Raw genomic sequence first — 71,827 nt, 5'->3', positions numbered from 1 at the left:
TAACACGTCTCACAAATATCGAAAATTCCATGAATAAGGAGAGATTAGCTGGTTAAAGGACAGGCAGATTAAGGTGGTTATTTGGAATGACAGATCGGCTAAGGGCTATTCAGTTAAGAATTGGATCGGATGAACACATCAGAGATCGAAAAATAAACAATGCAATAATAATAAAATGATAATTGTATTTCATTTCTAAAAGGGAGATTACATCATTTGGGCGATCTCTAGAGATCGGATTACATAAAAAGGGAGAATAAATCATTTGGGCGATCTCTAGAGATCGGATTATATTAAAGGGGAAATTACATCATTTGGGCGATCTCTAGAGATTGGTAGTACATCTTATCTAGCGAAGGCCTATGTCAAAGCCTAGTCTCGTGGCTAAATCAAAAGATGTGTTTGATCAGGAGACCGGCCATCGACATCTGATAGATGTACAGCTCAGATAAGGTGACTATGACTCTCATGAGGATAAGAGAGATCACCATCAATATTATCCCTTGGAACCGAGCCGCTGTCGGGACACCCAATGTGGTGAGAAACCAAATGAACTTCGAAGGGCAGCCACCAAAGATCGGAGGGAAATTAGCAGTCTTCTCGCCCGCAATCGGTTCGCCGATTACATCGGTCGATCGATTCGGGGTCAACGCAATCGATATTCTCGATCTGGATCAGTGAATTAGTCCGGTTCCCTCACTGTCATCAAATATGGCCATAATGATTTTCTGATCACCGAGGTCGAAAATTGTCAGTCGGTGAACAAGGTGAACAGCCGGGAAAAGATCAAAAGCAGCTATCATGGCTGGGATTGTTACCGGAGCAGTTAGAACAGGAAAAGTGAGAAAGAGGGGAAAATGAAATGCGGGAGGATTTCCTGACGAGGGTATATATATAGAGAAGGTCTGAGCATTTATGGCTAGCAGAAAAAGAAGCGGACGCCTCGGAAATTGAAAGAATAAATGCCTTGACTGAACCAACCCGGACAAAGGAGAAGACTTTGGAATGAGAGAGATCAGGAGAGGGGCCCGGCATGAGAGTTCGGAAAAAGAGCATATTGGAAAGATCAGAAGGGAGGGGAGATTGGAATACAAAGAGAATAAGACAACTTCCCATGACTGTCATCATAATCAGAGCTGAGGTAGTTAAAGCGTTGCAGACAAGATCAAATCTCCTCCGCACGCCTCATTTGCAGAATCGCCCACATTGCTGACAGGTGTCAGAGTATGTCATGACAGTCCTGTACATCTCAATCTCTACCGTTGATCTTACTTGTAAGGACAAGTCCGGAGCCCTTGGATTAAAGAAGAAGACGACAAGACCGACGCCTTTTATTCTCAGCCCTCGGATCGCCCTTGACCAAAAAATTTTGGGCCGTTAGATTAAAAGAGAGAAAGGACAAATATTCTGAAAAGGATCTCAGCCGTTCATTTTGATTCTCTTTGATTCTCAAACATCAGATCATGTCCTTTAAGATCCAAACCTTCCATCTCCTTCAAGGGGAATCCTGACCCTTCATTTGGAGCACACGTTCCCTATAAATACCTGCATGAAAACTGTTGATAGGGGAGACGAAGAAAAAGGGTGGTGATTATAGTGGAAAGGCTCTGAAAACTGAGTCTGTAACACCCTCCCCGTAGCAACTCCGTACATTCTACTGTTCCGGTGACCGGTGTCGGTCCGGACAGCTAGAACGTCCGGAAAAATATTTAAACTAAAGTCAGGAACCAAAATTAACTCAAATATTAATGAGAAAAATTTAGTAAAAATTTTAGAAATAAAATACAACCAAGTTAAATGAGCCGGTGCCCAAGCGAAGGGTAACCAGAGGGAAGTTGCGGTTCTCGCAACGAGGAGCCCTAGACCCGGGGGAAAAATTTTAAAATAATTTTTGGGACTCCAGAGAAGGGTCATTGAGGTTCCTATGGCATTAGAATGCCAAGAAAATATTTAGAAAAAATTTTCAATCGGTACAGACAATTTTGACCCGTTAAGCCAAACGGAGGACATTTTGGTCATTTCGCCTTCAGAGGTGATTTTTGGCCGACTTGTCCAGTTAAGTAAATAATTAATATGACATAAAATATGAATAAACATTACTAGAAATTAAATTGAAATTGAGTAGTGAAGAAAAGAATAGAAAAATCAAAGAAAAGCTCATTTATGACATCTTGATGATGTCATTTATAAATTATGACCAATCACAATTAAGCCATCATTTGACTAACTAATAAAGAGACTAAATGAAGACCAAATAACCAAAAATTACAGCAGCCATTCTTCTTCTTCTTCACCAAAACGTGACTTCTCCCCATCTCCCTCCATTGATGCACTCACCCAAGCTCCAAAACCTAGCCAATTACACCATAAAACCCCTATATGCCTTCATAAAACTTGGTCCTCACACCTAGAGCAAGCTTTGGACAGAAAAAAGAAAGGAAGAAAGTGAAGTTTTGAAGTCTTAGAAGTGGCTCCATTCAAGGTTAGTGCACATATGTATTTAAAACACATTAATTTCATGTTAGAGATGTGTAATAGGTAAGAAATTGTGGAATAAATGAACCAAACCCATGTGTATGAATGCCATGAATTTCAGCAGCCATATTGAAGGAATAGAAATGAGGGTTTTGTTGGACTTAGAGTGGATTAGAAATGATGTTTAAGATACATATACACAAGGATAATAAATTTGTATGCTAACTAAGGCATCTTGTAGAAAACATAAGGTGAAGCTAGGGTTTTGGGGGAGTGAAAATTGATTTGGCTTATGAAATTGTTAGAGCACATTTTAATGGTCAATTAGTGACCATTTTAGGTAAGTTGACCATATTATGGACTGAAAAATAGGATTGCAAAGTGAAGTTGTAGGCTGCCCTAGGGCAAGCAGAGGGACTAAAATTCAGTCCACTTGCACTGCCATAACTTGGGCTGTGTTGGTCCAATTGGTGTTTGGCCAATTGGACATGAAACTAGGCTTATAATGGCACATTTTTGCTGAAGAAACCATGCCCAAAAGACCAAAGCAAGAGGACCAAAACTTAGCCCCAATCCGGATACCACATAAGCGACCCCTGCAGAAATGACCAAATGAACAGTAACAACTCACTGTAGATATGGTCAATTGACCTGAAATTTTACAGCAACAAGATAGGATATAGATAAACAACTTTCATGAAGAACATCACCCCAAATTATGCCATTAACCTATTCAAATTATTGGGCAAAGTTGAATTATCAAACCTGTAACTCTGCAGATTTTCATTTGAGTAGTAATGTTTGGAGGACTATAACTCTCTCGAAAACTTCGGATTTAAGCGATTCTTGAACCAATGGAAACCTAAGGCATGGTAGAACATTTCATATGAAGAAAGTTAGACCAAATTATGAACTTAACTTGATCAAATTCTTGACCAAAGTTGGACCAAAATGCCAAAACCCAAAAGTGCGGCATGAGCGATTACACGTGAGCGATGAAACTTATTTTGGCCATAACTTGAGCTACAAAACTCCAAATGGAGTGATTCAAAAAAGGAAATTCAACTAGACAAAATAAGGAACAACTTTCATGTTTACCATTTCCTCAAATTCCCACTGCAACAGTGCTTAATGGAATAGTAAAGTTAAACTTCAAAAACTGAAAATTTTGTTTCCCTTGGTTTAAGCCTAGAAATGGTAATGGTGATCACTTCCAACAAGTTTTAAATGAAAAATGTGGTATGTTTGAAGTGCCAAAGCCAATGTACCTACTTTCTATGCAAAAGTCAACTTTTTGTTGAGCAATGAAATGAATAGTGACACCAAAAGTTGAAATTCAAAGATTGAAGAATTTTAAAGTATCAAATGCCCTAGTATACCTAAAAAGATTGGTTTGGATAGTTTGGCATGCCAATAGAGTATTGTTTTAGCAATACTGCAAAAGGCTTTATGCCTGTATTCATGGCTTTTATGCCCGTATTCATGGCTTTTATGCCCGATTATGTGATATCATGGCTTTTTAGCGTCATCGATTGCATACATGGTTGGCGTTACCGTCCCATGGTATAATGACGGCGAGCACCACGGTGTCGGTGCCAGCGACCCGTTATCGATCGATCGTCGAAGATAGGTTACTTGGGCATGGAAAAGTATAACTGTGATTGAACTGATTATTAAAGAAAATATGAAAATTAAGTATCAGGAATGATTACAAAAAATACAAAGAAGCTCAAGATCATGAAGAAAATAATTAACGAAATGCATGAAGAAGTTAATATCGTAAAACATGATTAGCCCTCGACTAAACAATAAGTTAATAATTATTCATTTCTTATGAACACAATAGCAAGGAAATTATTATTTTTATTTGCATATTATATTTTCTTGTATTATTGGCACCACTAAGCTTTATGCTTAGAGCGTCGCTTTTGCAACGCGTAGGTACTGAAGATTTGGACAGAGGGCCCAGTATACCACAGATTCGGTAAGGCAGTTCACAGTTCTGCATAGTGTCCGTGTCACCTCAACTTCTGCAGTGCATTGGTAGGACACTAGGTGTCATTTTGGCATTCTGTAATAAATTTTGATTTTCTCATATGTAATGAAACTTATGTAATGTATTTTGATTTTCATGTAAATAATGAAAATTTGTGTTTGTAAATGGAAAAGTGAATATTGATCTGTGATTGTTACATGACTATCAAATGAGATGAATGATTGAAAATTGAAATTGAGAAATGAATGGTTGACAAATGTTGAGATGATGATTATTGGAGTTTGAGAGTAATTGAATACGAATATATGAATATTGGAAGTGTTTTTCACAGGTTCCGAAGAACTGTTTTCTCCGTTTTTAGCCGGTACTCCGCCGGATTTTCTTTAAAATTTTCGGAACCTTAAATAAATAATAATTTTGATAAACGGCTTAAATATATTATATTTCACAAGTTATATTCAAAACTACGATAAAAATGAATTAAGATAAAAATAGAGTGCTCCGGCACACTGAGTGGCATAACTTGCTCGGCTACACTGTAGTCGGGTAAGGGGTGTCACATTTAGTGGTATCAGAGCACGGTTTAGGCGTTTCTGGGCCTAGATTGAGTCCATACCATGCATTGCATTTGTAAGAGTCGAGGTGACACTAACGCAGATCTGTTTATCTTTCTTATTGTGAATAGGATATGGATCCTTCATCTCAGAGAGCCATTGAGGAGGAAGTGGAGAGTCATGCTCCACTGCGGTGAGGCCCAGGGGCATGAGAGAATGCGCTCCGCCCGACTCAAGCGAGCACCTGCTCGGCCTCCACAGCCGTGTTCCAACAAATGGCCGACTTCTTTAGACAGATGGTCGGGTAATGCCGGCACCACCACCACCACCGGCTCCACAGTAAATCACACTTGGAGAGGCTAAGAAAGTTTGGGTGTGGACTTCTATGGCAAGAGAGAAGATGACTGCATTGCGGTAGAATTGGTTAAGCAGGCAGGCGAGTCCTAAAACAACTCCACTTCTTTGTCACGACCCAACCTATGGGCGGACCAAGACTAGGACACAGGCCACCTAAAGCCCCGAGGCCGTAGTAAGCCTTAAGCGCTCATTTACCCAATTCTAAGGCCCATTGGGCCCAAATTCAGAAACCAAGCGGACAGAGTCCGGCCATAAAATGGACTTTCCAACGGGAGTTTTGACTCACCCGACACTGTAAACACAATAAATACTCAATTGGGAGCTCGGCTCACCCTCCACATACTCATCAACATAAAATAAATGGGAGCTCGGCTCCTCATCCAATCCATCAACATGCATAACATATTTAAGTTTACAGTCCAACATGATAAAAATATTACAGACCAAATTCAAATAAATCACGCTAACACATGCGGAAATTCTAGGAGTAATTAAAATTACACAAACATGGATAAACAACTGCGAAGGATAAAAGCGAGTTAACCCGAATAAAATATCCTCCTGTGGCTGTAAAATTTTTGAACAGGAGTGGCGTTCGACTCGAGAGAGTAAAATATCAATCTTAACTATAATCTCTATAACTATCTCAAACTAATGCAACTTTGTAGAGTGAAATGCAACATTAACATCATATTCACATCATAGCATCAAAAGGTAATTTGGAGCACTCACGCACTCGTAACATCAATCATAATATATGGGAGCCGATCCCTATACTGACTCTCTTAAATCCAACTGGTGCGTGAAGAACTCACTCGGACTTCCACTTAATAACCAAATCGAGGGTCCCAAAAAGAACTCAAGCCGTGACTACCCCTCGAAGGATCGGGTCCCAGCGAAGAACTCAAGCCGTGACTACCCGTCCTATCCATAGTCCACACCACATCACACGCACGCCAACGCACGCACACTGCTCCAAATTACCGCAACAACATTCATGGCACTTTAACAGTTATCAATGCAACATAAATCGTGCCTAGAGTTTAACTACATAATTATATGCATATAAGTGATGCATGGGCATGCTGACATATAATAATATCGAAATTACAATTAAAATTAATATTTTACTCACAGTACACCGATGACTATTGTGACTGCTGGATGCAGAAAATAGCTGACCTCGATCACCTAATAATTAAATTATAAATTTATTAGTACTAACTCAAAATAAAACTCTAAAGAGGCAATAGACAGCCTAATTCATGCCGAAAATCCGGCAGAGTTTCCACTATACCTGGGACCTACCCAACCTGCAAAAAGGCTCAAACAACACTTCTAAATTCTCAATTCCCACAATCACATCTCATCAATATCACATGGCCCCTCCTGGGCCCTCCAAATCAGACAATACTTAAAATTTTAAAAATTACATTTTAGTCCCTATAATTGACATTTTTCAAAAATCCACTCAAACAAGCTCTAAAAATTCTAAAATTTCGCCCCGCAGTCCCTAATAATATTATATGACTATTGCAAAAGGAATTATAATTTTTCGATAATCCACGAATATTTTATGAATTTTATTCTAAATCGATATTAGCCGAAAATGAGCAACTTGGAGTTCGGGTTTACCTATGCCAATTCTGACACCTGGAACGCATCCAGAACGTCTGAAAATGCTAGGATTGACTGTAATATTGACCAAGTTCTGAGATTGGCCGTCGGGCAGCCGGATCTGGCTGAAAATGCAGTCCCGACGCCGGTGAGCTATCCTCGATCCAATCGCACCTAAATTAAGTCCAAATTTTGTTAATAATTATCCTAAAATTATTTTTAAATTTTAGAAATCGAAAAAGTTCAAAAATCTCACCAAGCGATCCGACAGTCCGATTATCGCCTTTTTCAAACGGTGTCCGATCGGAGCGGGACCAGTCCTATCCCGAAGATCTCGTCGTCTTGAGTCCATCGGTGGCCTCGGATTTCCAATCCGACGGTCGGATCGCCGGAAAAGTGGCCGGAAAGCTCGAAACCCATATGTTTTTCTTCCAACTTTCCCTCACCGGATCTTCACCTTCCTGCCACCGTTGGAGGCGAGGCTGGTTGGGTTTTGAAGCTTGCTGTGCGGGAGTTGAACGAGCCCACCGCCGGAAACAACCACCGGATGTCGCCGAACGAAGCTCGAAAGTGGCAGCCTCGCATGCGTCCACCTCCCTCTCTCATTGAAACTAGCCTCCATTGCCGCCCTTTGCCGCCTTGCTTGCCGTAGAGGCTCGCCGAGCATCTTTGGAGACTCACCGGTCTTCATCGCCAGCAGTGGTGTCCTTTGCCGGCCGGAAAAATGAAGAAAGGAAGAGAAAGAGAGGGTGAAAGGGAGAGAGTGCGTGGGGGTGAGGGGGGTTTGCATGGGTCTGTTTCCAAATTTCAATTTTTTTTTTTTTTTTTTTTTTTTTTTTTTTAAAGAAAAGCTGGCTGTGACAGTGGGAAACCCACAGCCACACCCCAAAAATCCCAAAAGCATCTTTTTTTTTTTTTTTTTTTTTTTTTTTTTTTTTTTTGCTGGGTTGTTACAACTGCACTCCAGAGCAAAACCTGGAAGCTGCCATATCTCTGTTGCAAGATGATGCTTATGAGTGGTGGGACACTGTGTCCAGTGAAGTGCAGCCAGAAGCTGTAACTTGGGACTTCTTCCTCTCAGAATTCAAGAAGAAATATGTGGGTACTGTATACCTGGAAGAGAGAAGAAGAGAGTTTATTAACTCGAGGGCGAGATGGTTGTCAGTAGCCGAATATGAGAAGGAATTCGTAAGATTGAGCCGCTATGGAAGGGAGATAGTCCCTAATGAAGCTGAAAGATGTAAGAGATTTGAAGAGGGACTAAATGACAACATAAAGATTCAGCTCACTGCCCTGGGAATTACAGAATTTACTAAGTTAGTGGAAGCGGCAATAAAGGTTGAAAAAGTGAGAATAAATGAACAAAATAGGAAAGATAGGCAGCGTAAGAGGGAATTTGGACCAAGACAGTCAAGTATACCGACTGATAGTAAGAAGTTTAAGGGTTCTGGTTCACAAGATCAGACACAGGGCCACAGAGGCCAGATTGGAATATCTATAGCTAGTTCTCCGGGCGCAATATCAAGGGGATCAACCCCAGTGCCTGAATGTATGCATTGTGGCAGAAGACACAGAGGGGAGTGTCGACTGTTAACTGGGAAGTGTTTCAAGTGTGGGGCTACGGATCATTTCATAAGAGATTGCCCTCAGAGGAGTGGTTCAATAGCTCCGGTACAAGTTGATGGACCTTCCCCTGTAGTTCAAAGGGGAAAAAGATCGGGTAGAGCAGAAACGGCTGACATTTCACAGAAGATTATTTCAGAGACCGTTGAAAAGCCCGAAGTCAGGGTGGCACCACAAGTATATGCAATGGAAGCTCAGGAAGAGCCAAACCTGCATAATCGATGAGGCAATACAGGAAGTGAAGAAACAAGGAGGTAGTAACTCCCCGACATTAAGTCGTAAATTTCGAGGACGAAATTTAAATAAGAGGAAGAGTTGTAACACCCTCCGTAGCAACTCAGTACATTCTCTTTGTTTGGTGGCCAGGTGTCGGTCGGACAGCTAGAACGTCCGAAAAATATTTAAACTAAAGTCAGAACCAAAATTAACTCAAATATTAATGAGAAAAATTTAGTAAAAATTTTAGAAATAAAATACAACCAAGTTAAATGAGCGGTGCCCAGCGAAGGGTAACTGGAGGAAGTTGCGGTTCTAACGAGGAGCCCTAGACCGGGAAAAATTTTTAAATAATTTTGGGACTCAGAGAAGGGTCATTGAGGTTCCTATGGCATTAGAATGCCAAGAAAATATTTAGAAAAAATTTTCAATCAGTCAGACAATTTTGACCCGTTAAGCCAAACGGAGGACATTTTGGTCATTTCGCCTTCAGAGGTGATTTTTGGCCGACTTGTCCAGTTAAGTAAATAATTAATATGACATAAAATATGAATAAACATTACTAGAAATTAAATTGAAATTGAGTAGGGAAGAAAAGAATAGAAAAATCAAAGAAAAGCTCATTTATGACATCTTGATGATGTCATTTATAAATTATGACCAATCACAATTAAGCCATCATTTGACTAACTAATAAAGAGACTAAATGAAGACCAAATAACCAAAAATTACAGCAGCCATTCTTCTTCTTCTTCACCAAAACGTGACTTCTCCCCATCTCCCTCCATTGATGCACTCACCCAAGCTCCAAAACCTAGCCAATTACACCATAAAACCCCTATATGCCTTCATAAAACTTGGTCCTCACACCTAGAGCAAGCTTTGGACAGAAAAAAGAAAGGAAGAAAGTGAAGTTTTGAAGTCTTAGAAGTGGCTCCATTCAAGGTTAGTGCACATATGTATTTAAAACACATTAATTTCATGTTAGAGATGTGTAATAGGTAAGAAATTGTGGAATAAATGAACCAAACCCATGTGTATGAATGCCATGAATTTCGACAGCCATATTGAAGGAATAGAAATGAGGGTTTTGTTGGACTTAGAGTGGATTAGAAATGATGTTTAAGATACATATACACAAGGATAATAAATTGGTATGCTAACTAAGGCATCTTGTAGAAAACATAAGGTGAAGCTAGGGTTTTGGGGGAGTGAAAATTGATTTGGCTTATGAAATTGTTAGAGCACATTTTAATGGTCAATTAGTGACCATTTTAGGTAAGTTGACCATATTATGGACTGAAAAATAGGATTGCAAAGTGAAGTTGTAGGCTGCCCTAGGACAGCAGCAGAGGGACTGAAAATTCAGTCCACTTGCACTGCCATAACTTGGGCTGTGTTGGTCCAATTGGTGTTTGGCCAATTGGACATGAAACTAGGCTTATAATGGCACATTTTTGCTGAAGAAACCATGCCCAAAAGACCAAAGCAAGAGGACCAAAACTTGGCCCCAATCCGGATACCCTGCAAACAGCCCCTGCAGAAATGACCAAATGAACAGTAACAACTCACTGTAGATATGGTCAATTGACCTGAAATTTTTACAGCAACAAGATAGGATATAGACAAACAACTTTCATGAAGAACATCACCCCAAATTATGCCATTAACCTATTCAAATTATTGGGCAAAGTTGAGTTATCAAACCTGCAACTCTGCAGATTTTCATTTGAGCAGTAATGTTTGGAGGACTATAACTCTCTCTAGAAAACTCGGATTTAAGCGATTCTTGAACCAATGGAAACCTAAGGCATGGTAGAACATTTCATATGAAGAAAGTTAGACCAAATTATGAACTTAACTTGATCAAATTACTGACCAAAGTTGGACCAAAATCTGCCAAAACCCAAAAGTGCAGCATGAACAGTACACGTGAACAGTAAACTTATTTTGGCCATAACTTGAGCTACAAAACTCCAAATGGAGTGATTCAAAAAAGGAAATTCAACTAGACAAAATAAGGAACAACTTTCATGTTTACCATTTCCTCAAATTCCCACTGCAACAGTGCTTAATGGAATAGTAAAGTTAAACTTCAAAAACTGAAAATTTTGTTTCCCTTGGTTTAAGCCTAGAAATGGTAATGGTGATCACTTCCAACAAGTTTTAAATGAAAAATGTGGTATGTTTGAAGTGCCAAAGCCAATGTACCTACTTTCTATGCAAAAGTCAACTTTTTGTTGACCAATGAAATGAATAGTGACACCAAAAGTTGAAATTCAAAGATTGAAGAATTTTAAAGTATCAAATGCCCTAGTATACCTAAAAAGATTGGTTTGGATAGTTTGGCATGCCAATAGGGTATTGTTTTAGCAGTACTGCGAAAGGCTTTATGCCTGTATTCATGGCTTTTATGCCCGTATTCATGGCTTTTATGCCCGTATGCATGGCTTTTAGGGCCTTTTATGTGATATCATGGCTTTTTAGCCATACTGACTGCATACATGGTTGACGTTCTGCGTCCCATGGTATGACGGCCCGAGGCACCGCGGTGTCCAGTGCCAACGACCCGTTATCCAGTCCAGTCGTCCAGTATAGGTTACTTGGGCATGGAAAAGTATAACTGTGATTGAACTGATTATTAAAGAAAATACGAAAATTAAGTATCAGGAATGATTACAAAAAATACAAAGAAGCTCAAGATCATGAAGAAAATAATTAACGAAATGCATGAAGAAGTTAATATCATAAAACATGATTAGCCCTCGACTAAACAATAAGTTAATAATTATTCATTTCTTATGAACACAATAGCAAGGAAATTATTATTTTTATTTGCATATTATATTTTCTTGTATTATTGGCACCACTAAACTTTATGCTTAGCGCGTCGCTTTTGCAACGCGTAGGTACTGAAGATTTGGACAGAGGGCCCAGTATACCACAGATTCGGTAAGGCAGTTCACAGTTCTACATAGTGTCCGTGTCAACTCAACTTCTGCAGTGCATTGGTAGGACACTAGGTGTCATTTTGGCATTCTGTAATAAATTTTGATTTTCTCATATGTAATGAAACTTATGTAATGTATTTTGATTTTCATGTAAATAATGCAAATTTGTGTTTGTAAATGGAAAAGTGAATATTGATCTGTGATTGTTACATGACTATCAAATGAGATGAATGATTGAAAATTGAAATTGAGAAATGAATGGTTGACAAATGTTGAGATGATGATTATTGGAGTTTGAGAGTAATTGAATACGAATATATGAATATTGGAAGTGTTTTTCACAGGTTCCGAAGAACTGTTTTCTCCATTTTTAGCCGGTACTCCGCCGGATTTTCTTTAAAATTTTCGGAACCTTAAATAAATAATAATTTCGATAAACGGCTTAAATATATTATATTTCACAAGTTATATTCAAAACTACGATAAAAATGAATTAAGATAAAAATAGAGTGCTCCAGCACACTGAGTGGCATAACTTGCTCGGCTACACTGTAGTCGGGTAAGGGGTGTCACAGAGTCAGTTTTGCTACTCTGCTATTTTTAAGCTAGAAAGACTTTAGAAACCAGTTTTCTAAAGTATTTTCTTTAAAGAAGTGTTGGACACTGGAACTCTTGATTTTCAGTTTGTTCATTGCTCTGCGATACCCTTTCTTAAGTTTCAGTTTTGTTTTCACCACCTTTATATCCACTTTTATTTTCTAAGCTCAATCTCATTCATTATCATTCCGGTTTGATCACATGCTAACTAGGCATTCGTCATTTCAAGGCAAGCATTAGTCCCCAGATTGTTAGCCCAAAACTCTGCATCATTCGTGACTCCATAATTAGTTCAATAGGTTCAACTTCCTGCAGGTGAGTGTCTAAACGGTTGCCTTATCCAGTGTTCATCTTTATTTTCTTTTTACGCTTGTAATTTTTGTTAAAGTTTGTCTTATGTTAGAAGGTCCCACGTGGGTGGTTATTCTCGAGTTTATCTTTGATATATCAGTTCATGTTATTTATTTGTTCTTGGTCTTTTATTATTTCCTAATGTAGGGGTTCTGGTTACAGGTAACGTATAGGTAGTTTGATAAAATGATGGGTAGCAGTATCTTAACATAAGAGTTTTTTAATAAACGTTCGGATAATAAATCAGAGAATTATGAAGTCAAACCACCAGACTAGCTCAAGAAGATGACTAGGTAAGGTGGAGAGTCTGAGTAAAATTGAATTTCATAGTAGCAAATGAAATAGAGCAAATATTGCCTGCCGAAAGGTATTGGTAAGGCGATCACATAGGAGGTCGGTAAAATTCAGTCTGGTATCCCCTATCTAGTCACGAGGTACCAATGAGTTAAAAGAAGCCTTATTCGGGTCCCCAGCATCTTCGAATGCCAGAACCCTTAGTCTTAGGCTCTTATGATGTGTAGCTGTAATCAAATTTTAAGAGGTCGGAAAAGTCCTTATCCGACTCTCATTCAAGTAAAAGAGATCGGAGGAGAGTTCTTATCCGATTCTCAACCAAAATTTTAATAAATATTTAAAAGATATCGGAGGAGAGTTCTTACCCGATTCTCAATAAAAAATCTTAGTAAATATCTAAAAGAGATCGGAGGAGAGTTCTTATCCGATTCTCAATTAAAAATTCTAATAAATATCTAAAAGAGATTGGAGGAGAGTTCTTATCCAATTCTTAATAAAAAATTCTAATAAATATCTAAACGAGATCGGAGGAGAGTTCTTATCCGATTCTCAATCAAAAATTCTAATAAATATCTAAAAGAGATCGGAGGAGAGTTCTTATCCGATTCTCAATCAAAATTTTTAAGGAATATCTAAAAGAGATAGGAGGAGAGTTCTTATCCGATCTCCAATCTAAATTTTAATCTAAAAAGAGATCGGAAGAGAGTTCTTATCCGATTCTCAAATTGAATTTTAACAAATACGCAAAATAATCCCATAAATGAAAAACTGCTACGCGCCATCAATTCACTGAGGTCGTCTCATTTACTTGCGTATCTGGGTAATTCGAATTAGTGAAAAATCAAATATTCCCTTTTATCAAAAGGATTAACATTTCCATTCGAACCCCCCCTAACTATCGATTTTAATTTATAAAGAACGTAAGGTTAAATCTGCTCACCCTCATTGAGGGATGAGGTGGGGTGCCTAACACCTTCACCACCCGTTTACGGACCTCGAACCTAGAATCTCTGTATTTGAAGTGGTTTCATTTTAAGTTGCATTTCACAAATGGTTTTCTTTAATTTCCCTCAAAATTAAAGTGGCGACTCCTCATTCCTTCCCACTTCGGTGAGGGTTCGTCCAGGCGACCGCAAAACCCTTGCGACAGCTTGGCGACTCCACTGGGGAGATCATTTTTCCTTCAACCCTGGCCCAGAGGTCCAAAAGTAGATTTAATTTTGCGATCCAACCATAGTTAGGTGGGCTTAGTTTACAAAATTCCTCGTGTTAATTATTGTTATTTTTGCTAACTGTTTTGCTTGTCTTGATTGTCTTACTACAGCACTCTTCGTCTAAAAAAAAAAAGAAGACAAAAAAACTCCCCCATATTGGAAAGAGGTAAAGGTGTCCCTTCACACACTGAACACTCACACGATGTCCTCACACACTTCAGCTCTATACCCGGGCTCTCTTATCCCTTTTAGGAAAATAGGAGGGAGTCATGTAGCTGTACCCATGGGTTTTACCCCGTTAGTATCCGTGAAGGCTTCTGCTCAGATTGAAACTCATTCTATTTACTGTGATACCCGTAGAACTTTCCCGACAGTATTATGGGGATAAAATGGGGCTCTACTATTTACGGTAGGTGCAATTTGGGAACCTGTGGCTTTTAGAAAATTAGACCTTAAGCTAAACTATCACGATAACTGGAAGCTGTAGCAAGCTACCTTATAAGATAGAACTATCCAATTAGGCAGCACCCATCCGGTACTAGGGCTCTCCCTATTTTAGGATAAAAGGGGCATACTTACTCTTACCCTATTCTGCTTATGTTTTATTTTCATTTTTGAGGATAATCTTAAATCATACTGTTAAGAAAACCTACACACTTTCCTACTTTGATAAATGTGTAGGTGTTACTCTGCCAACAGTATAATTCAAAATTATCTAAATTTACCCTGCTAACAAGTTTTTCCTACAGGCATCACCAAATTAAGAAAATCAATATTGCTTCAAACAAAGCAAGCCTGACCAGACACGCAGTTCAACCCAAGCGAGTGTACTTAACAAGATCACGAACAAAAAGGCTAATGGAAGACCAGGAACAAGTCTAGAACCTACAAGAGCAAGTGTCCGAGTTGAAAGACCAGGTCTCAGAGCTCATGAGACTAATGAGGGAGATGTCCCAAAATAAGCCTGCTTCAGAAATTAACTTACCACTACCTCCCCCACCTCCTACAACGGTTGATTCCCAATGTGCTTCAACCTCTTTTACCTTCTAGCCATTGATCCCAGATCCGACAATCACCGTCAATCCGGCCCCACTGAATAATGACCCACCTTTCTCCTATTATCCGGCTATTTCGAATGCCGAATCATACCCTTCAGTCCTAATCCCTCTGGTTCATTCCACCCCTCATCTCCCAACTGGGGGAGTATTTCATGCAGTAGGAGGAGAGAATAAGACGAGAGAAAACGAGAAGCTGTCCACTCTAGAAGAGAGATTAAGAGCAATAGAGGTGCTGAACATGTACGGTTCAGTCGATGTGGCGTCACTGAGATTGGTGCCAGATGTGGTGGTGCCGCCCAAGTTCAAAATCCCGGACTTTGACAAATACACCGGGAACTCAGAACCCCGCATTCACCTGGCCACCTACATTGCGAAAATGTCTGCCCTAACAGAGGACGATCGACTCCTAGTCCACTTCTTCCACGAGAGTCTCTGCAGGCGGCCACGAGATGGTGCATTGATTGGGCGAGAGCAAATTGCGCTCTTGGAAGGATTTGGCTGACGCTTTCCTAAAACAATATAAGTTCAACTGCGACGTGGCCCCCACAAGGAGTGACCTCCAAAACTTGGTGCAGAGAGATAGGGAAAGTTTTAAAGAATATGCCCAGATATGGAGAGAGAAGGCCGCAGAAGTGTATCCTCCAGTGACTGACAATAAACTATGCTCCTTGTTCATTGAGACATTGAAGGCTCCCTACTTCAATCTGATGATTGGAAACACTTTCAATAGTTTCTTGGACATCATCCAAGCTGGTGAGAGGATAGAAGCCAACTTAAGGATGGGACGACTGCAGGAGTTGACTGAGAATCTTATAAAGAAGACTGCCAGTTTTGGCAAGAAAAAGGAGGGTGATGTGCATTCCATCACCCTGCAGAACAATCACTCCCCACTTCCTCAGAACAACTACCGGCCATATCCACCTTCTCATGGCCAAACCGTTGCAAACATTCCACCCCCTTTTCCAAATTATCCTCACCCACGCCCACAGTATCCACCTCCTCCACCTACTCAACCCAGACCACCTCCTCCACCTACTCAACCCAGACCACCTCAAAATAATCCGAGACCACCAAGAAATCCTAATCCACCTCTTCCCCTGCCACTTAGCAAAATATACCGATACCTTGTCGGTATAAACCAAATAGTGCCAATTCCCCTTGACCCAATTCAGCCGCCATACCCCAGGTAGTATGATGCCAGTGCCCGGTGTGAGTATCATGGAGGGGCACAGGGGCACTCGATCGACAATTACGGGGCACTCAGAGGAAGAGTACACGCCCTAATCAGGAATGGGTGGTTGAAGATTGAAGGGAATGGTTCCCTCCCCAATATTACCTCAAACCCATTGCCCAATCATAATACGGGCAATGGCATGAACATGATAGAGTCGAAAGGAGAAGGGTCGACACCAGAGGTAGATGAACTGATTCCTCACTTTGAAAAAATTTTTAGAATGGCAGTGAAGGAAGGTTACCTCTATCTTCAAGCACTAGAAACTGAAGATAAGATGGGATGCCCCTATCATGGGAGGGCAGCTAACCACAAACTGAAAAATTGTGAACAGTTTAAGCAAGAGGTTCAGAACTTACTGTCCCTCAAAGTCTTGAGAGGTCAAATGAGGTCGAAGATGGAGGAGGGAGTAAACACAGCCCGATTCGGCCAAAATGCCTCCACCTCTAAACACAGAATCGCCTTCTCAGCCCCAGCATCGTCACCACTGGTAACAATTATCCGAACCCCGCCTCAGCTCCCCATCACAAACACCTATGCCGTACCTTAGAACTATAATTTCCAAGTCTTCACCCAAGGAGCATCAAGCAGTACACCGGCTCCTAGCCTTGCCTCACCTTCAGTACCTCCTAAATCGTGCTTCGCTCCTCACAAGCACTTCAAGATGATTTACGCTGGACCTTCTAGCGGTGCTACTCCCCAATCTAACCCTCAGCCAATCATTACCACAAAGTTCTCCCCACATGAGCAAGAAGTTGAGTTTATAACCCAAAATGGGAGGTGTTACGGGAATGAGGAAAAGGAAAAGAAGAGTGGGAAAGTAAAAATGGGAGAGCCACGAGAAAATATGGAAGAGGAGGCTGAGAAAGCAGAGAAAGAAGAACCTGCCGGACCAAAAGAAGAGGAGAAACTATTGCTTCAAATAATGAAGCAAAGCGAGTACGACGTGGTGGAATAGTTAAGAAAGACACCTGCTCGAATTTCACTATTGTCCCTAATTCTGAGCTCTGAGGTGCACCATCAAGCCCTACAGAAAATTCTGGATCAGGCCTTTGTGAACCCCAACATCACATCGGGGCAGTTTGAGAAGATAGTAGGACAAATTCAGGCGTCTAGTTTTGTCACTTTCTCAGAAGAAGAGATAGACCCTGTAGGCTTAACGCACACTAAGGCTCTGCATGTGACGGTGAAATGTAAAGGTTGCATAGTGGCCAAGGTCCTTATTGATAATGGATCCGCACTCAATGTACTGCCTAATGCCACCTTGGCTAGGCTACTGGTTGACCGGTCAAATATATGCCAAAGTGCTATGGTAGTAAGAGCTTTTGGTGATACAAGAAGGGAGGTGCTGGGAGACATAGATTTGCCACTCCAAATCGGTGCATGCACTTTCAACGTCACGTTCCAAGTGATGAACATTGAGCCCGCATATACTATGTTGCTGGGGAGGCCTTGGATCCACTCAGCAAATGCCGTTCCTTCAACTTTGCACCAGAAGATTAAATACATTATGGACGGCAAAATCATCACTGTGAGAGGGGAGGAAGCCACGCTGGTCACCAAGCCGCAATCACTTCCTTATGTAGAAGCAGTTGAGGAGTCATTGGAAAGCTCTTTCCAGGCTCTTGAATTACAAGAAACCATTTCAAGAAATGAAGGGGCTACAGCTATGGTAGCAAAGGTGATGCTAAAGAGTGGTTATGAAAAGGGCAAGGGGTTAGGCGCTGCATTATAGGGGATTATCGAACCTATACCAGCTATCCAAAAGGTTGGTCATTGCGGTTTGGGTTATGAGGAAGATGCCCTCATGGATGGATGATTCTGGATGAGAAGTATGCTTCGGGATCAGAGATTTGATTAGAAGATTGGGAAAATGAAGGTAGTCCCAAGAATCACAGAGATCTTCACCAAGCCGGTCATTAAAAATCTGGCGGAAATTGAAGAATCACCCGATGAACCATCCGTCGATGTCATCCATCTTGATTCCTTGTATGAGGCTCTAGTCTCGCCAATAGCTGAAGGACAAGAACTGGACAACTGGACAGCAGAGGACATCCCTGCACTCAATTTCGAGTAAAGTAATTTTGGTTATCAACACTTAATCATTTTGTCCATGATGACAAGTGTAATACTGTAAATGGACCATTTTTCTTATGTCATAAATATTAATGAATTAATAGCGCATGTTATATCCCATTCTCTTCTTCTTTCCTTTTTGAAATCCATTCTTATAATATATTCCATGTTCGTTTCTTCAGGACCATTCATCAATTAACACCTAATAATTCAGTAGACTCAGAAATTCCTCTGGTTAATTTTGAAATCCCCATAACTGCCATTACTTCAAGTGATTCTGAGGTGGAGCTCACAGAAGAAAGGGATGAACCTTCCCTAGTGCCTTGTGGGGATGAAACGCACACCGTAAACTTAGGCACAGAAGAAGTAAAAAGGGAACTTAAGGTTGTGGAGAGTCAAGAATTAGAAGATATGGTCAGTTTAATGAAAGAATTCCTAGACGTGTTTTCATGGAGCTATGACGATATGACTGGTTTGGACCCTCATATAGTCACGCACAAAATTCCCCTAATTCCGGGGACAATCCTGGTAAAACAAAAATTAAGAAAAATGAACCCTGACACGCTACTCAAAGTTAGGGATGAAGTCAAGAAGCAATATGATGCTGGGTTTCTGGAAGTGGTTAAATATCCCCAATGGATAGCTAACATTGTCCCGGTGATGAAGAAGGACGGGAGAGTCAGGGTGTGTGTTGATTACAGGGATCTAAATAAAGCAAGCTCGAAAGATGATTTCCCTCTCCCACACATAGATGTGTTAGTAGACAATGCTCCGGATTGGGCAGATCTTCGTGTAACGATGGGGCATCTGGATACAACCAAATCCCAATGGATGAGAAAGACAAGAAAAAAACTGGTTTTATCACTCAATGGGGGGTATTTTGTTATCGGGTCATGCCCTTTGGATTAAAGAATATTGGCGCCACCTACCAGCGTGCTATGGTCACATTATTCCACGATATGATGCATAAAGAAGTGGAGGTATACGTGGATGATATGATCATCAAGTCCAAGGGAGGAGAAAGCCATGTGCAGGTGCTGAGGAAAGTATTCGAGAGACTCAGGAAATATCAACTGAAACTGAACCCCGCCAAATGCATATTCGGAGCTAAATCTGGGAAGTTGTTGGGATTCATAGTGAGTGAGGAGGGAATAAAAGTAGATCCAGATAAAGTTTGAGCTATTCAAAAGATGCCATTCCCAAAAACAGAAAGGGAGGTGCGCAGTTTCCTGGGGAAATTGAACTATATCTTGAGATTTATTTCCAATCTCACTACCAAAGCTGAGCCTATTTTTAGAATACTCCGAAAGAACAACACCACTCAATGGGATTCCGTTTGTCAAGAGGCTTTTGAGAAAATTAAGCACTACCTGTCAAACCCACCAGTATTGGTTCCGCCGGTGGCGGGAAGGCCTCTGATTCTGTATATGGCAGTCCAACAGAGCTCAATGGGATGTGTTTTGGGGCAGCATGATGATACTGGTCGAAAGGAAAGAGCCATCTACTACTTGAGTAAGAAGTTCAATGATTGCGAGTCGAGGTACTCTTTCTTGGAGAAAACTTGTTGCTTGTTGGCCTGGACGGCAAATCGGCTTAAACACTACATGCTGAATCATAAGACATGGCTCATCTCTAGGATGGATCCTATTAAGTACGTGTTTGAAAGCCCATTTATGCCGGGAAGGATAGCCAAATGGCAGGTTATAATCTCTCAATATGACATTGTCTATATGACCTGAAAAGCGGTAAAAGATAGCATAATCGCTGATCTCCTAGCAGAAAAACCCATCCAAGATTATGAAGCCTTAGATTTTGAATTCCCTGATGAGCATGTTAACGAAGTGGAAAACGAGGAAAAAGAATCCGCTGATGTATGGGAAATGTATTTTAACGGAGCTGTCAATTTGTCCGGTAATGGAATCGGAGCTGTATTGGTATCCCCGGATGGGAAACACTTCCCGATAGCTATCAAGTTGAGATTTAACTGCACCAACAATGTCGCAGAATACGAAGCTTGTGTGATGGGTCTACAGGTTGCCATCGAAATGAAAGTCAGGAAGTTAGAGGTATATGGAGACTCAGCCCTGATCATTTATCAAGTCAAGGGAGAATGGCAAACTAAGGATCTGAAGCTAATCCCATATCAGAAGTACTTATTGGAGCTGATTAAGAAATTCGAGGAAATCTCTTTCACTCACCTTAGTCGAGACAAGAATCAATTTGCAGATGCCTTAGCCACCCTGGCTGTTATGGCTCAAATGGAAGAAGGGCAAACGACTCAGGTATTAAAGATTAAAGCAAGGAGTGAGCCGGCATACTGCTTCATAATCGAGGAAGAACCTGATGGTAAACCTTGGTATCATGACATCCTGCTTTACATCAGAACCAGAGAATTCCCCTCAGGGGCGAGCAAAAACGAAAGGAGGATGATTCGGAGATTAGCATTGGGATACTTCCCCAGTGGAGAAATTCTATACAAAAGGAGCTCCAACGGCGAATTGTTGAGATGTGTGGATGCAAAAGAAGCGAAGAGGATCCTTTTCGAGACTCATGAGGGAAATTGTGCAACCTATGCCAATGGGCATATGATGGCTAAGCAAATCATGAGACGGGGATATTTTTGGACTACTATGGAAAAGGATTGCATCGAGTACTTCTGAAAGTGCCATAAGTGTCAAATCTACGCGGATCTGATAAATGTTCCGCCTCACCAATTGTTCAACCTCGTCTCACCTGGCCTTTCGCAATGTGGGGCATCGATGTGATTGGTCCCATCAACCCTATGGCATCTAATGGGCATAGATTTATCCTAGTGGCTATCGATTATTTTTCTAAATGGGTCGAAGCGACATCATATGCTCACAATACGCAGAACACGTTCCTAAAATTCCTCAGAAATAATATCATCTGCCGGCATGACCTCCCAATTGAAATCGTCACTGACAATGCCAAGAATTTGAATGGTCCGAAGGTCCAAAGGTTATGTGATCAATACAGGATTTGACATCTCAATTCCTCCCTGTACCGTCCCCAGATGAATGGAACAGTGGAAGCTGCAAATAAAAATCTCAAGAGAATAATCCGGAAAATGACGGTCACTTATAGGGATTGGCATGATATGCTTCCCTACACCCTTCACACATACCGGACTTCTGTAAGGACATCAACTGGGGCAACCCCATACTCACTGGTTTACGAGATGGAAGCTGTACTGCCTATTGAAGTTGAAATTCCTTCCCTAAGGATTCTGAAGGAATCAGGGATTGATGAGTTGGAGTGGATCCAGTCAAGGCTGGACCAATTAAATTTGCTAGATGAGAAAAGGCTGGCGGCAGCATGTAATGGGTAGTTATATCAGAGAAGACTGGCCAGAGCATTTGACAAAGGCGTCCGCCCACGTGAATTTCAACCAGGGGTTCTCGTCCTAAAAAAGACACTCCCGAATCAAAACGATCCCCGGGGTAAATGGTCACCAACCTATGAGGGATCCTATGTGGTTAAAAAAACATTTTCTAGTGGGGCCCTGATCCTGACTCATGTGGATGGTGAAGAATTTCCAAGACCAATAAATGCTGACACTGTCAAAAGATATTATGCATAAGAAAGTGGGTGAAAATCCAAAAAGATGCCCCTAAAAAAAAAAAAATTTGGGGGTGAAAACCCGAAAGGGCATCCCTAGAACCAAAAAAAGGAGAAATAAGGAAGGGGGCATGGAACCAAGGATGGAAATAAACCGCCACTGCATGAATCTTCATTACCAGAGCATTTAAAGTAATGGCAGTTAAGAAATTTCAAAGTCAACTACAAGGAATCTGTGAGATCCATTCCTGTACCCCTTTTCTTTGAAACTGTACCTTTATTTTCCAAACCATAATAAAGTCATATTTCCTCTGCATATGTCTTTTTGCTTTTATCTTTCTCGCATACTCACACTTTAATATTATCCTTTTTCAACCTCTTTCTCTAATGCGCTATTAATCTATTAAAGTTTTGTCATAAGATTAGGATTTGAATACTGATAACCTCATGTGCTTTGCTATGATATTTGCAGGGAATGGCTCAAAAAAAAAAAACTAGAAGTGAAAACCTGGAAGGACGCTTCTAGTCAGATGGGCAAAAGGGAAAGTAAAAACCCGCAAGGGCACTTTTCGCAAAATAAGGAAGTCAAGGGCAGAAGGGGAACTGTGAGAAGTAAGTAAGTAACCAAGGACGATGGGTTAAGTCTTGCAACTCGTCCTCCATTAATCGTCTATCTTCACAATCCTGTTAAGTACACTTCATCGCGGAGGAACTTCTCGTGTCGAGTTAGACTTGCTTTGTAAGTTGATTTTAATTTTCAGCATTTACATTTCTTGTTAATCAACCTCTGGTTCCTTGATCTAAGTTGATTTTAATTTTCAGCATTTAAATTTCTTGTTAATCAACCTCTTGTTCCTTGATCTAAGTTGATTTTAATTTCTAGTGTTTAAATTTCTTGTTAATCAACTTCTGGTTCCTTGATCTATATTGATTTTAATTTCCAGCATTTAAATTTCCTATTAATCAACCTCTGGTTCCTTGATCTAAGTTGATTTTAATTTCCAGCATTTAAATTTCCTGTTAATCAACCTCTGGTTCCTTGATCTAAGTTGATTTTAATTTCCAGCATTTAAATTTCCTGTTAATCAACCTCTGGTTCCTTGATCTAAGTTGATTTTAATTTTCAGCATTTAAATTTCCTGTTAATCAACCTCTGGTTCCTTGATCTAAGTTGATTTTAATTTTCAGCATTTAAATTTCCTGTTAATCAACCTCTGGTTCCTTGATCTAAGTTGATTTTAATTTTCAGCATTTAAATTTCCTGTTAATCAACCTCTGGCTCCTTGATCTAAGTTGATTTTAATTTTCAACATTTAAATTTCTTGTTAATCAACCTCTGGTTCCTTGATCTAAGTTGATTTTAATTTCCAGCATTTAAATTTCTTGTTAATCAACCTTTAGTTCCTTGATCTAAGTTGACTTTAATTTTTCAGCATTTAAATTCCTGTTACTAACATTAACATTTCAATACCCAATCGCCCAAAATATGGGTCTGAATCTTTACATAATCCCTACACGAGAAAATTTTTCCCTTCAGTAGGAATTATGTAAAGAGGGGCAGCGGTCGACACCATATTTTGGCTGATCCCCAGAATCAATAAACTTTGAAATCGATCCCTAGCACCAAGCCTCTCTTTGCCAGTTAATCACATTTTCGATCTCTCTTCAAAAGGAATCAAATCAGTACTAAGTCTCCATATCATTGAAATCCTATCCGATCTCTCGAATCAATTACCAAGTTTTTCGGCCGGTCAATCACATTTTCGATCTCTCTTGTCAAACGAAATTGAACCAACATTAACTCTTCATGCCATCCGATTCCCCATTCATAAATATTGTGGATAGCTGTTCAATAAAGTAAAAGTGTTAATCTGGCATAACGGTGCTTCCGATCTTAAGTGTTCAGATCAGGTTTTCAGTTTTAATAATCTTAAGTTCCGTTCAGTGTTTGTTCTCGGTTTAGGCCGATCTCATGTCTACAAAGTTTTACCGATCTCTCATACATAAATTAATAATTGCTTTCAAGTTGTTCTAATATGTTCAGACACTCAGGCGCTCATGCAACTTAGATACTTTTCGATCTCATTCAGTCATTAAAAAAAAAGGGGAACTTCATTTCATTTCAAATTAAAAATTTATACAAGTCATTCGGCTGGAGGATCACCCCCAGCCTCTTCTACATTTTGTTCACCCCCTCTATCACCTTCGGCCTCCTCCTCGCTATCCTCTTCGTCTTGCGGAGCCAGGTCTATCATCCAGGAAAAGTTCTCTTCGGGATAACACTTCTTGACCTCGGCCAAGAGATCCCCATGGGCGTTCACATAAACACCGGCCTCCCTTGTCACCACCTCTTCTTCTTTTGCCTTGAGTTTGTCAGTGAGGCGAGCAACATCGGCGGCTCGGAGCGCCCGAATCTCTTCAAGAACATGGGCTTGCTCGGTCAACTTATCCTCGTAGAACTTCATCCGCCCCTCAATTTCAGCTATATAGTTTTGGGCGGATGAAAGTTGGGATCAGAGGGAAGCTGCTTCATGACCCACCTTCTCGATCTCTTGCCTCATACAGTGAGCCTTCTCCCAGACAATATGTTAGTTCACCAAACTCTCCACACTCAGGCTCATAGTCTGGGTCAGGATATCATCGAGATCGTTCGGGGTTAGCCTATCCCGATCCTCCCGAAGGCAGATGGAGGACCCCAAGACCTTAGCAAAGCCCGGATTCTCTCGAACCGTCCGGTTCTTCTCCAACGAGTGGATCAGGATTTGAGCGCCGTGGGAAAGGGTCCTCACAGGTGGTTGGGAAGGACCCCTTTCCGCACTTGAAGCAACTGGAGGAGGTGGTGGCAGCTCTTCATGCCGAGGAGGAGACCGAACCACTTCTATTTCAGGAACCGACGGTCCTGAACGTCGGGAAGAACCTCCCGGTATCTCACTCGGATCGTGCCTCGACATCTGAGAGGCCTCGGCGTACTTCATCTCTCGCACTTTTCTGGAGACCTCTCTCTTGCCCTTTCGGCTTTCCTTAGAAGCCTCACCGAGGTCAGAAAGCTGAAGCACGCGTTCTTCACCAGTAATCAACTCCATTGTCCAATGATGCAGGTCGGCCGTCACTGCATCTAAACAAGAGAACTTCTATCGGGCCACCTGATCTTTCAGTTCCATCACCATTAGGCCTTCTTCCCTATTCAGGGTGATGCGCTTCGGAAGTAAGGGACCCTGGTGTAGCTAGCTACGTGGGAAACCCTCAAAGCCGTTTGGAATTTTGCTCCTCAGAATAAAGAAGCGATTCTTCCAATTCTTCAGGGAGGAGGGAAGATCGGTAAAAAGCCCACAATGTGGCTTCGCCTGAAAGAACCAATACTCGTCGTCCTTTCGACGAGTTAGCCTATGTAGTTCGGCGAATACCTTAGGTGTAGGACTGAGTCCTTTGGCTGGGCAAAGGCCTCTGAAGGCTACTAGGATCTGCTATGAGTTCGGGTGAACTTGGGCTATGCACACTTGGTGAAATTTTAGAACTTCCTTGAAGAAGTCATCAAGAGGGAACCGCAGTCCGGCTTTTAATTGCTCTTCGTATACCATGATCATATCATTCTCTTCGAAGAAGTGATTGGTTCGAAGATCGCCGTGACACTTAATGAGTTCGTATGAATCTGGCTGAATGTTATACTCTTGGCTGAACGACTGCAGGTCGGTTTCTTGAAGGATTAATGGCAGCTCGTCCATGGGGAGGTTTTCTCTCCCTGAAGAATGTGTTTGCCTCGAGGGTGCTACTTGACCACGGGTTAGAAAGGAGGTCCTAGGAGGTTCAGGTCGCCCGCTCGGTCCGACCACTTCTACTTCATCTGACGACCATGAGATCTGAATGGAAGGGGGGCTTGCCGCTCTCTGACCCTCGTCGCCGCTCATTTTCAAAGAAAAGAGAAAATTTAAACTGAAAGAAAGATCAAAATCCTTACCAGAGTGTGATCGGTGTCGGAAGAACTTGAAAAAAAATGAGAGGATTTTGGAATCGCTCGCGAGAGGCTGAAAATGACATAAGGGAGCAATTGGCGGACCCATCCCCTATTTATACCCGTCTGAGCATTTAATGCTCACGGTGTCCCAAGCGATGCATCGGTTAGCGGGATTCGCTAGCTTTTTCTGACACGTCTCACGAATATTCCAAAAATTCCATAATTGAATAAGGAGAGATCGGCTGGTTAAAGGACCGGCAGATTAAGGCGGTTGTTTGGAATGACAGATCGGCTAAGGGCTATTCAGTTAAGAATCGGATCGGATGAACACATCAGAGATCGGAAAATAACCAATGCAATAATAATAAAATGATAATTGTATTTCATTTCTAAAAGGGAGATTACATCATTTGGGTGATCTCTAAAGATCGGATTACATAAAAAGGGAGAATACATCATTTGGGCGATCTCTAGAGATCGGATTACATTAAAGAGGAAATTACATCATTTGGGTAATCTCTAGAGATCGACAGTACATCCTATCTAGCGAAGGCCTATGTCAAAGCCTAATCTCGTGGCTGAATCAAAAGATGTGTTTGATCAGGAGACCGGCCATCGACATCGAATAGATGTACAGCTCGGATGGGGTGACTATGACTCTCTTGAGGATAAGAGAGATCACCATCAATATTATCGCTCGGAACCGAGCCGCTGTTGGGACACCCAATGTGGTGAGAAGCCAAATGAACTTCGAACTGCAGTCACCTAAGATCGGAGGAAAATTAGCAGTCTTCTTGCCCGAAATCGGTTCACCGATTACATCGGTCGATCGATTTGGGGTCAACGCAATCAATATTCTCGATCTGGATCGATGAATTAGTCCGGTTCTCTCATTGTCATCAAATATGGCCATAATGATTTTCTGATCAAAATTCGAAAATTGTCGATCGGTGAAGCAATGGAAAAGATCAAAAGCGATTATCATGGCGGGATTATTCTGGAGCGGTTAGAAACGAGAAAAGTGAGAAAGAGGGGAAAATGAAATGCGGGAGGATTTCCTGACGAGGGTATATATATATAGAGAAGGTTTGAGCATTTATGGCTAGCAGAAAACGAAGCGGACGCCTCAGAAATTGAAAGAATAAATGCCTTGACTGAATCAACCTGGACAAAGGAGAAGACTTTGGAATGAGAGAGATCGGGAGAGGGGCCCGGCATAAGAGTTCGGAAAAAGAGCATATTGGAAAGATCGAAAGGGAGGGGAGATCGGAATGCAAAGAGAATATGACAACTTCCCATGACTGTTGTCATAATCAGAGCCGAGGTAGTTAAAGCGTTGCAAACGAGATCAAATCTCCTCCGCACTCCTCATTTGCAAAATCGCCCACATTGCTGACAGGTGCCAGAGTATGTCATGACAGTCCTGTACATCTCAATCTCTACCATTGATTTTACTTGTAAGAACAAGTCCGGAGCCCTTGGATCAAAGAAGATGATGACAAGACCGACGCCTTTTATTCCCAGCCCTCGGATCGGCCTTGACAAGAAAATTTTGGGCCGTCAGATTAGAAGAGAGAAAGGACAAATATTCTGAAAAGGATCTTAGCCGTTCATTTTGATTCTCTTTGATTCTTAAACATCAGATCATGTCCTTTAAGATCCAAACCTTCCATCTCCTTCAAGGGGAATCCTGACCCTTCATTGGGAGCACACATTCCCTATAAATACCTGCATGAAAACTGTTGATAGGGGAGGACGAAGAAAAAGGGCGGTGATTATAGTGGAAAGGCTCTGAAAACTGATTCAGTTTTGCTACTCTACTATTTTTAAGCTATAAAGACTTTAAAAACCAGTTTTCTAAAGTATTTTCTTTAAAGAAGTGTTGGACATTGGAACTCTTGATTTTTAGTTTGTTCATTGCTCTGCGATACCCTTTCTTAAGTTTCAGTTCTGTTTTCACCACCTTTATATCTACTTTTATTTTCTGAGCTCAATCTCATTCATTATCATTTCGGTTCGATTACATGCTAACTAGGCATTCGTCATTTCAAGGCAAGCATTAGTCCCCAGACTATTAGCCCGAAACTCTGCATCATTCGTGACTCCATAGTTAGTCAATAGGTTCAACTTCCTGCAGGTGAGTGTCTGAACCGTTGCCTTATCCAGTTCTTTATTTTCTTTTTACGCTCGTAATTTTCGTTAAAGTTTGTCTTATGTTAGAAGGTCCCACGTGGATGGTTATTCTCGAGTTTATCTTTGATATATCAGTTCATGTTATTTATTTGTTCTTGGTCTTTTATTATTTCCTAATGTAGGTGTTCTGGTTATGGGTAACGTATAGGTAGTTTGATAAAATGATGGGTAGCAGTATCTTAACATAAGAGTTTTTTTTAATAAACGTTCGGATAATAAATCAGAGAATTATGAAGTCGAACCACCGGACTAGCTCAAGAAGATGACTGGGTAAGGTGGAGAGTCGGAGTAAAATTGAATTTCAGACTAGTAAATGAAATAGAGCAAATGTTGCCTGCCGAAAGGTATTGATAAGGCGATCACATAGGAGGTCGGTAAAATTCAGTCTTGCATCCCCTATCTAGTCACGAGGTACCAATGAGTTAAAAGAAGCCTTATTCGGGTCCCCGACATCTTCGAATGCCAGAACCCTTAGTCTTAGGCTCTTATGATGTGTAGCTGTAATCAAATTTTAAGAGGTCGGAAAAGTCCTTATCCGACTCTCATTCAAGTAAAAGAGATCGGAGGAGAGTTCTTATCTGATTCTCAACCAAAATTTTAATAAATATTTAAAAGAGATCGGAGGAGAGTTTTTACCCGATTCTCAATAAAAAATATTAGTAAATATCTAAAAGAGATCGGAGGAGAGTTCTTACCCGATTCTCAATAAAAAATCTTAGTAAATATCTAAAAGAGATCGGAGGAGAGTTCTTATCCGATTCTCAATCAAAAATTCTAATAAATATCTAAAAGAGATCGGAGGAGAGTTCTTATCCGATTCTCAATAAAAAATTCTAATAAATATCTAAAAGAGATCGGAGGAGAGTTCTTATCCGATTCTCAATAAAAAATCTTAGTAAATATCTAAAAGAGATCGGAGGAGAGTTCTTATCCGATTCTCAATCAAAAATTCTAATAAATATCTAAAAGAGATCGGAAGAGAGTTCTTATCCGATTCTCAATCAAAATTTTTAAGGAATATCTGAAAGAGATCGGAGGAGAGTTCTTATCCGATCTCCAATCGAAATTTTAATCTAAAAAGAGATCGGAGGAGAGTTCTTATCCGATTCTCAAATCGAATTTTAACAAATACGCAAAATAATCCCATAAATGAAAAACTGCTACGCGCCATCAATTCACTAAGGTCGTCTCATTTACTTGCGTATCTGGGTAATCTGAATTAGTGAAAAATCAAATATTCTCTTTTATCAAAAGGATTAACATTTCCATTCAAATCCCCCCCCCCTAACTATCGATTTTAATTTATAAAGAATGTAAGGTTAAATCTGCTCACCCTCATTGAGGGACAAGGTGGGGTGCCTAATACCTTCCCCACCCGTTTACGGACCCCGAACCTAGAATCTCTGTATTTGAAGTGGTTTCATTTTAAGTTGCATTTCACAAATGGTTTTCTTTAATTTCCCTCAAAATTAAAGTGGCGACTCCTCATTCCTTCCCACTTCGGTGAGGGTTCGTCCAGGCGACCGCAAAACCCTTGCGACATAGACAGCTGAACAAGGTGACTGTGAAAAACAAGTATCCACTTCCTCGGATCGATGATCTGTTTGATCAGCTCCAAGGGGCTAGATTCTTTTCCAAGGTAGACCTGCGATCAGGCTACCATTAGTTGAGAATCAGGAATGAGGACGTGTCCAAAACAGCATTCAGGACAAGATATGGTCATTATGAGTTCTTGGTGATGTCTTTTGGACTCACTAATGTACCAGCAGCCTTCATGGACTTGATGAACAGGGTGTTCAAGCCATTTTTGGACCTTTTTGTCATCGTATTCATATATGACATTTTGGTATACTCTCAGACCGAGGAAGAACATGTATGGCACTTGAGAATGGTGTTGCAGACTTTGAGGGAGCATTAGCTATATGCCAAATTTTCAAAGTGTGAATTTTGGCTAGAAAGCATCTCATTCTTGGGACACGTGGTTTCTAGTGAAGGTATTCAAGTGGATCCCAAGAAAATTGAAGCTGTAACGGATTGGCTTAGGCCTACAACAGTCATTGAAGTGCGAAGTTTTCTGAGCCTAGCTGGCTACTATAGGCGTTTTGTGCAGGATTTTTCCAGGACAGCAGCTCCCCTAACTAAGTTGACTCGAAAAAATGTTCCATTCATTTGGACAGATGACTCTGAGAAGAGTTTCCAGAAGCTTAAGGAGTGTCTAACCACCGCCCCTGTGTTGACACTACCTATGAGCGGTGAAGGATACACCATGTACTGTGACGGCTCCAGAGTTGGCCTAGGGTGTGTTTTGATGCAGAATGGAAAAGTAGTGGCTTATGCTTCAAGACAGCTGAAGAGGCATGAGCAAAACTACCCCACCCATGATTTGGAAATAGCGGCTATAATCTTTGCACTAAAAATCTGGAGACACTACCTGTATGGTGAAGTGTGCAAGATATACACCGACCACAAGAGTTTGAAGTACATCTTCCAACAGAGGGATTTAAACTTGAGACAGAGGAGATGGATGGAGCTTCTGAAAGACTATGATTGCACTATCCAATACCACCCTGGGAAGGCCAATGTAGTAGCAAATGCTTTGAGCAGAAAATCTTCTGGCAGTTTCGCGCACATTTCAGCAGAGAAAAGACCGTTGATTCAGGAAATACATGAGTTGATGGATCAAGGTTTAATCCTAGATCTTTCAGATGAGGGGGTATTGTTGGCTCAATTTTCAGTGAGGCCAGACTTGCGAGATAGGGTCAGAGTTTCCCAGCACAGAGACCAACAATTGATGAAGATCATAGAAAGAGTACAGCAAAGTGAAGGTGGTGAGTTTGAATTTGCCAATGACGGCGCCTTAGTGCAAGGTTTTAGGATATGTGTGCCCGATGTGGACAATCTCAGGTATGAAATCATGCGAGAGGCACACTATACATTGTATAATATCCACCCAGGCTCCACCAAGATGTACCATGATGTGAGAGATAGTTATTGGTGGAATGGCATGAAGAGAGACATAGCAGACTTTGTGTCCAAGTGCTTGACTTGTCAGAAGATGAAATTTGAACACCAGAGACCGTCAGGGAAGCTGCAAGAGCTCCCTATCCCAAAATGGAAGTGGGAAATGATTACTATGGATTTTGTGACTGGGTTGCCTCGTACCACGCGAGGATATGATTCGATATGGGTAATTGTAGACTGTCTAACCAAATCAGTTCACTTCTTGCCTGTGAAGGCTATATATTCTGTGGCATAGTACGCCCGACTCTACATTCAAGAAATAGTCAGATTGCATGGAGTTTCGACTTCCATAATATCTGACAGAGGGCCCCAGTTCACTTCTCAGTTTTGAAGAAAGTTGCAGGAGGCACTTGGCACACAGTTGAACTTTAGTATGGCTTTCCTCCCTCAGACAGACGGACAGTCCAAAAGGACAATCCAAACACTGGAAGACATGCTTCGCATGAGTGTTTTGGATTTTGGAGGTCAATGGGATGATCAGCTAGCTTTGGTGGAGTTTGCCTACAACAACAGTTACCATTCCAGCATAGGGATGGCACCCTATGAGGCACTCTATGGAAGAAAGTGTAGGTCTCCTCTATGTTGGACAGAAATGGGAGAAGCAAAGGTACATGATGTAGACCTAGTGCAATACACTTCAGAGATAGTTCCTTTAATCAGGGAACGATTGAAAACAGCTTTCAGTAGACAGAAGAGTTATGCAGACCCCAGACGGAGGGATGTGGAGTTTGTAGTGGGCGACTACGTATTCCTGAAGGTTTCTCCAGTGAAGGGAGTCATGAGATTTGGAAAGAAGGGCAAGTTGATGCCTCGGTATATTGGACCTTTTGAAGTTACTGATAGAGTTGGAGTAGTTGCCTACCGGTTGGAGCTACCACCCAACCTTTCCCATGTTCATCCTGTGTTTCACATCTCCATGCTCAGGAAATACATTCCTGATCCTTCTCATGTACTGCAGCCGGATGTAATAGAGCTGAAAGAAAACTTGACGTTTGAGGAGCAACCTGTAGCCATAGTGGACTACCAAGTGAGACAGCTAAGATCAAAACAGATCCCTATGGTTAAGGTTCTGTGGAGGAGCCAGTCAGTGGAAGAATGCACCTGGGAATCAGAATGGGACATGCGTAGCAAGTACCCTCTGTTTAATGTGTAATCATATATTTTATTCTGTCTTGTGTAAAATTCGAGGACGAATTTTCTGTAAGGGGGGAAGAATGTAACACCCTAAAAATTTTAAATTTATTATTTTATGAGTAATATTGATATTTTAATTATTTAAATTTTAAGGAAATTATTTGAGATTTTTCAGATTTTAAAAATCGGGTTCGATTTTTCGAAAATATAAACTTTGATGATTTTAAAAATTAATTTAAAGACCACGTGATAAAATTAAAAATATATTTGGAGTCTACGAATTTTTCTGAGTTTTCTAGAATTTTTTTAAAATTTTTGGGCCTCGTTTTCGGTCCCAAGGTAGAGTAAAAATTCAAAATTTTATATCCTAAATCGAACCGGCCGAATAGAACCGGTCCAATCGGACCGGCCCCTTCTTCTTCTTCTCTTTTTCTCCCGCGCGCGTTTCCTCCTCCCTCTCTTTCTCTCCCATTTTCTCTCTCCTCCCTCCTCCCCTTGCGGCGCCGCTACCTCCCCTGCCACCCTAGCCCGCCGGCACCCATCCCCAGCCGTCCCAGCCCACCGGCCGCCGCCTAGAACGTCGGAAAAAGGCTCCCGAAGCGATGCGACACGCAAGCGCGCCGCTTCGTCTTCCCGACCGAAATCCGGCCGATCTGGCCACCAATCGGACCGAGTCTTGTGTCTAAACTCATCTATTCATCGAGAGCTTTCCATAGACACTAAGAACACCGAAATCCATCGAGCGGTTTGTCCAATTTTTGCCCGGGAAGTTTTAGCCCATTTTGACTTTTGAGCTAGATTTCTCGCAAACCGTGAACCCCACGAGAAAACCGAGAGTACCAGAGCTCTCCACTCGTCGAGAGCTTCGCGGCGATATAAATTTCAAATTTTTTCGACACCATTTTTCGGTAGGTCCCACGGAACTTCGTAGTGTTTTTCCGAGCATTAAATGAGCTTAAAAAATTCCGTAAAATTTATGTACTAACTCCCGTGTTGTGGGCTTCGTGTAGGTATCTTCAATTCATGAAAATTCGACAGTTGTCCAGGTCTGTAAATTTCCGGCCAGACAGACCGATTATCGGAAAAGTCTCCAAATTGGATCGAGGTTTTGGCTAACCCACCATTGTCAGATGTCCCGAGTGCGTCCTCGAAGTCAGAATCGGCAAAGGTAAACCTGAACCTTGCTTTTTCGTAATTTTCTAGTGTTTAAATAGGATTAAAAATCCATAAAATATTCGTGGTAGCTCAAAAAATTATGATTCTTTTTGCAATAGCCTAGTAATATTGCTAAGGACCGCGGGGCAAAGTTTTAGAATTTTTAGAGCTTATTTGGGTAATTTTTGCAAAAATGATCAATTATAAGGACTAAATTGAAATTTTACATATTGTGATGGATGACTGATTTGATAGGCCCAGGAGGGACTGTGTGATGTGATTGAGTTGTGGATATATGGATTGTGAAAATAGAAGTGTATTTTGAGCCCTTTTGCAGGTTGGGTAGGTCCTAGGTATAGGGGAGACTCTGCCGGATTTTCGGCACGACTTAGGACGCATTTGGTCTTTTCATGATTTGTATTGAGTCAATTGTGTTCAATAATTGTAATGTAATTATCAGGTAAGCCGGGACAGCCTTCTTCCTCTGCCCAGCCGCCACAATGATCGCTGTCAAGTCTATGAGTAAAATATTAATTTTAATTGTAATTTCGATATTATTATATGTTCAAGCATGCCCATGTATCACTTATATGTATATAATTATGTAGTTAAACTCTAAGCACGTTTTATGTTGCATTCACAACTGTTAAAGTGCCATGGATGTTGTTGTGGTAATTTGGAGCAGTGTGCGTGTGTTGGCGTGCGTGTGATGTGGTGTGGACTATGGATAGGACGGGTAGACACGGCTTGAGATCTTCGCTGGGACCCAGTCCTTCGGGGTAGACACGGCTTGAGTTCTTCGCTGGGACCCCGATTTGGTTATTAAGTGGAAGTCCGAGCTGAGTTCTTCGCTGGCACAGGTTGGATTTAAGAGAGCTGTATAGAGGATCAGCTCCCATATATTATGATTGATATTACTGGGTACGTGAGTGCTCCAAATTACCTTTTTGCTGTTATGATGTGAATTTATTGCTGATGTTGCATTTCACTTTACAGGATGCATTAGCTTTAGATAGTTATAGAAATTATGGTTGAAATTGATATTTTACTCTCTGAGTCGAACGCTCACTCCTGTTCAATATTTTTCCAGGCCACAGGAGGATCTTTTTTGAGGTTAACCTGCTTTTCTTCCTCGCAGGTCGTCTATTCATGTTTGTGTAATTCTATAAACTTCTAGAATTCTCACATGTGTTAGAAATATTTAATTGATTTGGGTCTGTAATATAAATTGTTATTTTGGACCTGTAAAAATTATTATCACATGCATGTTTGATGGACTGGATGAGGGAGCTGAGCTCCCATTTATTTTTATATTGATATGAGTATATGGAGGGTGAGCTGAGCTCCCCAATTGAGTATTTATTGTGTTTACAGGTCGGGTGAGTCAAAAACTCCCCGTTGAAAGGTCCATTTTATGTCCGGACTCTGTCCGGTTGACTTCTTGAAATTGGGCCCAAATGGGCCTTAGAGTTGGGTTAGTGAATAGTTAGGCTTACTACGGGCTTCGGGGGCTTTAGGTTGGCCCAGGTCCTAGTGCCGGTCCGGCCCATAGGTTGGGTCGTGACATTATTGGTTCATTGAATCACACAAAATAGTATAGAATATATATATGGTAAATTGAAATATTAAATAATAGTGAATGTCTGTTCATTTTCATGATCTTCTCGCACTCCACTAGATATCATCACACACACAAATATATAAATAAAGCAGACAGGTTTTCCCCTAGTGCTATCATGTAGGATTTCAAAATCTTTATATTTATGCCACGTGACAATATTTAAAATAGTTAAGTTTTTTTCTGAACTGTCATATAAGATTTTAAAATTAATACATTTATACCAAATGACAATATTAAATTGAATGTATTGCATTGCCACATATACCAATTATATTACTATATATTTATATCTCTCTCTCTATATATATATAAAGTAAGAAAGTTTTCTCTTACTATTACTACGTAGCACTCTAAGTTTTAGTGCTGCCACGTGGCATTTACTATATAAAAATTATTATATTTTATAATTATAATAATTAATGTAAGTAATTATTATTTTTTATATTAAGTATTTAATTTCATTTTTTATTTAATTCTAATTTCCTTTTAAATATCTTTACTATTACCGTTATTACCATAATTTTTATGGTTAATCAATTAAAAGTAGCAGATACATTTCAAAATTTTATAAATTTTGAATTTAAGAATCCTTAAATTTTTTATTATTTCATTTAATTATACAAATTTAAGAATTATACATCTTAAAATTAATAAAATAATTTAAAATTATACTATAAAAATTATCACATAGAGTTAAATATTTTTTCCTCTTATTACTTGAAGTAAATAATTTGTCCCTTCTCTCTTTCTTATATATTTAATAAATTTTAATTTACCTTGATTTTATTTTATTTTAACACATATTTAATAAAAACATATTTTTAATTATATATTGAATGTTATATATATATATATATATATATATATATATATATATATATATATATATATATATATATAATAAATTATGAAAAAATGAAATAAAATTTTATTTTCATAGTAATGAAAAATAAGATATTTATGTTAATATTCAATTTTTATTATTTTTTTGATACTCTTTACGGTATAATTAATAAATAATTAATTTTAGCATTAATCATATTATGTTGTTTTATTATTATTTAGAAAAATTATATATATATATATATATATATATATATAATTACACCTATCCTGCTTGAAGTTTTATTTTTTATTAATTAATTATACAATTTCTTTAAATTATAATTAAATTATTAATTTTTTAATTATACATATATAAGTTATAAATTATTTAATTATTACACTTTAATATTATAATAAATAGCTATTATTATTATTATTATTATTATTATTATTATTATTATTATAAATACATGAAAAGTTCAATTTAATTAGAGAAAAGAAAAATTAAGAATTAATTGAATTAATTTATTAATTTTACCATATAAAAACATATATTAATTTTGTATATGTTACATTTTTACTTTTTAATAAAAAAAAAATTTATATTTTTATAAAATAAATTTATATTATTAAGGAGGCTGAGCCTTGTAATTAATTGGAATACCATCAGATCTATATATGATGGGAAATTGTATCCTGTAATTGTGTAATTGTGTTAATATATATCAAATTCTTGGTCGCAATGAGTGTGTGACAAGCCATGGGAATATTATATTTAGTCATGCTTTACTTTAGAGATTATAACAAATTTATAATCTGTTTGGCCCTTGGTGATGCATGGTTTCTACCTCTCTCTCTCTCTCTCTCTCTTTTTAATCATTACAGATTTGTTCATGCATCGCCAACAGTTAAAATTTCATTTCTCATTGTTCTTGATTTTAATCTTTTTTAAATTTCTGTAGAACGAATTAAATTAGATTTTTTTATTTCTATTGGTATAACAAAATTTTAAAGGAGATGGATGTTATGAGGGTTTGAAATCTTGACTGCATGAGCTTAATTATTGAAAATTTCAAGGTTTAAACTTCTGATTGCAAATATTTGATTATTAAATAATTATTAATCCAATAACTCATTCAGATTAAGTCTGAGGCTTCTTTGTTGATGTTTTTTCAAGGAAGGTGATGGGAGGAAAATCTGCGGTGCCAATAAGCTGACATTCCTCCAACTGCCTTCCCATACCTGTTTAATTAATGTCTCTGCAATTCAACTCTTTCTCCTATAGATTGCATCAGCAAAGCAATTTGATGTTAATTTAGAGTTTTTTTTTTAAGAAGAAAATAAATATTATACAAGGGCATTGAGGATTATAGATAGGATCCAAGTAAGCAGAAAATAAATATTATTCTTAACTCATTATTAAAACATTAACAAAAAGGTTAGTCAAGAAATGGACCAAGTATTTTATAAGCCAAGACTTGTCTATCCTGGAAAGAAACTGATAAATCCCTAAATAATTAAACCTTTCCTGATGCGCTAACAACTAATAATTAATAATGACTTGAGATGAGTTTCCAACACGGCTCTTTCCGACTTTCCTCGCTTACTATTCATAAGTTTAATTATATATTAATGGTATTGTATATTCTTTTCTAATACTGAAATTTTAAATTTGAGTTTCAATTAGAGAGCCAAATATATATATTCATAAAGGAATTAAGCTACACCCCTTGCTTTGCTCCCCTCTGGCCAATAAAGAAATTATCTAAACCTTCCCAAACTAGTTGCTATTAAGAGCACTGATGAGCTAATTAAGCCTCAACAGAATGGCTGTCCTTGCTTCCTGTTGGCTGATCATTGAATCTATTGTCATCCCAGATGGATTTGTGAAGTGGTTTTATTTGAGCTTCTATATCCATCCCATTTTTCTTTTTGTATGCCATATTTTTCTTTGGCTCAAATTGATACTTAAATGTCTTTCAGTTGTCTTCTTTTATCCTCTTAAAATCACTAGTTGTGTTTGTTTATATGTTTTTAAAGTTTTCAAAGATTTTGTCATTTATGTTTTTTCATTCACTAGATTGACCAATACTGAAGCCAGCAGAGAAGAGGCAGAGAATTATACACTTGTACAAAACTGTATCAGAAACCAAATTGTTACCTCCTATGGTATAGCATCAATATCATGTCAGCTAAAAGTACTCCAACTTCAGAAATATTATGTGCGTGAAGAGGAGACTCAAGTTTCATGCGAGGATGAACATATGGAAGAGGAAAACATGTTTTTTGATGAAGGCAAAGGCATGATTGATGATTCCTCTTCTATTTGTAGCACTGAATCATCATCCTTTCTTAATCCTTACAAAGCAGGGAGTTTCGTTCACTGGGAACTCCTAAATTGCGCTGAAGCATTCACAAAAGATGCTAATTTAAATGAGTGCATACCATCAATTTGTAGCTCCAATTCGTCTGCAGACGAAAATCTTGACACGAACGAATATTCATCATTGTTTTTCAGCTCTAATAAAGCACCTGAAGATCAAGACATTAATGAATATTCAAGATCTATTTGCAGCTTTAACTTACCAGCAGTGGTGGAACGAGAGGAACCTAATGGACTTGAGGACCAAGATTTAGACGCATTCTACAGCAAGTACATCCAAATAATGGGATGGTTCGATGTCCTCAACTACGATCGCACATGTGGAATTAGTGTGTACTTATCTTGACATGTTTATATTATTACAGTCCTCCATCAAGTAATATCAAAGATCAGTTTTTTTTTTTTTTGGTTCCTTCTGATATTTAACTATATAATTGTAGGTGCAATCCTGAGCAAGCAAGTAATAGGGACTCCAAATTCTTTTGAGAGCGTTGAGCCTGTGGATTTCTCAGTCTTCCCTTATATGTCATTGAGCAAAACAGTCAGAAAGAGGCTGCTAAGAAGTTTAGAAAGCGATTTCGAGCTGGTTTATGTGGCTCAGTCGTGCCTGTCATGGGAAGCTCTCCACCATCAATACATAAAAGTTGAAGCTCTTGCCAACTCTAGCTCTCAAAATGGGTTATTTTCTGATAATGTGGCGGGAGAATTCCAGAAGTTCCAAGTGCTTTTGGAGAGATTTATGGAAGATGAAAGGTGTGAAGGCAAAAGGGTTTGGAATTATGTTAGAGGAAGGTTTTCCCGCAAGAGCCTTCTCCAAGTCCCTAAGGTTTCAGGTACAGCTAGTTTAAATTTCTTGCATTAAAATCATTCTCTTGTCATCTTAGATTCCAAGATCGATCATGGAAGTATTTTAATTGTTAATAACTTTATTATCTGAGAGTAACCTAATTCCATGGGATTAGGATTTCACAAAACCAAGTAAGCTATAAATCAATTGGTGTTGAACCAATTAAAGAACGTCTTAATCTTTTATTAATTTTAATCAAATGAATTACACCACTGATTAATTTTTATGTACTAAAATTCATTAAAAAAAATGCATAAGGAATCAACTTTTAACTATGTTAATCTTTGAGGTTCTTCGGTAAAAAAAAAAAAAAAAAAAAAAATCATTGAGGTTAATATTTTATTCCATTTGACAGTAAAAAAAGTTATTATTTTGTTTATATTTAGTTAATCCTTGTCTTGATTGACTTAAAAGATTCAACGCATACATAGATGATAATGTATGATAATATGACCAAGTGTTTCTTTTTTTTTTTTTTTAAATTACTATATATTGTAAAAGTGGATTATCCAATAAAGATCAACAACTTGCTGAGTTCACCTAAACATAGAGAAGGTTGTCAACTTTTTTTTGTCTTTTCAGCTAAGGTGGTTATTTTAACTCGATTCATGTAGCTACTTTGTCCTTTTACTTTTGGCCTTTTTGTTTTTACATCTCATCAACTTTGTTTTCTGGCCCTCAAAGGATTGTTTGAACAGGAAATGGAAAAAGAAGCCATAGACGTTAAAGAAGTTTTGAAGGCCATAGAGAGGTGCATAGAGGCCTTTTGGACCTTTGTCAAAACAGACAGCAAAAAGCCTTGGTGGAAATTGAGAAGTTCCTTATGGACTTGTCCACCTGTTGAGGACCCTAGAGATTTGAAACTATTAGCTGATCTCACTAGGACACTCCATAAGGTAACATGATCAAAAGAAAAATAATGATAATTTTCAAATCAAAGAAAAGGCATCATTTTCTTTTCAAAAACCTTTCTTTATCTTTTTGGTGTGTGTAGAAGGAACTATGGTTAAAAGATTCAGAAGGGAAGCAAAGGTGCTGGTTCAGGAGAGTGGTAAAGCCTGATATAGAGGAGTCCCAAAGAAAGGAGATGCTGTTCACAATGATATATATAAAGTTGATATCAAGAGTGCTCCAATTGCCAGTGCTCTCCTCTGCCCAGCTCAATTGGTGCCAAGAAAAGCTCGACAACATTCAGTTCCAAGAAGGGAAGATTGTCAGGGCTTCCTCCTCGGGCCTCTTATTTCCTCCTTGACATTTTTCTGCAAGTGGAACAAAAATATATGTATATATTATAAAATTAATTAGCTAAATTAGTTCAAGTACTATGCTTATAGCTTGTAAACATGTGTGCCATGAAACATATTAGAATAATAGTTAAATACTTTAGATAAATAGTTGAATACTTAAATACTATGTTTATAGCTTGTAAACTAATATATTATAAGATGTGAGTTCAGTTATTCGGCTCATTGAAAGTTCATTGGGTTAACAAGTGAAAAGATTGTAGTAAGGAATTTCTCTCTCTTGTTTTAGGAGAGAATCTCGAGTCGTTTGCTTGTCTAGGTTTTCTCGATACCGTCGAGACGCTCAGGAGAAGCTGTTGTTGCTTATCTTTCTGGCCAGACTTAGGGCGGCTCTCTCTCATCCGGGCTCAGTGTATATAGTTTTTTGCTTTGTGGTTTTTGCAGGGGCGGTAAAAAATGTGAGAGTAATCTTTGCAATCCTGTGTATGATTTATTGTTGGTTGTGTTGGGGCTTGCTGTTAAGCTGGCTGGGTGAAGGTTGGGAGGTGTTGTTTGGTGCTGGGTCTGCTGTAAGCGACAAGAGGTCTCTTCTTGCTATGGTTGTTTCGCATATCCGGGATTTGCTTCTACACCACGGCTATAAAGGTCATCCCGATGGCTTATGATGGTTAAAAAGCAATGCGATAACACCCTTTTGTAGTGGCAGAGTTAAGCAAAGTTTTGTGGAGAAATAGTGATTAGTGCATATGGTGAAAGGCTATGCTGTGATGTGAATGTTGGGTTGCTCCGTGTGAAGTCGATGATGACTAGGCTTCGATCTCTAGCTCAAATTTTCTGCCAGTGGCAGCTGTGGCGAAAGGCGACGGTGAATCTTTGTTTAAACTCTCTTCTGCTTTTTTTGGATTTCTAGGAAGGGAACGAGTTGATTTGTGAGTATTGATTTGGTTGGATTTGAATTCATTAGACTTAATCGACTTACCTTTGACATTCTATGTGGGACCTTGTTTATCCCTGATTAATGGTAAACCTAGTTATAACTCTTGTCTCTACTGAGCTTTTAAGGTAATATTGGCATTTAAAAAAATTAAAAAAAAAAACTCCATTGGGATTTTTTTTTTTTTGGGAGAAAGCATACCTGATGGGCTTTTACTATTTAAAAGAGGTAGATTATGAAAAGTTATATCACTTTTCTAAGTACCAAAACCTACTTTATGCAAACACGTCTAAGCCCTGCTAATAGTTTACTCATACATTAATAAACAACTTTACAGAATTTTTTTTATTTTTTCTTTCCTGCAATCATGCGTGAAGGCCACGAGATTTTTCTTAGCCGAAAGCATGTGCCACTTGAAGCTTTTACAATATAGAAATCCCACCGCAAAATACTTCCAATTGCAACACCTATCAATTTCATTTAACAGCTTGTGCTTCATGAGGAGCCTCCACGTTTTAAAATTCCAGGGAAAATGACGTTTGAAAATTGATAGGGTGATTAACGTTCCAATTTTCCTTCCAAGGATCTTTTTTGTCGTGATCATTGATATTTTGAAGAAGCTAGTGCCAGTGGCACAGGCATCTTGAGGAAGCCCAGGTCCACTGAGGCCCACTTTTTTTTCGCCCCGTTAGAACGCTGAACCAGATTGAATATGTGATTAGTTGATACAAATCCAAAATTGAATCTATCTGATATCTCCAGCAACTTTCATTTCTGCTCTCGAATTCTCAGCGAATTTGAACCTCACACATCCCCTCTATGATTTGCTGTCTTGCGGGTCCCATCTCAACAACCCTCCACTTCCAGAATGATTTTCCTGCTCATCTGTCCATGTTTTGAACCAAATTTTCGCTTTCAATCTCATTACATTTCTCTTGCACACCCTATAATTGCCTAATTACTATCGACTCAAATCTCCTTCAATCACCATTTTCGAAATTGGGTTTGTTCATCTCGCCTTTTCCTGCACTGGGTCAGTACTGTTTTGCACTAGAAATCCCAGTTTGATGAACCTTTTAAAAGCCGTTAGGTCTGTTGCATTTTTGAGGCAATTTATCAAGCACTAAAATGGCGTCTATAGGTTCAGTTCGTTTTATTATCGAAACCAAAACAGAAAGTTCTGTCTTTCTCCATGGCAAAAACCAACAGCGATCCAGATTTCCCGTTTTCGCATATAGACCAAAAAATGCTTTTAATTTTGCTGTTTCGTTATCTTTGAGGTTCAAGCCTGTAAGAGCTACCGGTAAGGAAGATATTAGTGGTGATGGGTCAGAGGATACACTTCAAGCCACCATTGAAAAAAGCAAGAAAGTTCTTGCCATACAAAGAGACCTACTTCGGCAGGTGATGTACTGGCCGCTGTTATTTTTTCCCGTCCTAAATTTGGAGTTTCTGATGCAAATTCTGACATTTCTGTCGTTACTAGATTTTGAATTTAGATGATAATATTTATTGGTTTTTGTGGTATTTTGTGTTACTCGTCCAAGGTGAACTTTCTGAGAGTGTTGGAAATTGAATATGATTTCCCGTAAAAGAGAATTACGAAGCTGATTCTCATTCCTTGAAAAAGCCATCTAATTGATGAATAAAGGATATATGCTCTCCTTCAACTGTGTAAAACTTTGTTATAATTGTGATCTTTCTTGTGTATAGAGTTATAGAAATTCAAAAATAAATCTATCATTTGAGTCGTAGAGAATTTAAAAAATTTCTCTTCTGATTCATTTCATGCCGTTTAACTTCTTGTGCCCTTTATTTATGTCTATGCTTATAATTAACATTTATAAGGGAAGACTAAACTTTGGTTGGTTATGATGTATTGGGTCTTAAATGTTCTATGTATGTGGCATATTACCTATGGATTATTGTGACCTATTATCCTCGGATAATTGTTCCTTTATCTTCTCTTATTCTCTTCCATTAGCATCGATGCTTGATAAGAATTTGATGATATAAGCTTGATAACAATTTTGTGTTATATCAAATTAAATCTTCCCCTTACTATTGTAAATGTCAATATGATGGAGATTCTGAATTATATTATCTTCTTTTTTTACCAAATAAGTCTTTCTAAAGGTCAAAATCACTGTCATCTCGTTAGTTCCTACTTCTCAAATTTAAATACCATTACTGAAACATTTATCCTTTTGCAGATTGCTGAACGAAGGAAATTGGTTTCTTCCATACAAAGTAGTGTTGGTGACCATGAAGTAGACAGAACTTCTCATGAACAGAGGGAGAACTCTTTGCCAAATTCAGGTAATACTTCAACTATAGATGTGAATATGCTTGAACAACAAAATGGCGCCGTTCTTCCGAGTAGTGTCCATGCAACTGCAGATGAGGTACCAGAAACTTCATCTTCAGCTATTAGTGGAGGTCATGCTAAAGTTGAAAAGGAACTTGAACAAAATGTATCTCCTACAACAGCTTCCTTTGTTAAGAATTCAACCAAACTCTTAAAAGAGATGAATTCAGAAAAAGTTTGGTCAGATGAGATGCCATCTTTTCTTTCAAGCACCTCAGAAATTTCCACTATAAATGATGAAAATAATGGAGGTTCAAATGAATCAACTTCACCTAAGGTTGACAATGTTGAAAGCGATTCTATGACTGAAGACACAAAACCACCTCCTTTGGCTGGGGCCAATGTCATGAATGTTATTTTGGTAGCTGCAGAATGTGCTCCATGGTCCAAAACAGGTATTGCGTCTTTAAGTGATGTATGTTAAATTGTGCCCTTTCCTGTATGATTCAGAATGATATAACTTGAGTTATCTCAGGTGGCCTTGGAGACGTTGCTGGGTCTTTACCAAAGGCTTTGGCTCGGCGTGGACATCGGGTTATGGTAATGCAGTTATCCTTCTTTTATAAAATTGATTATAAAATTGACCTAAACATGAGGATTCCGTGATAAATCAACTAATTGTTTCATCAGCATGTCTTCCATATAGAGTTTGAGGCTTGCATTCAGCAAGTCTTGTCATGAGATATTCGGTAGTTTGATTACATTACTAATGCTACAATAAAACCCAGGAGTTTTTTTTGGTTACTGTTTCGGTCTAGTCTTCATATACTTGGCAGTTTGATGTATGTTATGCTATCAACAATCCACAGTTTTCTTTAGGTCAGAAGCAAAAAATGGTATTGTACCTTCTGCATTTTGATTCCTAATTATTTTCTCCTTTAGGTTGTGGCACCTCGGTATGGTAACTATGCTGAACCTCTGGATACTGGAGTTCGAAAGAGGTATAAGGTGGATGGTCAGGTGTGCAACAGCTACAGCATTTAGCTATAACTAACTCCAATCATAATGTTTGGATTATATGAGTTTTATTTCATAGCAATCATGAAATAATATATTTACTTTTCAGGATTTTGAAGTATCATACTTCCAAGCGTTCATTGATGGGGTTGATTTTGTATTCATTGAGAGTCCTATCTTTCGCCACATAGAGAATAATATATATGGAGGAAACAGATTGGTAATATAACTTTCCTTCTCAGCTTAAACCAAATGGTTGCACATTCAAACTTCTTTTCCATATTTTATCAATAAATCACTATAACCTGTGCCACTTACAACTTTAGATCTCTTCTTTATCTTGAGTTCTTTAGGAGTTGAATGTTAATGACTTGCTGGAAAAAAGAGGCCCCATAAGGCTTTATCTCTTGATTGGTGTATCATTTGTCGAAAGAATAGTATCATTCACATTTGTTGAAAGAATAGTATCATTCACATTTGCTTTGACATTGTGACGTCACTTTCGTTATCTAGAGCCATTTATTTGGGCCTGAGTGGATTTGGATTGGTCTAGACACCTTGGAGTTGTTGAATTGAAATGGAGAGGATTTGGTAATAGAAAGAATGCCAAAGTCGATTGGATTTTTTTTTTTTTTTAGAGTATTTGAATGGAGAGAAATGCCCACAGTTTTTACTGGCCTGACCTTTGCTTGCAGTTTGTTATGGGACAAGGTGTTTTTCCTGGGTTCTTTGTGGGCTTCTGCTTCTGGGAATTTTAGAGCATTTTTAAGTACTACTCAGTACAATTAGAGGGTACTACTTAATTAGTTGTTAGCTTTCTTTATTTATTGCTAAGTTTAGGAGGTACCATAACCTCCAATTTGAAACGCTTGTTTTGTTTTTATCTCCTTAATAATATTTCTTTTTCTTTCAAAAAATTTTGAGTATATTGATTTTTATCATGTGATTAGCATTTAAACTTCTTGATTTATTTTGATCAGCTAATCATTGTAAAACTGAAGACTGCCATCTCCTCGGTTTAATGGTGCAGGATATATTGAAGAGGATGGTGTTATTTTGCAAAGCTGCTGTTGAGGTACATTTTTTATGACAGGCCTGAAAGCATTATTAAAAGTTGACTTGAGTGCCTATTTAAGCAATGTCGATGCGAATTCGGATTTCATAAGTTTTGGCAATATTAATCTTTGTGTCTTGGCATGTAGCTCAAACCAGGGAATAAAACTGACATGTTAAAGGTAGTGGTAAGCCAGAGCTATATGCAATGTAATCGACATACTGAAATTGTGTTATATTTGGCAACAGGGGGCTTCTGACCTGTGGTAAATTTCTGTGGTGTGTCTTACAAAATGATTGTGTTCAAAACAAATGATTGGAATAGCAGGGTTATAATATATATATATATATATATATATATATATATATATATATATATATATATATATATATAAAACACTGTTACAATGATCCATACTATCTTTTTATTCCAGAACAAAGATTCCTTAATACATATATCATGATGTAGATAGTTGCTGACAAAGAAATATCTGGCTGTGGTATTCATGGTAAAAATAATAAATTGAAGCATTTTACTTTCAAAAGCACAGATGATATTATATGATTGTCCTTGTCAACATCTAAGACAGTTTTGAGGTTGTTTGCTGGTTGTAACCTGTGTCACTATATCTCTGCAAATTCATAAAGTAACTTTTGATTTCTAGGTTCCATGGCATGTCCCATGTGGTGGAGTCTGCTATGGGGATGGAAATTTGGCTTTCATTGCAAATGATTGGCATACAGCACTGGTGCCAGTGTATCTGAAGGCATATTATCGAGACAATGGTGTAATGCGATATGCAAGATCTGTTTTCGTAATTCATAACATTGCTTACCAGGTTTGTTCTCTGTTCAATATACTCCAATAGTAATGTGTTCATAAATAAGGCACTGATATTACCTGAACTATTTCTTTCATGTCTGGTTGAAACAATTTTTTAATAGTGCCTTAATAACTGAAGGGGAAATGTGCTTAACTGAGTTTTGTTTTGTCAACGGGCATTATCTAAGAAGTTTTTCTATTCATGCTAAATTTGCACTTTATTGCTAGTTGGCTTCCCTTACACAATACGTCCTGGAGACAAGAATCGTCATGTGTTTGGGGAGCTGCAAATCATACCTAGCTAGTCAATAAAGCAGCAAGACCTAAAAAAATGTTGGACAAAATTTTCAGGATTGTACTGAAGAACAATTTTCAAAATAAAATAGAGTTTTTGATATTAGAGTCAATCTTCTTCATCTAATTGCACTTAAGATCATGAATGTATCCTTCAATAATAATGTAGAAAAGCAACATATTGATAAAGGCCTTGATTATTCAAATTTTCTAATCAGTTCTTGTACAGGTTTCACTTATTTGTGAAATTTTGTTGAGTATCTGATCGTAGACCTGACATCATGAGCAATTCTTTGAACTTTGAATTCATTGATATATTACCCAGGTCCCCTTATCATACAGATCGAAACATTTGCTAGTTTTGAACTTTGAACATTTTGTCTTGTATCTAGGGTCGGGGTCCTGTCGACGATTTCTCTTATATGGATCTACCAGAACACTACATTGATCTCTTCAAACTGTATGACCCTGTTGGTGGTGACCACTTCAATATCTTTGCAGCTGGTCTTAAGACAGCAGATCGTGTGGTTACTGTTAGTCATGGATATGCCTGGGAGCTTAAAACATCCGAAGGTGGTTGGGGTCTGCACAACATCATAAGTGAGAATGACTGGAAATTGAGGGGCATTGTTAATGGGATTGATGCAAAAGAATGGAACCCACTGTTTGATATTCACCTGACATCAGATGGTTATACTAATTACTCCCTGGAAACACTTGATACTGGCAAGCCTCAGTGCAAAGCAGCCTTACAGAAGGAGCTTGGTTTGCCCATACGTCCAGATGTCCCTGTTATTGGGTTCATTGGAAGGTTGGATCACCAGAAGGGTGTTGATCTCATAGCTGAGGCGGTTCCCTGGATGATGGGTCAAGATGTGCAACTGGTCATGTTGGGTAGTGGTAGACAAGACTTGGAAGATATGCTTAGAAAATTTGAAAGCCAACATACTGGCAAAGTAAGGGGATGGGTTGGTTTTTCTGTGAAGACGGCTCACAGGATAACAGCCGGTGCAGATATTTTGCTCATGCCATCAAGATTCGAACCGTGTGGGCTAAACCAGTTATATGCTATGACCTATGGTACAGTTCCTGTTGTACATGCTGTTGGTGGACTGAGAGATACAGTGCAACCTTTTGATCCATTTAATGAGTCAGGGCTTGGGTGGACGTTTGATAGTGCTGAATCAAATAAATTGATAAATGCATTAGGGAATTGCTTGCTCACTTACCGACAGTACAAGAAGAGCTGGGAAGGACTGCAGAGAAGAGGGATGACTCAAGACCTCAGCTGGGACCATGCTGCTGAGAAATATGAGGAGATTCTTGTTGCAGCCAAGTATCAGTGGTGAGCGTGAGTGCTTTTCCACGTAGTCTGAGATCCAATTGACCCAAATGCTATTGGGGAGTGGACCATTATTTCTGGAAGAATATGGTTGAGAGATGTTCTTCAACAGGTTGGTATCTGATGGTAGGAAGGGTCTATCATTTGAATTGCTAGAATAAGCAGGCCAGGTGACCTTTTATGGTCTGCTATATAGCTCATATGTAATCAACTTAGAATCAGACTTCAGGAGTTGTAATCCTTTCTGGTTTTGTCAAACATCGGCAGAGCATGGTTTTGGTTGTGGTGGCCTCCTTGTGGTTTATATTATCTGAAACCTGGTATCTTTTTACCCCTTAAACCTTGGAATTGTAGGTAAAAAGGTAATTCACTAGGCATTGAATAAGACAGTGGTGGATCCCCAATATCATTTAAAGGAATTCTGATCGATTTAATTGAGTAACGTGCTCTTTATTTTGAATTATAAATGGGATAATTAAGTGAATTAGACAATTCAAGTTATTTTATTTCTGGAAAACAAGTTTTTTACTCATCCTTTAAAGAGTTAAAAGAGCTTTAATTTAAAATGCCGTTGTAGCTCAAATGTGAACAAAAAAGGATATCGGTATGAAGTCCTAAACCCGTAGAGAATAATTTTACGTTTTTCATTTTTTATGAGAATTTTTATTTTTTATACAAAGGAAAAACGTGAAAATGTGTTCTCTCATTAATAGAAAATAATTTTTTTAATTTAAAAAATTTTAAAAAAAAAATTATTCATAAAATTATTATAAAATTTATTTTATTTTAAGATTTTCACATATGTTATTATTTTTTTATAATAATATGATTATTTTTTATTATTATAAATAAATATTTTTTTAAATAATAATTTCATTTCAATTGTGAAAAGTTAGAAGTTTTCATTTAATAAACAAAATCTCTGTTATAAAGGATTTTTTTAAATGAAAATTTCGAAAATTAATTTAAAATTTTAATTATTTTTTTAAAAAAATTATTTTTTTCAGCTATATTTATATAAACATGAAATTCGTTTATTTTCTTAGAAAATTTTTTCAAAAGATTTACTTAAATTTTTGACAATTGAACAGCCCAGCAATTTGCGCATGGTGGTACCGGTTGCTGATGTATAGGGAGCTAGGACAGTTGTCTGTTTCAGCCCAGTTAGTCCCATTCTTGGTCTTTATCGTAATTAACGTGATTTGCCAAAACGTGTACATTTTCCACGAATATTTTATTCTTGTGTAGTAATTGTTAGGACACGTGTAACAATCCAATTGCCTGTGGGCCAACTGGCTGCACCTTACAACTTCTCGCCATACCTCACCTCGTATATCGTAAACAGACTGAAACAAAACACATGCTCATTTGCAAAGGGTTAGAGAAATCAAACAAATCTAATCACCCTTTTAGTGATTTCTTAACACTCAAAAGGAGTACTGATGTAACATTCAATCAATAAGAATTCACCACCACTGTTTCAGAATCCAAAAAAAAAAAAAATAACGTCCCACACAACACGCAGAAAATGTGGGTATACATACATGAATATTAACCCCAAGTCACACATTTTTTTTTCTATATATATGAAACTCTCCTTTCCCGATCAAGTTGCAAATAGGAACGAGTTGAGAACAGTCCTGCAAAGCCTCTAGACAAGCAACCTTCAACTGCACAGACAGATTTGGACGACCCCATTGGACTATTCTGATTAATGATTTCCATGCAGTCACCGGCTGAATTACCTGGTGGATTATCCTCCCAGTTCAACGTTTTTTTAGATATCAACTTGTTTCTTTTTGAATTCGACTTAAGATTCAGGTTGTTATAACCTTGGAACAGAAAATCTGAGGACTCCACTCCATTTTGAAGGCTAGGCCACTTCCGCTTCAGACCAGGAATGACTTTCAATCCTGCAACAGAAATCAATGGTCATGGCTACTCTGTTGCATAAAAAGTTGAAAAATCCTTCCAGTAGTTGACAAGGAAAAAATGGAACTGAAATTAAGCTTCTTTTAAGTAATACCAGGAAGAGGGTCTTCAAATATACATGACTGAGACTCTGAATCACCGCAGTTGCAGAAAAGGTTGGGATCTTTATTGGATCCTGATACCCTGCAAAGCCGAAATTGATTGTGTGATTAGTTTGAAAAATAATTTAAAACAGAAAGGTGAGGAGAACCAAATAGTAGTTACAATTTTCAACATCTAGGAGTTTCGCTTGTTTGTGTTGCTCACTGCTGGGATGGTGCTTGAAAATTAGTACTGTTCTCTCAACAAATCAGATTGACTTAAATATGCAGGCCCCAAGATGTCCATCTTAGTCCAGGCCAAATTCATCCAAGAATTTTCAAGAAACATGCGCAAAGATGGAATTTTTGTCCTACCCCCTCCATTACTATTCATGGAGCACTCAACTAATAGCAAACTAGAAAATCAAAGCCACATCTTACCAATGACTAATTTAAACTGAAGTTAGCCCTCCCTTAACAATTCCCACTTGTAACATGACAATGCTGAACTCCATGTGCAGCCATAGCATGTAAGCTCTTGTCTTTCATAATGCATATTGCACAATGTAAATTAAAATGACAATGAATTTATTATCACACAACTAACATGAGCTCATATAGCCCCTAAAATTGAAAGAATGTACATGGATTCCTTTCCTTCACCACTTTGATCTCAACATTAACAACCCTGACCTCCGAACAAATGCTGCCTAATTCCTATAAGATCAAGTGACAGTTTCCCATTCCCAAGTACGAAGCTACTAGTCACCAAATGCTGGATAGAAAGAAAACATCAAGTATAAGATTAAGTGACGTTTTCCCATTACCAAGTACTAAACTAACAATCAGCAAATTATAAATAGAGAGAAAAATCAAGGACCATGAGCAAAACAGTTGCCAAATTAGTTTGCTCAGATATTGATCAACTGTAAGTTTTTGAGGAGAATAATCAAACTGTTATACATAAAAATAATGGTTAGAACAGCAAGAACCTCCAATTCTCTGGCAACATTCTTGACTATAGTGGGCATCTGATAACCAATAACATGAAATTGATAAACTATTACATGATCATCTTTTAAGGAACAAAATTCATTCCGTGGATTATAAATTGATATTTGCTAGTATAAATAGTTCGTGGAATTTTCCTTTATACTATGAATTATTAAACATTAGTATATATTTTTAAGAAATAATAACACTGTTAATTTACATCATTTAAAATAATTAGTTTTTGGTAGAAATATAAACATTAAACAAAATCGTAATCAATCGGACAATCAGCAGTCATAACACATTAAGAGATATCAGGATCAGTGAAATATTACTGATGGTTATAATAGAAATCAGACCTGTACATATGCTCAACAAAGTCATCTATTAGGACAGGCCAAGCTCCTGTAAATAGGTAGAATAAGAATGCGCATTACAACATTTTTTTTTTTATCAAGGAGAAACAATTTTTTAATATTTAATGGAAAACACAATGAACTAATGCAAACTCTTTAAAAACAACTGTTCACATGTGTGTGACAGACTATACAGGCTTAAACCTAACATGTCATAGATGGAACTTATCCTCATTTACCACAAAAAAAAAAAGAACTCCTAGAATGTCAGATGCATTCATCATTCTATGATCCAGCACAACATGTCAATCAAAGGAATAAAAAAATAAAATGAAAACATATAGAACAAACAGGAAAATGTTATTTAGTTCATGAACTTTAAGAAACAAAATGACCATGAAGTAGATGCTCATACAAAAAATCAAGGCATATTATTATTGCACAAAGCAATACCTAGTAACCAAAGATATATAGGACTAGTGTGGATTCCATTCACAATTCATTTCAATAAAGTTTGCACTTTGTCCATATACTGCATTTCTTCTTTCACGCCAATAATAGAACATCGAGGATTCAATGCTTCACAAAAAGAACATGCGCAGATGATGACAGCTGAAAAGTGAACACAATTTTGATAAAACAAATAATTCAACATCACCAACAAAAGTATTTCCAGCAAAATAAAAAGCTGATCAAGCATAGACATTTATATAAATTAAAGGCATCTAACATCAATAAAAGGATAAATGATCCATCAAAATATAGCCTACATAAAGATAGCTAAACTATAAATTGAAATTTGAAGATATTATACCTTCAGGATCGTAACCTTCAAGATTTTCATGCACACATCGGCTAAAAGCTAAAACTTGCTGCCATGTATCCTCAGAAATATTATGTCTCTGATTTTCCTAAAAGTTTTCTGATAGATTAGTTGCCCCAAAAGAAATGTGAAAAACAACAAGGAAACCAGGTTAAATAAAAAAAAAAAATAGTAGAGGATACTTTTTTACAGCCATCATCAACTCATGCTAACCAAAGAGGCAACCACATCCAATTTATATAGTTAAGCAGACAGAATGGAAAGCAAATGACAATATTTTAAAAGGTACCTATCCATCAAGATAAAGCTTAAAATAGTCAAATAAAAAAAATCAAACACAAGAATCAAAGACAGAAAGCATGTAAAAAAGAGAATCTAAAAATTTGGTGACTGGTACCTCAACAAAGTTGCACCATTGGTTCAGCAATCGGAACCTCCCAGCTAAAACTAGTCTCCAAGCAGTAACTGCCTTGCTTACAGCTGCAAAACAGTCCATGAAAATAAAAGACAGTCAACAATCTAAAAGATTATTCATAAGCCATTTATCAAAATTCAGATAAACAACGTGCAGCTCATACATCCTGCAGAAATCACAGAGAAAAAGAAAACTTACTGATATTCTTTTGACCATTTTCGCGGAACACGAAGAACACAAAATCATAGAAGCGTGAGAACTCAGAGAAATCCACCTAACGGAAAAAGTGGGGGCGGGGAAAAAAGAAAGAAGCATGTGTAAATGAAAATACACAATCACAATCAAATTTTGATTATTTAAAAAAAAAAAAAAGAGGGAGAATGGCAGTGGGTGGTGAACAGTATCATTAAGCAGATAGCATAAGAACTTCAAATAAATGAGAACTCACCATAAATTCTAGCTTTGACATGAGCTTTGCAAGTTCATCAACAATCGAACTACTGTCAAGAGAAATGCCAGAAATCCTTTCAAGAAATTTGAAAAGATAAAAATAAAGGATCTACACAGCCCCACAAGTTTGAGACTGATGCTTAGTTCAGTCAATGAATTTGATATCAAGATAGCATTTGGTACCAGAAAGGAATATTTTATAATGATATATTGATATACAGCATTTGTGATATTGGTTTGGGACCAATAGCATTTGAAGCAGGTCAGGACTGGACAAGATCCCAAAAATTGGCAAGGATGACTTGGACTATTCAACTTCAGCATAATGCTAAGGTTGATTGGTTCCCAACATCAAAAAGGATTCTGTCCAAGACAACAGGCAAACCTGCCATCACTTAAGAGCCACTACGCATTTTTTAGCACTTACCACAATAATTTTACCAGATAGAAAACGTATCAAGATAGGCAAGAAAAAACATGAAAAAAACTAAGAAATAAGATGGTTCAATTCAGTAGTTGAGTTTTTTTCTGTTTACTGAAAAAGAATAATACTGTATATGGTCAACTGCCCCAGCCACATGCTGCTTATGATGAATACTGTCAATACACCAAGAGTATTATCTGTCCCTCAGCATAACTCATTCAGTTTTTTTAATTTGCCTCCAGTATCCATAATCCATATACAGATCCCTTCATTGATTTTACATCAACATACAGATATCATCTAGCATGCAGTTCAGAGATGGTGATTAATAGTTAGTCTGCACCATGAAGATACAATTGTCATTCAGAACTATTAAAACTCCAAAATCAAGATTATCCTAGATTTCAAAAGCAGATACCCTCATGTTATGATCAATTGAAAATATACAACAGAAAATGGTCCATGTACAAGTACAAACTGTTTCTTCCAATCCATTGCATAAAAGAATTCATTGAACAAATCAACAAATACTTTCCAAAACTGCTTAAACCCTACAACAGCACCATCCTCCGACCTCCACTCCCTTGGGGAGAGGAGGCACTTGACAAAGGAACTATTTCCCACTAGCTAACTATCAACAACAACCGTCTAAATTCTCCTATAACTAAAATACAGGCAAAAAGACTTTTTAAGCCACTAACAATTACTCTTAGAATCAAATAAACTCTTGTCAATTTAGTTAATCTATTTAAGCCCCTGATAATTACTCTTAGAGTAAAAAAAAAAAAAAAAGCCCTTGTCAATTTAGTTGATCCATTTAAACCCTCACAATTACTACTAGAATCAAATAAGGCATTTTCAATTTAGTTGATCCATTTAAGCTCCTGACAAATATTCTTAGAGTCAAAACACTGAAAACTTGAGTCAAAGAGGCCTAATCTCTATCACATGACTTACACGTGATGGATGGACGTTTAGTTGACATCCATTTTTGTTAGTAGCTTAAGAGCTAAACTTTTTACTGCTTTCTCACTCCGTCTCTCTGCAACTTAATTCCATCAATAAAAGACAAATAATTGAAAATATGGGTGTTGTGCATTTTTATTGCTATTTAGCATACCCAGTGCTGAATTCAATGCTTTTCGGCATGACTCGTGCTAGATGTAGAATAAGAGTTTCAGGCGTTGCATCACCAGTGACACTAGGCATGCTAGATTTACGTTTACCAGAGCACTCACAATGTCAAGTGCAAGCTTGTAAAAAGCAAATTTTCGATTCATAGGACTTTAATTGGATCAATTAAATTAACAATGACTTATTTGACTCTAAGAATAATTATCAAGGGCTTATTTGACTTTCAGAGTAATTGTCAGGGGCTTAAAGGCTTTTTGCCTAAAATAAATTTTCTTGCTTTAAGATCTTATACCAATAGAATTCTCAAACTCTATTATAACCATCATTAACTGTAAGAAGCCCTAACCTACCAGAACCCAAGTCATCTTGATCTAGTCAAGATAGCAACAAAGATACTCATGCAAGGCTGTGTGCATCAACTAAAGATCAAGTTGTTTTGGGCACATTACTATTAAAAGTCACTCCAAAGGCATCCCAAATTCAGTTAATTTGAACTTGCACACATAGCTTACTAGAAATTAATACCTTGCATGCACTCTCAATTCTACAAATTTTAAAAGCTGAGCCAACGCATCCCTTGAGGATTTGCCCCGCTGTGTATCATTGTCCTGCTCATTTCTTTCTCCCTCATATGCTTTTCCTGATCTAATGACTGCAAACCAAATCAGGAGCCAACTAAGTAAAACTGTCAATAGCAATAAATCAATTCGGAAATGAAATGAAATGCAAAGATGCACTCACAAAACAGACCTGATGTTGCAACCCCACCCAACTCCCAACAACAAAAATAAAAGTGTCAAATACTAATAAAGATTATCCATTATCCCCTACTAGTATAAATGACAAGGCAAAAGAAATATCACTATTGCATGCCAAGCTCGGAACTTCATTATTTTATTTTCACATCAATGTAAATCAATCAAAACCCACTGCTTATATTATTTTTAAAACAGTTGTGCAAAATTTTAAAAATTAGTGAGAAACACAACATACTTCGTCTATCATTTCCAAATAAAACCCGTAAACATAGCAACAAAAGAAAGCCTTAACCTTCCTTTTAATTATGAAACACCCAAAAAAATCAAAACAAAAAGTTAAAGTATGTTAGATTCTCTCATTATTCACATAATGACAACTAAATTAATCAAAACAATCATGCCTTGCATAACCGGTAACCCATCAGAGAAAATATTATTTTTCATGTCTTCTTGAATCTTAAATAACAAAATTCAGTATCAAAGCTACAAAAACATAACAAAAAAAAAAAATCACTCTTGATTTCAACTAAAGTCTCAAGAACTCAAGCTCATGTTGAAAAAGCAAGAAATGGTCTGAAAAAAAATCAAGAAATAAACTTTTATCGTATAAATGTAAAATCGATGAGGAATCAGCGAAGTGAGTGAAGTTACCGCAGTAACGCTGGTAAATCTCGAAGATGTCAACCCGATTCGAATCCGGCAAATCCATTGGGAGCTGAAGGCAGAGCCAAAGCAGAGCTGATGGGTATGAACAAAACCCTAGAAGTAGAAGCTCAAAAACTCAAAAGAAAAGCCATGAACAGGGATAGAAGGGTCTCTCTTTATCTGGGCGTCTGCTTGTCTGCCTCTGTGTGTTATTTGCGTGTCAATGTCCTACACTTCCCATTTCCCATATTACGCGTTGGGTTGAGCCGGATCTAATCCCCCTTGGTTTAGGAATATTACTGCTTTTCTTTTTTTAATTGTATTTAATTTCGCAAATAGCATGAAAAAAAAATAATAATGTTATGTTATAGAACTTTTTAAAATGTTTTATTTTCAATAATCCCTTTAAAATTCTTTTTTTATATAAAAAACTTTATTTTTCACCTGTTTGAAAATTTATTTTATAAAATTATAAAATTATAAAATTAATAAATATTTTGACATTTTATCTTTTAAATAAAATTAAATATTCATTTATTAAGTATTTCATTCTCATAAATAAAATTAATATTTATTAAAAATATTTTACTATGCAATAGAAAAAAATAAAAGACTATTATTAATGCCTTGGTAATATGCAATTTGAATTGAAAATATTGCTTTAAAAATAAGCAAGTGTATTGCCCACTATTGTCAAGTATTGGGCAAAATGCCTATTATTTACTTAAAAACAAAAATTAAGAAAATTTGTTAAATAAGTTTACTCTTTAAAATTTTTTTTTTAGGTGTGAAACTTAATAAATTTAAAATTTTTATTGGTAAAATAATAAACGTAAATTTAATATTATTTTCTGGCAGCAAAAGTTGGGCCCCAGCCAGCTGCCAAAAAACACGGTGTCTTGTGATTGGTGAATGGATATTCCTAGAATGACGTGGCAAAGGCAAAGCTAAATTTCCAGTCTCCACTGGGAAAACCAAAACGCGATTGCCTCAGCAAATTCCAAGGCCCGCCGACTCTGTCCTATTATATAAACTCTCTGTCTCCTCCACAAGAAAAAACTTCTTCTCGATCAAGCTTTAGCCATGGATAGTAGCGAATCAAGCATAGGCGAAATCTTTGCCAGAGTGGACCATCTGCCGTTGTTAATCATCGGTCTACAAGCGGCTGAGCAACGACAACCGCCTTCACAAACAAACCAAGAAGTCGTTGTCCTTAACGCCGCCACCCAATCCCTTTCCTTCATCCATGTTCCTGCCGCCGCCGTCTCCGACAAATCTGGACCTTTGCCTGCATCGAAGGCGTCCATTGATGCCATGCCCAGAATAACAGTAACGGAGGATTGCGTCAAGGACTGCGCTATTTGTTTAGACGAGATGAGCGTGGGCGGCGAGATTCGAGAGATGCCGTGTAAACATGGGTTTCACTCGGGTTGTATTGAGAAGTGGCTAGGGTTACATCGGTCGTGCCCCGTTTGTCGGTTCATGATGCCTACGGAAGATGATGGTACTGAGGATGATGGTGACGGTGGAAGTGAAGACGGGCGGCGCCAGAGGAGGAGGATTATTTCTTACAATATCGTCATTGTGGCTGATAGGTCGGTGTCATTGGATTCGGATCAGAGTTTGGATTCTGGGTCGGAAAATTCCGATTCTAGTGATGGACGCAGTTGACTGCTGGTTGACTAGGCAAAATTAGAGGGTTTTTTGTTAAAGTAAATTCTTTTTTTTTTTTTTAATATGCGTTCATTCATGATTGATTTTATTAAATGCAATGCAACAAAGCAATTAGGAATTTAATAGAATTTTTCTTTTATTCAAATTTATCATGATTTGTATCTTAATCCTTAAATTTATTAAATTTCATTAAAAATTTAAATCTAATTATTAAAAAATAAATAATAAGTAAAATCTCAATTATTCAATTTAAATTTAAGAGTAAAATTTATATAAATATGATAAATCATTTTTACATAAATATAAGAAAATTTTTATTTTTTAAATAAATATTATAAAATTGTTCATATCAATTAGTAAAGATTTCGAATTTTTTTATATATATTTGAACTAGTAAAGATTGGGATTTGGTGTATATGGCTTTTGGGATGGGGTTGGTTAAAAATCAAGTCCTACCATTGAAAGTTGGGCGTGAGGACGTGTTAGAATGCAAGTGGCATGTAGTGTAAGAAAAGTTTCATGAATCTATACAAAGCTAATTAAAATTTATTATCAATTATTTAAATTTATTTTAAATTTAATTATTATAATTTAAAAAAATTTAAATTTATTTAATTTTATATATTTTAATTAATATTTTATATAAAAAATTATTTTAATTAATAATTTATATTTTAAAATTTTAATAATTTTATAAAAAATTTAAATTAAAATATTTAAATTTTATTTTATATAAAATAAGATATATAAAAATTTATAAATATTATTATAAAAAAATATATATTTTCTATTTAATTAAATATTTATATAAACGAATTCTGGTAACGAATAACCAACATGTAAAACTCAAACCCTTCGTGAGTATTATTTTTTAAACTTAAATCTATCATAAACTCGATTATATAAAATTCAAACCTAACCTACCTTATTAGGATTTGATCAAATTTGATATATATAAAAACTCTGCTATCAATCCTTCTCCACCTAAAAGAGGAGTGATAGAGAAGGACCAAAATAAGAGAAACGAAGCAAAACGAAAGATGGCCTCTCACTTAGGCAAACATTGTGGCCATAACTCATAATGGGAAGGCTTCATTTTCTTTCATGTGTAAGAGTCTGTTGTTGGTTGGGAGGCCTATGAATATGATCCATCTATAATGTTCATCTGTTGTTGGCTGGGACGCCTATGAATATGATCCATCTATAATGTTCATAATAAATGTTTGACGGAACCTTCATCACTATCACTTGCAAAAGTTGGAAATTTGAACCCCTCAAATCTTTTACGTATGCGTTCATTTTCATGTTCTTAGGACTGCAAGCAGATGCCAGAAGGGACCATGAAGTGCTCTCATATGAGTTTTTTTATTTTTTTTTTCTAATAAAATTGAACTCAAACTCAAGACCTCATCTGCCTCTCATCATCTTCTGGGATTTCCATTCATTATTGACACCATCTACATCTAGAATGTTTTGATTCCTTCCAGAAGCCGGGCAAAAGAGAACTATTTTTAACTAATATTATTCTTAAATAATTGATTTGTGCTAAGAAATTAGCTTTGAAATTTGTCAATGTCTATAGGTTCTCAAGTTTGATTCCACTTTGTCTTCACTGCATTGATCAGGATTAGCAAGGGAACCCTTCAATGTCAAACGCGAGATTAAAAGAAAGTATTCAACTGCTTACAAAATTTTTAATCATCCTTTTCTCAATCAGCGTCACCAAATTCAATTCCACATAGGTTCCTGTTTGAATATGTGCCAATATGACCTAAACCAAAACAGTCTCAGGGAAGCAAAAAAGAAATGAACATGCTAGCAATTATAAGTTGTGGAACATACAGCCGGATTCAATTTCTCAGTCATCTATTCCGTAAATATTCAAAATTTCATTGGCTCTTAAGATGCATTTTCAATATTGGAATTAACAATCAATAAACAAGTTCTACGAAAAATGCCTAACAGAAATACAACCTCTAATTAGACACCTGATTCTCCACACTTCCCAAAGGTGGAGGTGGAAGTGACATGACATGGTTGAAAACATAATACAAAGCAAAACAATTGTTGATAGGTCTTTGAAAACAAAAATTAGATGAAGAATGACAGAACTAAAAGTTTTTGTCGCTTTAAAGCATTCTAACAGAAGGGTAATTTTGCCACAGTTTGCATAATCCCTAGCCCCTGCCCCTGCCCCTGGTTAATTGAAATGCAAAAATGGAGTTGTTAGCACTTAACCATCAAGCATGCTTTGTGAAACGTCCATCAGAAAGGAAATGTCACTAACTGATAAGTAATGGAAGATGATGAATCAGTGGAAAAGAGCTAGAAAACAAAATAGTCCATGTCCCACAAAATAATAACTCAAGTCACATAGAGCATATACAAAACATCTTGGTATGTGCACCACAACTCTTTTTCTGGATTCTGTTTGGCTTAGCCCTTCTGATTCTGTAAACAAAATTACTCTACTTTAAGTCCAGTAAATAAATCTAGATTTTCAGTTCAACTATATTTCAACTTGAAGGAAATCAGTAGGCAAGCATAAAAAATTTAATATTGGGAAAAGAAGCTAGAATTTTCAAATGAAAAATATCGGTACTAGACAAGTTATTTCCTTGACAACTATTAACAACATGCATTAATCATTCAACTCCACAGATGCATCATCAAATTGTGGTACATGTTTCCTGCTGAAGGAATCGGGGAATGGGGGAATTAAACAGTTTCCTTTGACATATGAGCAAGAAATTCAATCAAATGTATGAATGGTGAAAAGCTGTTGGTTTATAATATCAAAACAATTTTTGTTAACATCAAGTTTGACCTTGTGTCTCTTTTCGAACTAAACAACTAATTCTTTTACTATGAAGAACCTTTCTTGACTCTCATAATCAAAGCCAAGCAGATGCTCAGCACATTTTGGGAAAGAGCCAATCCGCAGATCCCACAGGACATTGTCTCCACTTCATTTGGGTATTATACAATATTACAATGTGCATCAAGGAGGCTAAGCATGTATCACAAACTAAATGATTTATTTTTCTCGTCAACACATGATCAAGACTCAGCACGGCCATTTGCAGACATATTCACTAAACTTACACAACCTAACTACCTGGAAATTGATGTCCCAAAGCCTTATTCCTCTTTTCAATCTTTCTTTTTCTATTTTCTATGTTATCTTTGTGATGACAAGTCCAAATGTATATCTTAGAGCCCACGTAAACGAAAATAGCTAAAATTCTACCTAGCATAGAATAAAATTGGCAGTAACAAATACTTTTACTGATGTATATGCTGCTACTTTAGTGAGTATAAGAGGAGCTTTATCTTTTATAATAACACTTAATCATGGACAAAAATCCATGAATTATAGTTACACAATCATCATCCAAAGCATGATAAGCAGTAGCATAATTGCTTAGACGAATAAATGAAAACCAAGAAGACCATCTCTCATTCAAATAAAAGTGATATGTTACGTATTTTCATTTTTCTTCTATCAGAGCTTAAGACCAATAGTAATTCATATTATTCAATACTTATTACTTTACCATTACCATATCATAATATCCTACAAAAGCAATTTGATAATCTGCAATTAATCAAAATAAAGAAAAAAAAAAGGACCCTAAGGTTGGCATCAAAAGAAACAATTATTAAATAACAGCAAATAAAGTTAATGAAAGAAAGGATTCTTATATTCTCCACTATAACAAAATGTATATATAACCCCTTACAACTTATTGCAATCAGCTTATTAGAGGACAAAGTAGCTCCTGAGAAGATGTATCAGAGAAGACTCTCCTCTCTTCCTTATGACTGAACTTCTGTATTGGTTATATATCCCTCCTATAAAATTAAGAAATATAATAAGTCCTACTTCTTGACCTTCTTCTGCTTCTTTGGTCCTGGAACTTCCAATCTTCCAACAGAGCATCCACATCTTGCTCGAAACACCAGGACTGCTCTTCCATTTGGTGGTGCCATCTTCTTCAGTTCAGCCTCCAATTCCCGATGGTGATCGCGAGGCAATTCAAATAGACCTCTTTTCGCCCCATCCTTCACCAAAGTACCATTTGAATTCTTCACACATTCCTCTGTCTCCAGCTGAATATCAAATTCAGCTGCCTTCCTTAGGCCCTTACAATTCGGATTCCCACATTTCCTCGTGGTGCATATGATTACTATCCATGCAGCTATTGCAGCACAAAAAGTACCAATCCCTATAGATGCATATATCATTGGATTTGTCATAACCTCCTCTTTGACCACATAATGAATGGCACCAACAAATTCAATCAAATAGAGGGTTACAAACTTGATATGAGGAAATAATAAGAACCCACAAGCACCAATAACAGCAATCAAGATCACAACATCAATAACAGCTGATCGAGATCGATCACAAACAGGGATGCTAGCACAATTTGAATGATTATTTGTTTTTCTACTCTTGTGCACATGATTACTGTGCCTTGTTTTTGGATGCAACTCATTAGAATTCACAGAATTTGCCATGAGCGTTGTTGATTGGTCGACCGACTTGCAGACCGAGATTGAGCTATGGAAATAGACCATTTCAAATTAAACCCAGAAAATTTGAATCAAACTCAATCTTCAAAACAAACCCACCGATCTTAAACAATCCAAATCACAAAAACAAATCAGACTCGCCAATCTAGAGCCAAAATCAGATCGACCCACCTCGTGAATAAAAAAAAAAAAAAAGGAAATTACCACAGATTTGCAGCAACAGCGGAGGAAATTATCACGTAAAATTCCATTAGAATTGAACTGAATCGGCAATAAAATAGCAAAGAATGGAGAGATCCTTGCTCTGTCAAATGGGTTAATGGCCGGCTAAGAAGGAGCCAAGCCAGGGAGGAAGCAGAGAAGACAAGATAAGAGTCATTTAACTCTCCGTTTATTGATATTTATCACAACCTGTTATAAAGCTTTTAGATTATGCAAATGGCCGATTAGCATAGATGAAGGGATTAGGGAGGGTCGCATACGCCAAACACCAAATTTAAAAGCTGCATTTGGATTTGGGAAGTTACGTGGGCTAACCTATATATGGGCTTAGACTAATTATGTGTCAATGATTTGGTGGGGCATACTGTGGGCTTGGCCCACTTTTTTCATTTTAAATATTTTCCCCACCCTTTTTTTTTTCTCCCAAACGAAGTGCCTATTTTCCGAATTATTTTGGGTCAGTTTTTAATAAAATAAATTTTAGTAATAATTTATTTAATGATAAAAAAAAATAATATTAACTCTTAAAATCTTAAGCGTCTGTTTGGGATGGAAATTAATAAAGTAATGGAGAGTATTTTATGGTTTTAAAAATCTTTGATTTGTGTTTGGCAATAGAGTGGAGTCAAACGACACGTCTCCAAATGGCCTTTCCATCAACTATTAACAAATTGATGTAAAGGCTACCTTTTTCAAAAAAAAAAAAAAATGTTATCATTTGCTTTAATTTGTAGTTATTAGACTTGTTAACCAAGTGGTTGAATTCCACTAATTTAAAATCAACTAACCCATTCTCTGTCATTTCTCTTCTCATTGTCAATATTTGAGTCACTTTCAAGTCCTCCAAGTAGAGTTAGCCGGTGGAAGTTGTGCATTTAACATGTAGATAGAAAGGCCACCTTCTTGTAAGAATGTTGTTGAGAATAAAAATATAAAATAAAATAGTAATTTATGAGTGGCTGTATAAACATCTATTAATAATGAACTAAAATATAATTTGGGCATCATTTTCTCTTAATTAATAATTAATGTATAGCCTATTAAAAAAATAACAATAACAATAGATTTCGATCTTATAGTCACTCTTTTTGAGAGAATTATACCATTCACTGTATTTTTTCGAGCAGATATAATAGTATTTTGTATCTATTAAAATAATTATATTTTTTTAATTATATCTTTTAGAACAGATATAACAGTTCACTTCGTATCTCTTAAAATAATTACATCTATTCACTTACAACTTTTTTTATGTGGGATAACTTTTTCTATCACTAATTATTTATAACATAGACTCTTTTCTAAATAAGAAGAATGAAAAATAAATCATCTTCTTGAAGCTTAAATATTTAAATTTGAATTTTAGCTCAAACCCTATAAGCAAAGATTAAACAAAAACAAAATTATGAACCTAATATTTGATTCAGTATTTGAAATTATGAATTTTCTTGAACACATACTTGAACAAGTCTTCATCTATATTCATGTATTTCATGTTCCTTTATGAATGTTTATCTAACCAATCAAAACTGTATTTTGAATCATCAATTAAGAGTTGAGCGGATCAGAATTAAAAATTACAATTTTTCAGAAAAAAAAAAAAGGAAAATCGATCCCATTATGAGCATTTTGCTTCAAAATCAACTGGCTTTGGGCAAACCGAAGGGCTGCATTGTCTCTATGGGCCGATGTGGATCAATTAATGTTAGAAAATTAGGGGTGGGTCAGGCAATGCGCTCGGCCCAATCGACTCTTTAAATGCTTTTTCTGATTTGTGAAAAAGAACACCATAAATTCTTAGCTTTGAATATTAATATAACCACACAAAAAAAAAAAAATATATATATATATATATATATATATATATATATATATATATATACTATTTTTTTTTTTCAAAATGTGTATTGCACGTTTTTTACAATCATTATATGTATATGTAATTTTAATATTTTATATAAAATTTTTATATAATAATAATAATAATAATAATAATTATTATTATTATTATTATTATTATTATTATATAATTTTTCATTTTTTTATGATTTATATGTTGTGTATGCACTTATAATTTTTAAATTAAGTCAATAAAAATGAAAGTAAATTAATAAAAATAAAAAACTTATAAGAGAAAATTTTATTATTGTAATATAATTTTATAATTAGTGTTTTACAAATATATAAAGTTAACTATTTATTATTTCATATATGTTAAATTTTTTCAATAATAAAGTTTTGAGTTTATCAAAATTAATTAGTTTTGATATTTTATAATTTTTACAAAATATATATAATTAGCATGAAAAAATTAAATTTTTTAATCATATTTAAGAATTTATATAAATATATAGTAAAATAAATTTAATTTAGTATAATTTCATATAATATTAATATTTTTTATATTTAGTTCTTTAAGATTTGATTTTTAATTTTATCTGTTAAAATTAATTGTGAACACTTATATTAATAAATATTAATATTGTTAATTTTTATTTGATATATAATATTTTATATAATTTTATATTTTTATGATATAGAGAAAAACTTTAAATTAATAAATATATCAATACTAACAAATTAATAAATAAAATTTTCTTTTATATAAAAATAAAAAAATTATATTAATAGAATAAAAAATTCTGACGTTAGTATATTATTATTATTAATTGAAATAATTATAATAAAAAATATATAAATAATTATTCTATTTATAGTAAAAATATTTTATTAAACTATCTTATAACCTATTTTTAAATTCAATTTTTATAATTATTTTTTAAAATTAAATATCAAATTTCAATAAAAAAATTATTAAATCAAAAGAATAAAAATTTTATTAAAAGATACAATGCTTGTATTTATATAAAAATTAGACTCTTTTATATAAATATCAAATTGTGTTTGTATTTAAAAATAAATTTATTAAATTAAAATAATAATTTTATATTTAAAGTATAATTCTTAATTATTTTTATACATATTCACTTTTTTGCTAAATTATAATAACATTATAGTATTTAAAAATTATTATAATTTTTTGTATGTAGATATTAATATTTTTAAATTTTTTAATAACATACTCTTAAAATAAAAAATTAATATACTCAAATTTTTAAATAATATATATTTATCTATTTAAATTTTTTTTCATATATGAAATTTATTTTATATGCTTAATTATATATTATTTAAAAATTTTAAATTCATATAATTTATTATATATTTCATATTATAAATATTTTTTTAAATCAACAAATATAACTTTTTTTATAATATATATATATGTCATGACCCAAAATTTTTTGTCATGATCGGCGCATAATTTAAGTATTCTTGAATCATGCAAACCTTATCAGAGTATCTTGAATAAATATATTGTCACTTACTAATAAAAAAAAATTTAAATAAATAAAATACTGAATAAACATCATAAATATCTCATAAGTAAACTGCGGAGTCTCTACAGATTTCAAATAAAAATTTAAACTGTTCAATAAATAAAACTAATTATTATGTAACAACCCAAAAAAAAAAAAAAAAACTGCAGAACTTAAAACGTAACAGCCCCTCACCCTCTCCCCTGCGTCACCTTCTCCCCCTCACCTTCTCCCTCTCGCTTCCGACCAGCACCAGCGCCGGCGAGGCACCGATGGCACTCCCCCACCTCAGGACGGTGTCAGGCGGCGACAGCCACCGCAGCAGGCGGCAGGGAGGAAGAGAAAGAAAGAGAAGAAAGGGAAGGAAAGAAAGAAGAGAGAGAGAGAGAGAGAGAGAGAGAAGCGGGCCGTTTTCCGGCAGATTCCGGCCGCCAACGTCGGTGAACCAAGGTGCCACCAACCCCCCACGAACCCAGCTCCATTTTCTGACCAACCATGCCCGGAATGGTGGAGTTTCCGGCGAGTTTTGAAGAGAGAGAAAGAGGAGAGAGAAAGTAACGGCAGTGGCTTTCCGGCCACTTTTCCGGCGATCCGACCGTCGGATCGGAAATCCGAGGCCACCGATGGACTTAAAACGACGAGATCTTCGAGATAGGACTGGTCCTACTCCGATCGGACACCGTTTGAAAAAGGCTATAATCGGACGGTCCAGATCGCTTGATGAGATTTTTGAACTTTTTCGATTTCAAAAATTTAAAAATAATTTTATAATAATTATTAATAAAATTTGGACTTAATTTAGGTGCGATCGGATCGAGGATGGCTCACCGACGCCGGGACCGCATTTTCAGCCAGATCCGGCTGCCTGGCAGCCCGTCTCAGAACGTGGTAAATATTACAGTCAATCCTAGTATTTTCAGACGTTCTGGACGCATTCCAGGTGTCAGAATTGGCATAGGCAACCCGAACTCCAAATTGCTCATTTTCGACTAATATCGATTTAGAATAAAATTCATAAAATATTGGTGGATGATCGAAAAATTATAATTCCTTTCGCAATAGTCTTATAATATTATTAAGGACTGCAGCGAGAAATTTTAGAATTTTTAGAACTTGTTTGAGTGGATTTTGGCAAAATGTCAATTATAGGGACTAAAATGTAATTTTTAAGATTTTGAGTATTATCTGATTTGGAGGGCCCAGGAGGGGCCATGTGATATTGATGAGATGTGATTGTGGAAATTGAGAACCTAGAAGTGTTATTTGAGCCTTTTTGCAGGTTGGGTAGATCCCAGGTATAGGGGAAACTCTGCCGAATTTCCGGCATAAATTAGGCTGTCTATTGCCTTTTAGAGCTTTATTCTAACTTAGTACTAATAAATTTATAATTTAATTATTAGATGATCGAGATCAGCTATTTTTCTGCATCCAGCAGCCACAATAATCAACTGTGTACTGTGAGTAAAATATTAATTTTAATTGTAATTTCAATATTATTATATGTTCAAGCATGCCCATGCATCACCTATATGCATATATCTATGTAGTTAAACTCTAGGCACGTTTTATGTTATATTCACAACCGTTAAAGTGCCATGTATATTGTTGTGGTAATTTGGAGCAGTGTGCGTGCGTTGGCGTGCGTGTGATGTGGTATTGGCTATGGATAGGACGGGTAGTCACGGCTTGAGATCTTCACTGGGACCCGATCCTTCGGGGGTAGTCACGGCTTGAGTTCTTCGCTGGGACCCCGATTTGGTTTATTAAGTGAAAGTCCGGCTTGAGTTCTTCGCTGGCACCAGGTTGGATTTAAGAGAGTTGTATAGAGGATCAGCTCCCATATATTATGATTGATATTACTGGGTATGTGAGTGCTCCAAATTACCTTTTTGCTGTTATGATGTGAACTTGTTGCTGATGTTGCATTTCACTCTACAGGGTGCATTAGTTTTAGATAGTTATAGAGATTATGGTTAAAATTGATATTTTACTCTCTGAGTCGAACGCTCACTCCTGTTCACCATATTTTTCCAGGCTACAGGAGAAGACATTTTTCAGAATAACCTGTCCCTTTTCTCTCAGGTTATGAAAAGATTACTTAATTGTATTATTATTCTCTAAATTTGTAATTTAGGACTTCGCATGTACTAGTAGTAGCATTAATTCTGTCACGGACTGCATGAATTTAAGTTTTTGTATTAATAAAATGAAAATTTTTATGAGTTTTAAATAATTTGTAAATGATGTAACAGGGTTGAGCTGGGCTCCCCTAATTTTAGTTTCTGATAATTACTGGGCTAAGTTGGTCCGAAATAAAATTATAACAGCTTAATTTAAATTATTTCATATGCATATTGGGCCTAAATTATGGGCTTACTTGTAACACCCCGTTTGCATAGCCTGGTAGATTTCACTGTTCCGGTGACCGGTGTTGGTCCGGATAATTAAGGGGATTAGAACTACACTTAAGACAATTAGAGAAGCCATAAACACAAATAATTAGTAATGTTCAATTAGTTAAGTATAAACAAGAAAAACAAAACATAAGAAGTTAAACGAGCCGAGAGTCACAGCGATGGGTGACCTCCTGAACGATCACAAGTCATTTTAAACTCAAATTTCGAACCATAAAAAGTGACGCTGCGGTCCTTAGGACCCTTATGGACACAGTGGAAAAGAGAAAATCACGAAAAAGAACTGTTAAGTCAGTCAAATAATTAGGTCAGGGAACCGAAAGAATTAGGGAATTATTTGCAAACCGGGATGAACCGGCGAGGGGCAATTTGGTCAATTGACCCCGAGAGCTGACTCCTGACCTAACTGTCAAATAAAATTGGAGAAAAGAAAATTTCGGAATCGAGAATTAAATTAAAGAACTAATAGAAAAATAAAGGAAAAAGAAAAGGAAATGAAATATGACTTATAACATCATCTAAATGACATCATACATGATGTCAAAAATATAATTTATTTTTATTAAAGTTGACTAAGTCAAAATTTAAGATAATTAGATTTAAAAACAAATAAAAAAGAAATTGTTGGGTTGTCTTCTTCATTTGGCCGAAATCCTCTCTCTCTCTTCCCTCTCTCTTATTTCATTTTCTACCATTGATAAGCCTCATCAAGCTTTTGAAACCCTAAATTAAACATGCTTCCCCTAAAATTCTCCACCTAAACTTCATTCTTGCATCTTGAAGAGTATAGAGGAAGCATAAGAAAGCAAAAAGAAGAAGAAAGAAGAAGAACAAAAAGTGAAGATCAAAGGCTTCACCTAAGGTTGGTATTCTAACCTTCAATTTCTATTTTAAGTGCATGCTTGTTACTTAAATGAGCTTAGAATTCATTAAATGAAAGAAAAATATGGGGGAAGAACCATTGCTGAAATTCGGCCAGCTTGAAGAGGGGACATCAATTATATGGTTTGATGTATTAGAATGAGTTTAAAAGCTTTAATTAGTTGAATGGTTAAGTTTGAAACTCCTAAATGTGATTGAATGCAACTAAGTAGTGAGATTAGGGTTTGGAGACCTAGGGTTTTGAGACAAATTTTGGAGAAATATTTAAATGATGACTTTGGTCTATTGTGAGATGAAAAATGTTCAATAATGACCAAAAGAGATGTGTGGAAATTGTGAGAATGAAAGTTAAATTCGTAGGGCAAATAGTGATGCTGCTGGCAGCATGACCAAGCCAACTTTGAAGCACCAAAACGGAAATTTTACAAGTCCAATTGATATGCCACCAATTGGGGATGAAAATAGACATAAAATAGCACAATTTTCATTAAAGAACCATAGCCAAAAACTGACCAAAACTTAGTGAACCAATTGACCAAAGTGAAATGAGAGCAGGCTGCCACTGCACAAACTGACTAAATGAACAGTAATTGTTCATTTGGTCATAACTCGAGCTAGGAAGGTCAAAATGACCTGAAATTTTACCAGTAATTAGATAAGACATAGATCTAAAACTTTCATGAAGAACACCAACCCAAATTATGCCATTAACCTAATCAAATGATTGAGCAAAAATGAGTTACTGAACCTGCAAAATTTCAGATTTCCATTTGAACAGTAAAGTTCCAATGGCTATAACTCTCTCTAGAAAACTCCGATTTAGGCGATTCTTGAACCGATGGAAACCTAAGACATAGTAGAACATTTCGTATGAAGGAAATTGGACCAAATTATGGACTTAACTTGATCAAATTATTGAATGAAATTGGATCAAAAATCTACCAGAACCTAAATTGCAGCATGAACAGTGCACGTGAACAGTAATTGTATTTTGGCTATAACTTGAGCTACAAAACTCCAATTGGGGTGATCCAAAAATGAGAATACACTTAATACAATAAGGAACATTTTCTATGAAGGAAGTTTTGCCAAATTCCAACAGTAGATTGACCAATGGAACAGTGCAATTTCGGAGCACCAAAACCAAAAATTGGCAATTTTGCCAAAATGACTTAAGCTTTGAGAAAATGACCAAAACCAACAAGTTTAATGGCCAAAATGTGGTATGTGGGTGAATTTGGAGTTCCCATACCTATTAAGCCTTAAAAAGTCAACAATTTGACTTGAATAGTGTAGTGAATAGTAACCTAAAACACAAAAATTTCAAGAACGTCGAAATTAGCACGTTAGAGCTAGGTATAAGTGAAGTTAAATTTATTTTTGGATTTGTGTTAAATTATGGTACTGAAACACTATAAATTTGTATGTTTCAGCGGAAAAGAATACCGGGACAGAACCCGAGGAGTCGAGTTAAGGCCAAAAGGCGACTCATTTGAGGTTTGTGCACAACATCACTATGCTTTTAAATGTGTTGATAAAGTGAATGAAATATGTATTTTACATTTGCTTTGAATTATTGAGAATTTATTTGTGACATTAGTTATGATGTTTTGACTTAAATTGTTGGAAGTTATTGTGTATATTTGAAATGACAATATTTAACAAATTTTTAAGATAAGTTTTGAAACCACAGTATCATGATCATATATTTGAACACCTCACTAACACGATTAGTGGGGGTAATTAGTTTCGAATTTTGATTCCTTCTCTGGAGAAGTGTTGAGGTGTGCCAGTAGAAGAGGATGTGAATGGATATCCATATATTTGAGCTAGCTAGCCTTGTGATGTGATTTCTCTTTAGCCTCTGGCTATTGAGATTCTATTTGTTTCGAATAGCATGATCTAACTGTGGGATTTATGAAACGTGTTTTGATACTTCGAAATGAACTTGGTTTGCATTAAAACCTCATAATTCATGTTTTGTGTTTAATGCTCATGTTTAATCAAATTTTTGAATAAGCGTGATTTATATTTTGCATAAAGATTATTTTAGTATGTTGTGCACCACTGAGTCCTAGTACTCAACGATAGCTTCTATTACTGTCGTAGATACAGAGACTCGAGGAAGCGTGATTTCTTTGAGGTGTGAGGAGTCATCAGCTTGAAGTCTTCGGGTATAATTTATACCCTAACTGTAAATATTTTTTTTGATGTATATATTGCACATAAATGTATGGACATGTAAATGGGTCTTGAGCAGCTGTACAAAAATTTGTATGAAGTTGGTAATAAAGTTTAGTTGTATTTCTTTTGATGTAAATTTTGTAAGAATGTATATAAATTATTTTGTCCCTAATGAAAAATGAGTACA

At 36.8% G+C, this 71,827-nt stretch overlaps 5 protein-coding genes and 1 long non-coding RNA gene across 9 annotated transcripts; 3 read left to right on the top strand and 3 right to left on the bottom strand.

The window, feature by feature from the left end:
- Positions 1-37,766: 37,766 nt before the first annotated feature.
- LOC110640298 (uncharacterized) lies at positions 37,767-41,538 on the top strand. Its single transcript, XM_021791553.2, has 4 exons — positions 37,767-38,802; positions 38,914-39,306; positions 40,005-40,216; positions 40,315-41,538. The coding sequence occupies exons 1-4, from the start codon at positions 37,917-37,919 to the stop codon at positions 40,570-40,572; spliced, it is 1,749 nt and encodes a 582-aa protein (XP_021647245.2). The 5' UTR covers positions 37,767-37,916; the 3' UTR covers positions 40,573-41,538.
- Positions 41,539-42,215: 677 nt separating this feature from the next.
- Positions 42,216-48,675, top strand: LOC110640265 (granule-bound starch synthase 2, chloroplastic/amyloplastic). Of its 2 annotated transcripts, XM_058138793.1 has the most exons (9): positions 42,217-42,902; positions 43,712-43,817; positions 43,899-44,261; positions 44,342-44,406; positions 44,749-44,826; positions 44,933-45,043; positions 45,854-45,898; positions 46,542-46,715; positions 47,386-48,675. In XM_058138793.1, exons 1-9 carry the CDS (start codon positions 42,627-42,629, stop codon positions 48,340-48,342), a joined length of 2,175 nt encoding a protein of 724 aa, XP_057994776.1. In that variant the 5' UTR covers positions 42,217-42,626; the 3' UTR covers positions 48,343-48,675. The 2 variants fall into 2 exon arrangements, with proteins under 2 accessions (XP_057994775.1, XP_057994776.1); XM_058138792.1 differs by having other exon boundaries at positions 42,216-42,902; positions 43,712-44,261.
- A 1,038-nt stretch (positions 48,676-49,713) lies between these two features.
- On the bottom strand, positions 49,714-56,645 carry LOC110640280 (defective in cullin neddylation protein AAR3). Of its 3 annotated transcripts, none has more exons than XM_058137476.1 (9): positions 56,352-56,645; positions 55,468-55,594; positions 53,383-53,431; positions 53,133-53,208; positions 52,917-52,999; positions 52,511-52,607; positions 51,700-51,745; positions 50,362-50,450; positions 49,714-50,248 (listed from the first exon to the last, which is right to left on the bottom strand). In XM_058137476.1, the coding sequence occupies exons 1-9, from the start codon at positions 56,407-56,409 to the stop codon at positions 49,914-49,916; spliced, it is 960 nt and encodes a 319-aa protein (XP_057993459.1). In that variant the 5' UTR covers positions 56,410-56,645; the 3' UTR covers positions 49,714-49,913. The 3 variants fall into 3 exon arrangements, with proteins under 3 accessions (XP_057993459.1, XP_057993460.1, XP_057993458.1); XM_058137477.1 differs by having other exon boundaries at positions 52,511-52,598; positions 53,383-53,434; positions 56,352-56,644; XM_058137475.1 differs by having other exon boundaries at positions 53,383-53,434; positions 56,352-56,642.
- Positions 56,646-57,328: 683 nt separating this feature from the next.
- Positions 57,329-58,168, top strand: LOC110640273 (E3 ubiquitin-protein ligase MPSR1). Its single transcript, XM_021791511.2, has one exon. The coding sequence runs from the start codon at positions 57,429-57,431 to the stop codon at positions 58,014-58,016; it is 588 nt and encodes a 195-aa protein (XP_021647203.2). The 5' UTR covers positions 57,329-57,428; the 3' UTR covers positions 58,017-58,168.
- A 2,061-nt stretch (positions 58,169-60,229) lies between these two features.
- On the bottom strand, positions 60,230-63,053 carry LOC131174534 (uncharacterized). The gene is made up of 2 exons (XR_009144885.1): positions 62,763-63,053; positions 60,230-60,470 (listed from the first exon to the last, which is right to left on the bottom strand). It is a non-coding gene; the product is annotated as an uncharacterized LOC131174534 (long non-coding RNA).
- Positions 61,702-62,766, bottom strand: LOC110640302 (uncharacterized protein At5g19025). Its single transcript, XM_058138157.1, has one exon. The coding sequence runs from the start codon at positions 62,601-62,603 to the stop codon at positions 61,902-61,904; it is 702 nt and encodes a 233-aa protein (XP_057994140.1). The 5' UTR covers positions 62,604-62,766; the 3' UTR covers positions 61,702-61,901.
- Positions 63,054-71,827: the final 8,774 nt, after the last annotated feature.

This window comes from Hevea brasiliensis, chromosome 16 (assembly GCF_030052815.1).
Source record: "Hevea brasiliensis isolate MT/VB/25A 57/8 chromosome 16, ASM3005281v1, whole genome shotgun sequence".
NCBI lineage: Eukaryota > Viridiplantae > Streptophyta > Magnoliopsida > Malpighiales > Euphorbiaceae > Hevea > Hevea brasiliensis.
Note: the sequence above shows the minus strand (reverse complement) of the source record. Positions and strands in the feature narration are given on the sequence as shown.

Bases quoted from the DNA above. Each gene is read 5' to 3' on its own strand.
- LOC110640280 (XM_058137475.1), bottom strand. From the start codon at position 56,409: ATGGATTTGCCGGATTCGAATCGGGTTGACATCTTCGAGATTTACCAG. The intron at 53,435-55,467 runs GTATTAATTTCT...TTCTCTTGACAG, and splicing joins GAATTGAGAGTGCATGCAAG to TAGTTCGATTGTTGATGAAC. The intron at 50,249-50,361 runs GTATTACTTAAA...TTTCTGTTGCAG, and splicing joins ATTTGAAGACCCTCTTCCTG to GATTGAAAGTCATTCCTGGT.
- LOC110640273 (XM_021791511.2), top strand. From the start codon at position 57,429: ATGGATAGTAGCGAATCAAGCATAGGCGAAATCTTTGCCAGAGTGGAC.
- LOC110640265 (XM_058138792.1), top strand. From the start codon at position 42,627: ATGGCGTCTATAGGTTCAGTTCGTTTTATTATCGAAACCAAAACAGAA. The intron at 44,262-44,341 runs GTATTGCGTCTT...GAGTTATCTCAG, and splicing joins TGCTCCATGGTCCAAAACAG to GTGGCCTTGGAGACGTTGCT. The intron at 44,407-44,748 runs GTAATGCAGTTA...TTTCTCCTTTAG, and splicing joins GGCGTGGACATCGGGTTATG to GTTGTGGCACCTCGGTATGG.
- LOC110640298 (XM_021791553.2), top strand. From the start codon at position 37,917: ATGGCTGTCCTTGCTTCCTGTTGGCTGATCATTGAATCTATTGTCATC. The intron at 38,803-38,913 runs GTGTGTACTTAT...ATATAATTGTAG, and splicing joins CGATCGCACATGTGGAATTA to GTGCAATCCTGAGCAAGCAA. The intron at 40,217-40,314 runs GTAACATGATCA...TGGTGTGTGTAG, and splicing joins TCACTAGGACACTCCATAAG to AAGGAACTATGGTTAAAAGA.
- LOC110640302 (XM_058138157.1), bottom strand. From the start codon at position 62,603: ATGGTCTATTTCCATAGCTCAATCTCGGTCTGCAAGTCGGTCGACCAA.